The sequence below is a fragment of the Geospiza fortis genome, unplaced genomic scaffold, assembly GCF_000277835.1.
Source record: "Geospiza fortis unplaced genomic scaffold, GeoFor_1.0 scaffold333, whole genome shotgun sequence".
NCBI classification, from domain to species: domain Eukaryota; kingdom Metazoa; phylum Chordata; class Aves; order Passeriformes; family Thraupidae; genus Geospiza; species Geospiza fortis.
The window spans coordinates 5365462-5418348 of record NW_005054347.1 but is presented as its reverse complement, the minus strand read 5'-3'; the positions used below and the strand labels follow the sequence as shown (position 1 = coordinate 5418348).

The 52887-nt window shown below is 45.1% G+C and overlaps 2 protein-coding genes across 2 annotated transcripts in view; one reads left to right on the top strand and one right to left on the bottom strand.

The window, feature by feature from the left end:
* Nucleotides 1–9148: 9148 nt before the first annotated feature.
* Nucleotides 9149–30216, top strand: SLC5A9 (solute carrier family 5 member 9). Its single transcript, XM_005423188.3, has 14 exons — nt 9149–9271; nt 9961–10032; nt 11794–11898; nt 14165–14329; nt 16840–16945; nt 17520–17600; nt 18338–18543; nt 19364–19499; nt 20354–20461; nt 20634–20784; nt 21813–21981; nt 22504–22719; nt 28101–28242; nt 30008–30216. The coding sequence occupies exons 1-14, from the start codon at nt 9149–9151 to the stop codon at nt 30214–30216; spliced, it is 1989 nt and encodes a 662-aa protein (XP_005423245.2).
* Nucleotides 30217–41515: 11299 nt separating this feature from the next.
* SPATA6 (spermatogenesis associated 6) overlaps nt 41516–52887 on the bottom strand; it is a 31030-nt gene continuing 19658 nt past the window's right edge. Inside the window, exons 10-12 of the mRNA XM_031058716.1 lie at nt 49087–49186; nt 45503–45570; nt 41516–41701 (exon numbers count right to left, since the gene is read on the bottom strand). Coding sequence (XP_030914576.1) covers nt 41521–41701; nt 45503–45570; nt 49087–49186 — 349 coding nt within the window. The 3' untranslated portion in view covers nt 41516–41520. The remainder of the gene's footprint in view (nt 41702–45502; nt 45571–49086; nt 49187–52887) is intronic.

The window sequence follows — 52887 nt, the reverse complement described above, 5'->3', positions numbered from 1 at the left end:
AGATGCATTAGCAGAGCCCATCTTGGCCTCCTCAGGAAGAAGCAATTATTCAATCAGTGCATGAGGGACTGGGTGGGTTCTCTCAGGTTTGCAGCTCCTCAAAGCCAGCTCCTCTGCGTGAGAGGTGGGGATGATTCCTCTTTCCAGGTGCCTTCTGTGACACAGCTCACCTGGGCTGTCACCTGGGAGGAGGAGAAGGAGAACAGAGAACATCTCAGAAGGTGTGGAGCAGGGGTTGTGCCATGGCACAATGAGTGAGTCCCATTGCAGGACTGACTGTGGTGGAGGGAGGGACATTTATGGGTAGTGGGACCTGAAAAGGAAAGAAGCAAGAACTGGTAACAGGGTAATGCTCATTTCTGGGGAGCTGCTGCAGTGATGGGTTTGGGTGAGGCTTTGGTGTGGAGGGAGAACAGGGATTGCTCCTGTCCTCTGAGTTACTCTGCCGAAAATCCATTTGAGGGCTGGCTGGGACCTGCATGAGAGAGTTTGTGGTGGGATTGGGTTAGAAAATGACATCTAAATGATTCTGTGGCTTGAGAGGTTGAGCCTGGGGTGAAGAGAGGAGAGATGTGGCCTGTGAATTTGTAGATTTTTCTTTTTTTTAATTCTGTTTCCAATGTCTGGAAGGATCAGCACTGTGTCTTTTCCCACCGTCTCCTCTCTGTCCTTGCTGGGACTCCTTGTGCATGCCCCCAGCTCAGGGTGAAAAGCAGGGATCGGTGGTGAGACCCTGCCTGTGCCAAGCTCACCCGGGATTTGCGGGCCGTGCTCGAAGGAGCAGAGAACTCCCAAATTTCCCTCCGCGATCTCCAGCTGCCATCTGCTGGTGACTGGAGCCGCCGCATCCCTGCCGGGCGCATCCCGGGCTGCCCAGCGCTCGGAGCATCCCTGGGGAGCGGGAGCGGCTTCCAGGCTCAGCCGGGGAAAAGCGGGGCTCAGGAGGTGGCAGAGGGCTGGGCTGAAGGGATCCCGCTCCAGGGCGTGCAGGGAATCAATCCCTTCTAGGAGAACGCTGAAGGACAAGCAGGGTTTAAGTGCTGCAGTAACTGATGATTTATTGGAGATGAATTTTTTTCTCTGGAGAGATATTAAACCTGCCTTGGGGAGGTGGGGAAGAGGTGGGTAATAATCTGTTAAAGTATGTTTCTGCTGCTTTCTGCTCATTTAGGCACAGAAAAGCAGGTTAGCAAAAAGTGAAAGAGGTTACTGAGAGACTAGTGGGGTTTGGGAGGTGTTTTGGTTTGTTTGGCTCTGCTGCTTTCTGCTCATTTAGGCACACAAAAGCAGGTTAGCACTGAGAGACTAGTGGGGTTTGGGAAGTGTTTTGGTTTGTTTGGTTCTAATTGAATTGTGAAACTTCAGAACTGTTCTGCTGCATATTTCCCAATAAAAATATGAGTCAGGTCTCAGGTCTGTCACAAGAATACAGGCTGGGACATGGCCCAGGCAGCACCAGGCCCTGTGACACCATTCCTGACTTCCCTGCGTGTAGGAATCTTGTAGGTGAGAGGAGAAAAGCCACAGACACTGCCAGGAGTGGTCTGAGGAATTAGTTTCCCTGGATTTGGAAGGGAGATTTCCTGGGGTGATCACAGGGAGGAGGCTGCAGGGGTCTGTTGGTCCTTGTGAGCATCACAACCCAGTGGGTGCCTTGGTTAACACCAACTACATCTGGTAGAGAACTGATAGTTTTAAATATATGAAGCCTTTACAAGGTTTGTGAAAATAAACTATAAATCAAAGGAGAAAGATTCCATCCATCTTTGCAGGTTGGAATGCTGCACATCTCAGAGATTTGCCAGGAGAGTGGGGGAGTGTAAGAGTGGAGAGCAGCCTGAGCTGAGCACCAGCATTGGCAATTCTCCTGTGAGACTGGTGAGATTTATTGTTTTCCCTGAAGTCCTAGTTTGTACAGTAAACTTCCCAAATTTCGTGCATATATGAGACTTGCTGCTAGAGCTCATAATGATGGAAAAAAAGTATAAAAATGCACCCTCTGGGAACAGAAACCAGAAAGAACAAAAAACCTCTACTGCTGGAAAGAAAAAAGTCCCCATCATATCTAAGCCAATATCATTCAATTTTGGCTCCCATCTCAAGAATTTTTAAGGCTTGGAGTTGGCAGTAATGAAGCCTCACTGATGCTTTGGCCAAGAACAAGGGCATTATTTCCTGTGTCCTGGCCAATGTCCCAAACTGATTCCCCTTCCATGTACTCAGAATCCTCCCTGGAAACTGAGGTCTGCAGGGGAAAATCTTTATCACATTTTGTCCTCAGCTTCTCTAGGGCATCACGAAGCATCAGCATCCTCCCACGCTAAGTCTCATCACACTGTGCAAGTTGATGGCAGTAGTTTATCAAGTCTGATGTATTCCTCAGGATATGAGCTGCTCAACTGTGGTGTAGGAATAATGTAAGTCATTGTTGTTATTATTATTATTATCGGGGTGAAGATTAGCATTGGGGATGTTGCTGGAGAATGTCAGAGTCTTTCTGTCTCTTAACAATTATTTTCCTTTTGGTAGTGCAGCTAGGTTTGAAGCAGGACCAAAGAGGCCTTTTATTTTTATTTTGGTTTTGTTTTAAGAAATCTCAGCCCTGGAGGGAGCTGTCATTTTGGGATGCTGATTACTTGTGCAAGCTGACAGGGAGCAAGGCGGCTCTGTCTGTAGTGATCCCAAGTCCCTTCTCCTAATCAAGCCAGCACTGCAGGCTCTGTGTGGAGGATGTGTAACCCTATCTCACTGCCTGACAACTCCTTCAGCTCCAGAATTTGTTTCCTCAGTCCCCACAAACTGCAGCAAGCCATTAAGTTTGATTTTACTACTTTTTCCTTCCTCCTCCCCCCTCCTCCTTCGTCGTCTCAGCAACCATTTTGTCTCAGCCTTCCTTTCTGGTTCCTTTCCTTAGGGATAGTAACTCTAAAGACTATACTCACTTCCTATATATCCTTGAGCCTCAGAGATTTTTGACTTCTATTTTATCAACTAGTAAAAGGAAATTCAGCATCAATTCAAAAATGCTCCTTTCTATTAAAAAAAAAAGTATCTTATCTGGCCAGTTTTCTTTGAAATGTGATTCAGCCAGAAATGGATGGACAGATTTTGCAGAAAAGTTCAGCTTTTGCTGGAGCTTGAAAGGGGATCTTGCATCTATAGGGTTTGGCTCAAAGACATGGATTTCCTTTCCAGTTCTGTGAGTCCATAACACAGTGACTGCAGGGAAATGGCAGTGAAATATAGTTGTCTTTTTTGAGCCTGGATGTGAAAGGAAATTGGATGTGTTGATGGACTCCTCACTGGGGCAAGAGGAGCTGCTGCCCCTGATGCTCAAGGCTGCCTCCAAGGGAGCATCAGCAGCTGGATGGTGCTGGCAGAGGGGCTCTCCCTGGGGCCCTGATGCAGATGTGGGGCACAGACACTGAGTGAGGGAGCTCTGTATGAAGGAGGGAAAGAAGGAGCACAGAACATCATAGAGAAAACCCTGTAACTTTAATAAAAGCTCTGCAGAACTTTGGGATGAGGCCCCAGATATGAAGGAACCATTCCTGCATTGCTTCTGTTGGACTTCAGTATTTCTAGATAAGAGGGTTTGTACCAGACTTCACCTCCCTGTGAGACCAACCCCCAAACACTGACTAACCTGTCATAAGGGAGAATGCCTTTATCCTGCCTCCTAACATTAAATAGAAGGATCTGATTCTACTTTGCCATTTTTCTCCTGACATGGAGGAGAAGGATTTCTTTTAATAGTCACCAAGCAGAGATGGATCAAGGTGCTGATACCAGTCTGAATTCACAGTTCCAAAAGAGATATTCATATCTGTGGTTTTGCCATGGGGCATTTTCTTTTGAAAGGGGCCACAAAGTGAAAATTTAAATGCCTCAGACTGCTTTTTAGTTGTATTTAGGGAGTGCTTTATTATCAGAAATAATTTAGCAAGGACAATTTTCTTCCCCGCTGTGTGATCTGTAAAAGGATTGTGTGAGGTCATGGTGGGAAACAGAGAGAGACATCCTATTCCCTGCTCCACAGGAGCTGACCAGGTGATCATGCCCCAGCTCCAGTTCTACCACGTGGTAAGTGGTAAAACTTGGACTAAGTTCCTTGTGATTCTCAGACGATAGATTTCAGGAGAACATCCAAGGAATCTCGTTGTTCCTGTGGTACCAAACGTGCTCCTGCAGGAGCTGTGGAAGCATTACCTTGCCTGCTTTGCTGTGCAGCATTACTGTCCCAGCCACTGTGGACTGCTCCCCCATGGCTGTTCTCATCTTCAGAGGGATCCAGAGAGAATCAAATGAAGTGAAAAAGCTTTTACTGCAACTCCTCCATCTCTTCTGCCTGTTGATCCTTTATTCCTGGGTCTGCATCTTGCTGGTGGTACCAATGGTCACAGCTCACACCACTTTTACCACAGAGCATCACCATGAATGTGCAAATTCACTGCTTGGATTGTAGGGCTGATGTGGCTTTCACTTCCTTGGTGTTTCTCATCACTTCATTTGTACTCCAAACCTGAGACATCTTTCCAGGAAAGCAATACCCAGAGTCCTAATACAAACCACAAATATATCTCTTCATGTCTTAAATTTATTTTAAAATGCTCTCATAAAAAGATTTATTTCCAGGGTTTTTACCCAGACTTCTGCATGGAGTTGGCAAAGACATTATGTAACAGCTAAATCTTCATTAGTTATATCTGTTTGCTTTGTGCCTTCATGACAATGATGAAAGCTGTAAACAAGTATATTGTCCCATCTTAACAAGGATAGTGTATCCATCAATAAGGACACTTACTCTGCTGAGATCTTTGCAAGGCTGTAGAGGGGAGTAAATTAAAGGGAGAACAACATCCTTCATCTAAAGTGTCCTTGTTCTGTCACTTAATGTTTTACCCTTGCTAATATTTTTCAAAGTCTGGCTGTTAGTCAAAAAAGTCACTCAGTAAATGTGACATATTTTTTCCAGCCTAAGTCTGCTTGGTCCTAGAATGATTCTTCTAGGCAGCTATGGCTGGAAGGGTGACCTGAAACTCCTTCTGTGTCTTCTCACCTTAATTTCCCAGCAGTCACAGAATTTTCCCAGTGGGATGTGTGGGGATGGGAGGGGCAATCAAAGGAGGTTGTTCAGCAGAGCAGGGAGGTGCAAACCCTTTTTGGGGGCAGCAAATGAGTTGTCTGGATAAAGACAGCCAAGATGAGACTCCACAGTTAGTAGTCCACCTCATCCTGGACTGGCTGGTTGGTAACATCACGCTTAGCCCAAGGTGTCTCCTCTCACTAAATTCACTCAAGTGCAGCAAAATCTCTGTGGTAACTTGAAACTGGGCTGTGTGTCAAGGCTGTCCTTGACAGGGTTATGGGCCCACAGTGCTACAGGTGATCTCTGGGAGAGAGTGAGGAGGGGGTAGGAGATGGTCAGTGCCACTTGCTGGCAGAGATCCACGCTCCCAGCTCCCTGCCAAGGGAGCCCTGCAGTGGGAAGCACATCCCATGTGAGCCCACCTGCATTGCACGGCTGGAAGTGAGTGTGTGAACCCACAGCCAGCACAGGGAGCTCTGCCCATCCCCAGGAATGGAGCGCAGCAGTTTCCAGCACACAGAGCTGATGTGGCAGGGCTCAGAGCAGCCTGACAAGGTGCTGAGGCTCCCACTGAATCCAGCACCTTCCCTGGCTCCTCTGCATGGCATTTTATCCCTGCCTCAGCGCAGGGGTCCCTGACTCACCCCGGTAAAACAAACCAACAAAATTAGTGTATTCAAGGAGTCTTGAAGCGATGGACTGCCTCCAGGTTTATGGGACAGTCCAGGAGTGAAAATCAGAGTGTGGCCTGCAGAGGGAAGAAAAGAGCTGTGGTAGCACCACTGCGCTTCCCGGGGGTCTGCTCTGCTTCCCGCTGCTCCTCCGGAGCAGGCTCCGAGCTGAATAGCTGCCTTTAAACATTAAATACATTCAAAGCCCATTCATATCACACCAAAATTAAAGTGCTGGATTTCATTCAAGAGTCGTTCCCCTGAGAAAGAGCTGAGAAGAAAATAATGGTGAGCTGAATGCCTCACCCATTCAGCACACAGGAAAATCCCCCAGGAGGAAAGGTAAGGAGTGAGGCTGGGCTATCACCTCACCTCACTGCATCGGTATCTGTGTATAAACCAATTTCTCAATCCATTTAGAAATTCACTAATTGTCATTGGAACTATTTGCTGATGACTGTGAAGTGGCTTGGTAATGAAGAGGAAGTCCATTTATTCGTTAACATTTGTGAAAATAATTGCCTGTCACTCCACCGACCATCCTTTGCCCCAGAAACACTTGTTCTTCAGCACCTTCTTATTTTTTTTCTGAGCTGCACTCTTTGAAACGCCACTTATAATTTCCAGTCCCTGAAGGGCTCGTTCCCAGCCTCTGTGACAGGAGTGAGGGTGAGCACTCCACAAGGGGACACTGAACGTCCTGTCAGTTCTGCTGCAGGGAGAGGAGAGTGCATTAACTGTGCTGCAGCTCCCAGGTACTGCTGCAAGTGTGGGTTTTACAGGGCTGCTGCAGCTCTGCAGCCTGCCCCACTCCTCTGCTGGGAGAAGCCGTGCATGCTGGGCTTGGTGACAATGGGGCTGTCTCTGACCAAGGAGACAAGGTGGCCCCAGCAATGCCATGTGAGCTTCAGGGGTGTCTTCTGCCCCCTGTTTGATAGCCCTGCTCTCAGCCTTCACCAAGACAACAAAAACACTGCATAAAGCCAGGCTTGCACCAGGAGGTGGGTCCTAGAGGGAGAAGGAATGGTTTATGGAAGGTACAGGAGTGATGATGGCTCAGGAGGGGAGGAATGGGGAAAGGAGGAAGATCTGTATTGCTCAGCTCTCTGAGGAATTGCCCCCATGACTGCAGCCAACACCTCTGCCAGGTGATCCTGCCCTGGGTGACACACTGTGGGGATGGCTTTGTCCCCTGCGCTCACTGGCTCACCCCTCTCTGCCATGCCCAGCACTTCCTCTGCTGCCACCACCACTCTTACCAGCACAGGTAACAGAAACCAACTCATTCCTTCACTTTGGGCAAGCAAAATTCAGCATTGGGCAAGAGGCTCTGAGCCCTCTGCCAGCTGGGGAGGGTGGGTTTGCTGCAGCAGGTGACCTGCACACTTGAGATCCCTCACCAGGTCCCTGGGGAGAAGTGGGAAACAGAGTTTGCCACACTCAGAATCAGCAGAGATCTGCCAAATCACACGTGCTGGGCTTTTGCTGCTGACACATCTTTCACTCCAAGGCTGCTTGTTTATTTGTTTGTCAGCTGTGATAAATTTTTATGGTCTCCTGAGCATGTGAGCTCCCACATCTGCACCCAGGGCAAGAAGCACTGCATGTCCTGGGCGTGCAGGGCCCCCAGTGCTGACCCAGCAGTGCATGGAGCAGGAGATAAGCACTGCCCTGCTGCTGGGACCCTGCACTGTGCACCTGCCTCCTGCCCAGGGCTGCTGCAGCAAGGGAGCAACACAACAGCAGGATATGTCATTGCCTTGGCTGTGGGCAGGGACAGTGGCCACATCCCTGGGGAGGAGAACTCCTCTGCAGCTTGTCCTGGGAGTGGGGAGCAGCTCCTGCCTGAACAGGATGGAGCAGCGAGGAAAGCACTGCCACAAATGCATTTGAGGTGTTGTCCATGTTTGAGGTGCAGCTGCTGCAATCCTGCCCAGCAATTGGGCTGGCCACTGCAGTTTGGGATGGTCCAGGCTGTGTAATAACACCTGACAACGTCCTGCTGCCGTAAGCCTGTGTCATTCCAGTGTGTCCAATGGACTCGTGGTAGCTCGTGGCTGTTGGGAATGGCTTATTGGATGTATTTGCTGGCCTGGGGTGAAACCTTCCAAGTGTTGCTGCAGATACAGCACTGTGGGAAGGTGGGGTGAAGGGTTAGGTCAGGCAGGTACTTGGGGTTTGGGCTTCCCATGTAGAGGAGCATTTCAGGTTTGGGAAGACTGGAGACACTGTTTGCTTCTTGGGCAGGTATTTGATGCATGTTAGGATTAGGCAAGTGTCTTTTGCTTCCAGGTGCTGAGGTGTTAAGAGAGAGAAGTGTGTGGGTGAGTGTAAATCAGCTCTGTGCAGGGAGAGCTGCCTGTTTATACCAAGGGATTTAGGCTTCCAGATATTTAATTTCTGGTAACTGTACTTCAGCTCGTTGAAACATTTCAGTTTTGAAAAGCCTCTCGTGGATAATGAGCCTACAGGGAGGCTCTGCTCCCAGGGAGCCTCAGACTGGGGAGCAGGGGTGGATGTGGTCTTCATCTTAGCAGTGCAATTAATGAGCAAGTAGGTAGCCAGCATTTGCAAGAAAAATCTGGGAGAGAGGGGAATAAAACAAAGTGAGAGAGTTTTTGATGCCTCCCTTGAAACCAAGATCAAGCACAGCTCACCTAAGTTTAAAATGTCCCACGTGATATGTCATGGGATGAGGGACCACAGAGGGTGAGGCTGTGGGATGTAGGAGATGGTTTTGCTTTGAAGTCTGGGGTCTGCTTGGAGAAGACTCTGGAAAGGCTCTGCCAGTCCCAAAAGGAACCTTTCATGATCCTCCCAAAGCTGTCCCAGCAAAGGAGGTTTGGTGTGACCCACTCCCTGTGCCCTGGTTCAGGGGGCTCGTGCTGGAGGGTGCCCACCTTGTCTGCAAACCAGGATGAGAAATGTCCCTGCTGGGGACCTAGGTTCACAGTTTGATATGTCACAGGGTCCAGCCCTCTCGTCCTTCCTGCCCATGTCCTGGGACACAAGGGTCCTACTGGGGCTGGCACAGCCATTCCAGAGCTGGCTGTGGTGCACAAGCCTTCTCCAGGCAGACCTCAAAGCAGAACCATCTCCTACATCCCAGTGGGTGTCACCAATGGGTAAATGGGCAGGAGAAAGGACCACTGGTAAATGGACACAAGGGGGAATGGCAGGAGTCCTCACACCACAGAGCTGTGTGGTGGCCCTCTCTGATGAGCCATGGAGACAAAGCTCCTGCTTAAAAAAGTTAGTCACTGTCTGCCTGGTCTCTGCTCCCCACTCACACCTTCTTGACCCAGTTAATTATTACAAGGGAAACGATGAAGGCCAATGTGCATTTAATTCCATCGTGAGGGAGCAAATTATCAGTTTGCTCAGAGCCATGAGCCAGCAGACCACGGAGCTGCCTGGGCTGCCAGGGGACACGGCAGCAGCAGCCTTTTCAGTGGCAGACATCGTCGTGGTGGTTCTGTACTTCGTCTTTATCCTCGCTGTGGGGATATGGGTGAGTCCCTGAGGGGGCTGGTTTGGGTCTGCCTGAGCCAGAGAGGCTTTGATGCTCCCTGCACTCCTCCTGGGTACAAAAGGGTTTGCCTGCAAATGGCATCCTCTGCACAAATTATCCCAGGGCCTATGGAGCAAATTTGGGGGTGACAGGAATCTTTCCGTGAGCCTTCGCTTCCACCCCACACGGGGACAGCTGTGGGATCACTCCCTGGAGGCTGTTCTGGGAATGATGCTTGGCTCCTGTGCTGCAGAGCAGTCTCACATCTGGGTGTGGACAGGCAAGAGGCAAAAGAAAAGCCAAGGTTGTGCTGGAGAAGACTAAAATGGGGCCTTAAAAACTTTGGAAAGATTGTTGCTAATGATTTGTTCGTGTTGTTTGGTGAAGGCCTCTGTCACAGACACCTACTGTGTTCTGCTTGGCTGAACTGTTTTTTCTCTCCCAGTTGGTACATTCAGGGAGAAGTCGTTAAACAGGTACAAGCAGCTTCTTTCCACAGCATGACTCTCAGAAGCTGGCACAAAAAGGAGCAGAAGCAGTGTGTGAAGCCTGGCATACCTAACAGATCCATAAAACCGTTTTGGAGCTGGTGCTGATGCCAGGCACTGAGGATTCTCCAGGCTTGGTCTGACTCAAGGAGGGTGAATGGAGGAAAACACATTTTCCTGTTCTTTTTCCTGTGCTTCCAGTCATCAGTACGAGCGAGCCGGGGCACTGTTGGAGGATATTTTCTGGCTGGAAGATCCATGTCTTGGTGGCCTGTGAGTGAAATTCTTCCCTCTTGTTTCTCATGGTTTGAAAGCAATTCCAGGTGTGAGAGCAGGTCTGGTGAAGGGACCCAGCTTTTACATGTTCTGACTGTAGTCTTAAGATGAAGGGGACAGATGAAGGATCCATAAGGAATCATCCCACTCATCTTTGCCAGTGGGCTGCAGCATGGAGCTGCCAGGCCTAAAGGGCAGCTCAGCACCTTCAGGGTTTTCCAACTCTCAGTCTCTTTGCTTAAAGTCAGCAATAAAAATGTTCCCACTGATGAAAATTGGGGAATGCTGGCTGCCTACCTGGGTTGGAAACTTCTTGGCTTGAACCCTCCACTGATGTTCCCAAGTCAAGACAACATTAGGTAATCTAGGAATGTGTTAGCCAGTAAAGAGCATTTAGACACTGAATCAAAAATAATCCCTAACCCCAGGACTTTGAGCCCTTGCTATTTAGAGCAGTTGATTTTATTGACTAACGATGTACAGGATATAAACTTCAAACCCCTGAAGGATAAATCTTCACTATGAAGGAAAAAATAATCTATTGAAGGCGTCTTTTCTTGGGAGTGAAAGGTACATATAAAGATAATTTAGAGTTGGAAAGAAATAAAAATGCCACAGGAATAAAGATTCTTCTCAGCCAATGCCAGACTCTAGAACCATATATCTCTCTAGTGAGTTGTAGGTAATGGAATGCACTTCTCAACCAAAACAGTTTTTTTCTTTTTCTCCTTTGGCTGTGCATTGCCCATAAATTCACTAGGCTAGATTTTCAGCCTCTTCCACCAGAGACACATACACCTCTCTAAAATCTGTCATTTCTTAAATGTTCTTTAAACTTCTGCCTCAGCCTAGTGACATTTAATGCAAAAGCTTAGCTTGATGGTTTTCTCTAATTAGGAGGGGGAAAATCAAAATATGCTAAAATTTGATATTTTTTTCCTCAATCTTGTTCTTTTAAACAAAATTTCTGTTTGTTTGGTTTTTTTTTCCTGTTAAAAAAACTTCCAAACAAATCCCCAAACATCCTCACTGCTTTTGGCTCCAACCACAGGTGGCTGCAGAGGCTGTTTGGTACAGGTCAGCTCTTGCCTCTTCTGAACTCTTTTAAGTTCAGAGCAACCTCTAATGCTGTTCACTTCTCAGATTTGTTTGTCAGAGCTGATTCCACCTCTGCAGCTCTCCTGCAGGCTCAGCTCCTTGTGGCCTTCACCTTGAGTACATGACTGGCTTATCTGCATTTTATTATTGTTTTTATCAGAGTGACAGGTTTCAGCTGTGCATTACATAGCCTCAGATAAGACCTGATATTAAATTGCAAGACATGTGGAGGCAGAGCAAGGGTCAGCAGGGTCAGAGATGGCACCTTGCTGGCTGCCTAACAAGGGAATGGAGAAATCCACCACGTTTCATGGACACTGAGGAATCTGTGGTGTCACCAAGCTCCCCTCCTTCTGCTGTGCCCCTGTAACAGGTGTGCTTCTCAGAACCACTGGCAAAGTGAGCTCTGATTCTGAGGTTAAGCTTTGCACTGGAGTGGGGGCAGTGGAAGGGAGCAGGGATGTGCTTTACAATATAAAAATGTAGGGGTTTTTGGGAGGTAAAGGAAAACCCAACTCTGCGTCAGCACCAGCTGCCTAACCACGAGGAGATGAGATCCTGAGGAAAGAGACTTTTTGGGGGGGGGATGAAATGCTTGGGTTGATAGAGAAGTCCCTCCAGGTGAGTGTCTCAGTTCCATCCCTGTGCCCTGTGTTCCAGATTGGAGCCTCCCTGATGTCGACCGACGTGGGCAGCGGCTCCTTCATCGGCCTGGCGGGCACGGCAGCAGCCGGGGGCATCGCTGTCGGGGGCTTCGAGTGGAATGTGAGTGTCAGCTCTGTTCCCAACTAAGATGTCACTGTTTGCACAGGGACTGGGGGCTTCCCTCCAAAATCAGGTGTTTAACAGTACCAGCAGCAACAAGTGCTCAACTCTCAGGAGAGAAGCCGGCAGACATTCCGACAGCCTTGGAAACATGAGATCTTTATTTTAGTTTAAGTGGAATTCACTAGGATTATTAGCTCTTTGGCCTTCCCAGTGGTGCACAGCGTTATTTTTAAGCTTTAGTCTGCACTTGTGAAGATTAAAATAAAAGATAATGGATGCTGGAAATGTACTTGGATAATCACAGGATTCTGGGTGTAGGGAGCTGGAAAAAAAAGCAAAAAGAAGCAGCATGTGCTGCCGTATTCGCTGTAAATCCATGAAAATCAGCAACACTCTCTTCACCTGGCAGCTGCCAAAATGTGGCACCTCTGGGGTGAACATCTGGATGTTAAGGCAGGTCTCATTGTGCCCTGTTGAAGTGGCCTGGAAAAATGCCACTTGAATAGATTTCAGCACACAAGAGCATGAAAACCAGGCCCTTGGTATGTGGTGCTAATGAAATTTCTCAGCTGATGAGAAGTGAGATTAGTGCCAGAAGCATCTCACAAGAAGCATCACTCACCTAACTCTGAATCTCTTGCCTACCTCAGCAGAGAGTGTTAGTAGTGCCAAGCACAGGTAGGGCCCACCAAAAGCTCTCTCCCGGGGGTATATATTCACTGCAATGTTTTTTTCTAGACCATTAAAGTCACCTTTAAATCCTTTGTGAAGAAAACAGAGGCTGAGTTCAGCCTGGTGCATGTAGGACACAATATTGTTGTTCTCAAAGGAAATCTATTCAAGTCACTTTAGAGGCTCATGAAGACAAGATTGTGTTTCAGGGCAAATCTAACTTCACGAGTTCACATTAATTTATTTCAGATTGGGAAGAGAACTTACATATGCCATTACTCTCTCCCTGCGCCATGGGACATCATTCAGCTGGAGGGATCATATGAGCATCTTTCACCACAGCCAGTCTCTGCCACTGCAGGAGCCATGGCTGCTCTCAATCAGTGACAATCTCTGCTCACAGGGATCAGGGTTTTTTTTCTGAAAACTTAAATAACTGATCAAAATAAACGTAAGGATGAAAGATAATGGCTGGAGACAACCAGGAGATGAGGTTTGATGATCCAATGGCTTTCATTTACCTTTAAGTTCTCCTGTTTGGGCTTTTGCTGGGAATTGCAGAAGAAATACATGAGCAATGCCTTTACACTTTCCAAAAGACTCTTCACCTGTGGCAAAGCACCTAAAGTGCCTCTTTATCTAGCAGTGACAGAAGCACATCTGCACCAGCCTGCAAGAAGAACATCCCAGCAGAATCTTGCTGTTGCTTATTTTTATGCTCCGCAGGGACAGTCTGCTGCCTCAGCCTCATCACTTGCTAATCGAGCAACAAACAGATGCTCCCATCCTGCTCTGAATCACATAACTCTTCACTGCCACAGCATCAGTGGTTTTAAAGGCCAACAAATACACCACCATTTTGCAGAGAACCAGAGCAACAGAATATACCACCTTGCTCAAAAGACCAGGGGATGGAAGAGGAAGGGACACCCATGATAGAGAGAGGGAGGGGATCTTCAAAAGCTTTTGGCTGAATTGTAATAATTCCTCCAGCTTCTGGTTCGTCTTCTGAGCAGGGAGAAAAACTCAGTCTGCTTCTCAAATGTGGTATTTTTGGGGTCACCCGTCGTGGGGAGGAAAGATGAATCTGACTCCATGATCTTAGAAGGCTAATTTATTATTTTATGATATGAGATGATATTATATTATATTAAAGAATACTATACTAAACTATACTGAAGAATAGAGAAAGGATACATACAGAAGGCTAGAAGGTAATAATGAAAAACTCATGACTCTCTCCTCAGTCTGACACAGCTTGACAGTGACTGGTCATTAAGTTAAAACAATTCACATGAAACCAATGAAACAATGACCAGTTGGTAAACAATGTCCAAACCACATTCCAAGGTAGCAAAACACAGGAGAAGCGATCAGATAATTATTGTTTTCATTTTTCTCTGAGGCTTCTCAGGTTCCCAGGAGAAGAAGTCCTGCTTAAGAGATTTTTCAGAAAATATGATGGTGACACTCAAATACATCACATGGCACTGTACCTTTCTGTTTTCTTAGGATGGCTACTGACAGAACAGGGGGAAGAGCTGTTGCCATGTGTTGAGTCCTGTGCCTTTATTCTCTGTCTCTTTAACAGGCCATCTGGCCACTGCTGGCTCTGGGCTGGATCTTCGTGCCAGTTTACATCGCAGCAGGAGTTGTCACCCTGCCTGAGTACCTGAAGAAGAGGTTTGGAGGGCAGAGGCTGCAAATCTACACGTCTGTGCTGTCCCTGATGATCTATATATTCACCAGGATATCTGTATGTATCCAGCTGAACACCCCCCTCGTGTCTAGGGCAGGGAGAAGGCATCCTGGTGCCAGGCAGGGCTGCTCAGAGGGAGCTCCTTGAAAGGACCAGCCCTGCTCCCAGGAGCAGCTGCAGTGTGTTAGTGTGCTGCTCTTGCCTCTGTATTGATCATGGAGCCCTCATTAAACAGCAATGCACAGTGAGAACTTTACAGGGATGTGCAACTAATTACTAAACAGAGTAAGTACCGTGGGCTGTCTGCCTGCTTTTCCTCTTCTATCACATCAAACCTTAGGCATCAGAGATAGAGGAAGGGCTGCTTTACCCCATGTGAAAATCTGGCTGGCTGCATCTTGTAGAGATGAAATTCTCTTAAATTATCATAAACCTGCTGTTGTGCTTGTAGTTGAGTTTTCAGCATTAGGTATTTTATGGTTCCTCTTTCTTTCTCACTTGTGTTGCACAAAAAAGGGTACAGTGAAAGGGAGGTAGGTTCTGGCTTAAGACAAAATGCAGCATCTTTTCTGAGTTGGTTGCAGCACTGTACACTGCTGGTAACCAAAACCCAGTGCACTGGGTATATTGGGTATTTCCCCCTTTTCAATGCCATTCACAAAGAAACAGAAGTTATGCTCAGATATTTACTAAGAATGACCTGTGCCCTTGGAGGGAGAGGAGTGCATTTGAGAGTCCATTACAGGAACTGAAGATGTCAGTCCTTTGTCTCCAGCTGATTAGCCCAAGGTCAGTACAAGCCAGTTTTCACTAGACCCTTCTGAAATATTCAGATGTCAAATTGCCTTGGGAGACACTGACTGGAGATAAAGCACTCATGTGGCTTCAAGGTCCCTCTCTCAGGCTCATTATGTCTCAGCTCCTGGAGGGGCATTGAGAGGAGCTCCAGGCTGGGAGTGTGGGATAGATTTCCCCCTCTAATGGGCAGCTCTTGGTCATGTCACCCACTGCTGCCACCACGGCCTCCAGCTTTGCTCTGTGGGACCGTAGCACAGCCCTGGGTGACAGAGTGAGTGTGGTCTTGCAAAAAGGCACTTAAAGCCTCTTTACCTGTGAGGGATAAATGGCAACTCTCTCCTGCAGCAGCCCAGAGTGAGCACAGCCACGCAGACAAGGTATGAAACAGAGCTGTCTTTCAGAGTGACCTTCAGCAGAGCAGCATTTGCCAGTGCTTTTCAGAGCAGGACCCTGGCCCCCATCAGTGCTGTTTCATCCCAGTGGTTTCTCCTCTGCGCAGCCAATTCACGCGTGGCTGACGGATGTGGCTGGGGCACTTTATGGCCATGACAGGTGCTTTCTATTAAGCAGAGCTATTGTTTGTGGAGAGCTCATTTAGCGGCTGGCTGGACAGCAGGCACTTGGTTGCAAGAAGGATTTTTCTCCCTGTGCTTTCTGCCCAAACGTAGGTCAACAACCAGGGCACTGCAGAGTCTTCTTGGCTTGCAAAGAAAACAGAGATCTCAATAAACAGTGTTGTCAGAGGGCTGGTCCTGCACGGCTACAGAGGTGGTTGTGTTTCCTGCTGGGAAGCCAAACCCCAGAAGGGGCAGGGTTTCCTGTGGAGTGCTGGCTGTGCCTGTCGTGTCTCAGGCCCACAGAGGTCAGGGGTTGCACTGGCTCCTTGCTTTTAAGGTGCTCATTTCAGATACAGCAAATGGAATTCTTGCCCCATCCTTTCTGTATCCCATGGCAAAGGTCTTCACCTGCATCTCACCCCATACCAGACTCACAGGTGTCCTTCTACCTTATTTTCCCAACATAAACATCTCCCATATCACCTTCTGCAATTTGGAATGATGTTATCTGTGTAATTCCAGGTTTCACCCAGTTTCTGGTGTCACTCTGCCAGAAGATCCAAACAAAACACAGCTGATGGGACTTTCTGTATTTCTAGTGAGGTCCTCAGCAGGTATAACCTGTTTTTCTGGAGTCACTCTAATGTGCTGAACTGCATGAACAGAAAAAACACCTGTTGACCTTCTCAGATAAACCAATCATGGTAAAAGACATCAGTGACTCTTTAGGAGTCTTTCAAGAGGGAGTGTCTCTGGACCATGAGGCCACCCAGAGGCAGCCCTGGGAAGAATAAGGTCTCTGCTATCTCCCTCTCTTTCCCCACTCACAGGCTCTGCTATCCAGGGATGTGTTCTCAGCCACCAAAAGAAGTGACAGCTTACATCAGTCCTTCTCTGTGCCAGCCAGGATTCTATGCCACAAGATGATCTTTATTTTGATTTCTTTATAGTCCCTTGGCATAGCACCTTCACTTTCACCCTGCTGCTCTCCCAGATCCTGAAACCTCTGACCCGGAGGAAAGTTTTTCCTTACAGCACAGCAAGGTTCAGAGCCTAGAGTCCCAACAGCTCTTCTCCTCCCCTTCCAGTTCACCTTGCTGGTGTCCTCCCCTGTCAGTGCTTCCAGCCGCAGAGGGCTGCAGGCTGCTTTATTAGATTTCCCTCGCACGAAGCGCTGCTAACGCCAGACTGCCCTTGGTTTTTTTATTCCAGACAGACATTTTTGCTGGAGCATTGTTCATCCGAACTGCTTTGGGCTGGAACCTCTACTTGTCCACTGTGGTCCTGCTAGCAGTGACTGCTGTCTACACCATAGCTGGTAAATAGCTGGTTTTAAAGGACACATTACAAACTGGAACCTGGAATATAAGTTTCCCATTTCCTACAGAGGGGAAAGAGGATTCAGGTTCTGGGCTGAGGGAGAGGTTGCCCCAGTTGCTGGTAGTACCTGCCTTGTCACTCCCAGCTGTTGGAGACCTTTGACTCTTCCCCTCTCCCCTCTTGGTCCATGGGAAAGTGGTACAGGGAGAGCATCACTGTTTTTAGACGATTTTCTCACACTGCACAAGGCTCTGGGCTCCCTCTGTGCAGGAAGTTACCACTGCCCATATTTGCTATTTTGTTCCCTTTCTGCAAAATTAGCAACTTTAGCTGTTAAGATGCTGAGCTGCCTCCGAGTTCTCCCATGAACATGGAAAACCTTCCACACTGTTCCTCATGGGAGGGCTTGTGGCAGCTGTGGGCTCCACAGGACCAGCTCAGTGCCAGCTTCTCTCAGTGGGTCTGTCCTGAAATGCCAGGGCTGTGGCTAAAGAAAGCTTTTTTCCAGGTGAGGTGCCTGTTTCCCTGTGCATGGTGACACACTGACTGCTGTCTCTGGTTCTCCTTGGCAGGGGGTTTGACTGCTGTGATTTACACAGATGTGCTGCAGACCCTGATCATGGTGCTGGGAGCTTTGGTCCTCATGTTCATAGGTAAGGGGAACCTGCAGTGACACTTTAGTGGTCCCAAGGCCACTAGACCTTAGCAGGTGCCTTGCCCTTTCATGTGTGGTGCAGAAATGAGTTTGATCTGCTCACAGAAGTGGTGCCAGCACAAGTCTCATTCTCCAATGTCTTCATCCTTGCTAACTGTATGGAGGTGAGGCTCCGGATATCTTCACCTCACTGGAGTTGCCAAAGAACTTTGGAACATCACATTCTCAGAGCCAAATTTAGCTCTCATTATGCCCATGTCAATTCAGAGTAACCCTGCTGACTTCCACTGTTGACTTTGGGAGTTCATGTGGGTGCAACTGAGAGTTATAAAAAAATAAAGAGCAACAAGGAAATGACCACCATCAGTCTTTGTTTTAAGCCTTCTTGGCAAACAGAAATATCTAAACTAGGTATATCTTTTTTTCATGTTATACTTTCCTGCTCTAGCTTTTGGAGGGTGTATAAGTAAAATCTAGATGCTGGTGACATTGCAGGGATTAGGATCATGGAGGCTTTCCTGCATTGATCCTCTTCCAGAATGTATTGTTTAAACCACAAGGACTCTGGGCAAAATCCAGCTGACTTCTGTAGAAACTTCGACTGCAAAAAGCAAGGGTGGAATGAAAAGTAAAGGAGATAAGAGGAAGATAAAAGAAAAGTAATCACGAGACTCAGATTAGGTAATAACTTTGCATGATGAAACAGCCCTTAAATCACTGGCATTTTCTTTACAGGATTTGAAAAAGTTGGCTGGTATGAAGGACTTAAGGAGAAATACAGCACAGCAATACCAAAGATCACGGTCCCAAATACAGACTGTCACCTCCCACGTGCAGATGCCTTTCATTTGTTCAGGGATCCCATCACAGGAGACCTTCCCTGGCCCGGCCTTGTATTTGGTCTCACTGTGGTGGCTCTTTGGTGCTGGTGCACTGACCAGGTAAATAAAACCTTTCCCTCAGCAGACAAACCACCAAGGTGTTATTTTTAGTCCACTCCTCAGTCTGTGGATCTGTAAGCTGAAAAATCACTGTGCCTCAGTGTGCAGGAGTTGCTACTTTTTTTACTGGTCTAGACCAGAATGTCTCACTCCTTCCACCTTCTCAGCAAGCTGCTAATTTTATGCACTTCTTAGTGCAGTGAGAACAGGTTGTTTTCATCCATCTTTATCCCACTGTGGGCTGGTGAGTACTGGGAGTCTTCATGCAGTTATCATGACAAGGATATAAAAATGTGAATCTGGAGCTGGCTGTGCTGTGACCTTGAGCAGACCTTCAGAAAATATTCCTTCATTCATATTCCCACATATCTCATGTCCCTTATTCCTTTTCAAGCTACAAACAAGGAAAGCTGAGTGTGTTTCTTGAGACACTGTGCTTCTGTACCTTCAGATGGGATAATTATGAAACCCCACCACTGAGCTTTCACCAAAACACCCACAGTTTGCTTCATTCCGTGTCTCTTGCTGCCACACAGCTGCTGTCTCCAGCCCTCAAGGTGGCTTCATTTCAGTCAAGGGTGAAATTATTCCTGTAAAGGAAATTTCCACGCTGCCCTCTCCTGTAGCCTGTGGACTGAGCTCTGAGTGGTGGCAGCAGGCTGCAGGCAGTGAGGTGGGAAAGTTGTCCTTGGCATGCAAAACACCCTGGGATCCTGTGGGCTGAAAGTCATCCCTGAGAAGGAGAGACAGAGAGAATGGATCCTGCTCTCTCTGCTGTGCTGCTCTTTCATTCTCTGCTCCCTTTCTGCACTGGCTGCAGGTGATGGTCCAGAGGTCTCTCTCTGCCAAGAACCTCTCCCATGCCAAAGGTGGATCAGTGTTTGCAGGATATCTGAAACTCTTCCCTGTGTTTTTCCTTGTCATGCCAGGAATGATCAGCAGAGCTCTTTTCCCAGGTAAGCCTTCCCATCTTCCTTGGCACAGAGCTCCATCCTGCTGTGATCACTAATCCCACACAGGTCTGCCAGCACTTTTACATCCTAGAAACTGCTGTCCTGCAGGCATGTTCATAGAGATTCCTGTTGCACCATGGTGTTCCCAAGCCCTCCCTCCACCTCCAGTTCTCCCACAGTGGCAGAAATCCCCAGGAGTAGCTATAAGGGGCATACTTTGCCATTGGGGGCATATAACTCCATGCTGTGGACACTGCATCCATCTGTCTGGAGGGAGTCAGTGAAATTAAATTCATGGAGCACTGAGGTTGTCCTTCAGATCCTATGTATTACATCCATTCAGTACCTTGGAGAGTTTTAGCAACCTCCCACACAGATTCATTCAGGTCCTGGTGGATTAGGCAAAATGAGCCTCCCTTATATCCCAAGGAGTTCTCACTGCTGGTTTCTCAAGAGCCTTCCTCTTTCCAGGAAGAATAACTTGGTTAGAAGGACCACTCCCAGAGGAAAGAGCCTATTTCCCAGATTTCCTAAACAGGAGTAAGTGAGCCTCCAGCATCCCTGGGAACCCAGCTGACAGGTTCATGGAAACAGTCCAGCTCCCACAAGTGACAAATCATCAAGGATTACAGTTATGCAACACCCAGGAGAGTTTCAGCTGTATCCTGAACAGAATTTCGAAATGTCATCTCAAAGTTTCACCTCTATTATATGATATAAAGCATTTTCCAGCTCCGCTCATTGTAGCTGTATTCCACCTCTGAATTTATATGAAACTGCACAAGGCATCGGGATTTGTTCCCTTGATCTGCAGTGGGGTTTGCACTGACTCCCTGTTGTTTCCCTGTGTTCCCCAGATGAAGTGGCCTGCGTGGACCCAGAGGTCTGCAAAAGGATCTGTGGAGCTGCTGTGGGTTGTTCCAACATTGCCTACCCCAAACTGGTCATTGAACTCATGCCTGATGGTGAGGAACGCCCTTGTGGTGCTGGGCTTGGGCCAGGCTCTGCACAGGGGGATCAGGCTGCCCTTACCCATCCTAAGGATGTGGAAATCTTAACAGACAGTAGGATGGAAAAAACAGTGCTTGGAGGCTCAGGGCTCAGCCCTAATCCCCTTTCTGTGTTTGTCTCCCACAGGGCTCCGGGGTTTGATGATTGCAGTGATGATGGCAGCCCTGATGAGCTCCCTCACCTCAGTTTTCAACAGCAGCAGCACCCTCTTCGTGCTGGACATCTGGCAGCGGGTCCGCAGGCAGGCCTCCGAGCAGGAGCTGATGATTGTGGGCAGGTCCTTGCATTTATTTATGTCTTGTTCCTCTCCTCATCTCTTCTGAGAGCAGCTTTTGCATCCTCCAGGCTGGGCTCACTGAGAAAAATCTGGTGCCTGCAATACAGAGCAGGAGGACAGAGCGTTGTGTTTTCCAGCTTCATCTTGGATAGGCCTGGTCAAGGAGAAACTCTGAGTGTTCCACTGAGCTAAGCAGATAATTGCCTCTCTTCTCTCTAAACTTATTATAAAAACTGCTTTAAAAGTAACTTTTAGAAAAGCCAAAAGTGCTCTTGAGTCATTGTCACCAGAGGTCTATAAAAATGTTATTTTTGCATCAGACAGGAGTCATATGTTGCAATTACATTTTTTTTTCCTTTTTTCTTCGGGGGAAAGTGCAGAGCTGAGCCTCCCAGATTTCTGTCTCTGTGATAAGTTGTAGTGTCCTTTGCAGATGAGCTTTGGTGCTGTGTTCTATCAGGGGGATATAGAGTTCTCCTCCAGACAGGGGAATTTAGGCTGCATTCAGTGTGGAGGTTTTGCTCTCCAGTCATGAGCATTAAGGTCTAAACTTTGCTGAGGCATGGCTGAAGGCTGCAGGCAAACTCACACTTCACCATGGCAGAGTGGGTAGAGGACGAGTCCCTGCGCTCAGCACTCTGGACAAACCTCTGTGGCACACAGTGCAAAGGCAGAGGAAGGTTTCAATATTCACCTGAGACCCCAAACACAATTTTAATAAGTAGTAAATGAGCTGGAATTTGGCAAAGGCAAGAGACTGAGCACATTACCTTCTTGGAAAGGTGGCAGAAAGATTGCTTCCACAAGCTACCAGCTCCCTCTTTCTGTCATATCCAACAGCAAGGTCACTGAAGACCATGTCACACCAGGCTCACATCAGAACAATTTTCTCTTTTCTTGTGTACACATAGAAAGATTCTCAAGAGTGATCTGTAGATTTCTTCTTAGAACATTCCAAGAGCAACTGGGAGTGTGTTTTGCTGCAAATCGACCTACAGAGTTAATACAATTTTATCCTTCTCTTTCAGAGTCTTCACCCTCGTCCTTGTGGTCGCCAGCATTCTCTGGATCCCAATGGTTCAGTCAGCCAACAGTGGGAAACTCTTTGACTACATTCAGGCCATAAGCAGCTATCTGAGCCCACCAATTGCAGCCCTCTTCATCCTGGCCATCTTCTGCAAGCGGGTTAATGAGCCTGTAAGTGAAGTGCCAACAACCAATTGATACACGTAATTAATTTGATAAAATAAATAGATACCTCTTCCCTCAGTACTTAGCCTTTGAGACTGTTTAAACTCAGTCAGTCCAGCTCAAGGGTGACAATGGGACAGCCCTTACTGGCATGCATTAGTGGATCTCAGCCCAGGCTCTAGTGGGTGTGGGTTTGCTTCTAAGAAGTCACTGCAAGTGGTACTTTTTGGCAGTCCCGTTTGAAAGCATGAAAGGGAAGTTGTTCTGCCATTTAGGGATGATGCCTCAAAGGCTCATTGGAGGAGTGTTGTTAGGAGGAGATTCTTGCATTGTTTGTGCTCTGTGTGCTCCATGCTCAAGGGCAACGAGAGAAAATGAGGGTTTTTACCGGAAAAAATTCTCCTTTGATGCACCTTAGTGTGGATTTCCACCAGGCATAAAAAGTCTTGGGAAAGAGGGAGAGGAAAGGGGAAAATACAACCAGAGGTAACTTGCAGTGACCTTTTCTCTGTGCTTGCCTTTTCTCAGGGTGCTTTCTGGGGCCTCATGGCTGGCTTTGTTGTTGGTGTGGTTCGGATGATCCTGGAGTTCAGTTACAGTGCCCCGTCCTGTGGGGAGGAGGACAGGAGGCCAGCTGTGCTGAAGGACGTGCACTACCTCTACTTTGCCCTCATCCTCTTTGTCCTCACTTCCATTGTCACCGTCCTAGTCAGCCTCTGCACCCCGCCCATCCCTGAAGAAAAGGTAAGTGCCTGCAGCAACACCCTTTTCCCAGAGCCCCCGTTTGGACACCAGAATTCCCTGGGATCTGCCCTTCCCTGCTCCTGCAGTGGCCAGGAAATGGTGTGAAATGCATGTGCTGCCAAGAAGCCCTTGCTGCTCAGCTCTCCCTGTTCCCCAGACCACAGAGTGTTAATGCTGCTGAGCCCTGAGTGCTTCAAATTGAGTGTGAGTTCCCATGCTGTGCCCAGAGCTGGGCAGACACCACAGCCCATCACAACTGCTAGAGAAAGAAAAGAAGAAGGGGAAGGAGATGAAATCACATTACAGAGCACTGCTGAGGAGGAATTAAATATATCTAATTGTAGCATCTAGCCTGCTTCGGCAGAGCCAGCATCAATCTTGCAGGCAAACAAGATTAATATCTTTTGCAACATGGGCATTTAGGAAAATAACATTTTGTCCCAATGTGATCTCAATTAAATTTAATAACTTTGAGGGAAGCACAACTTTCTTTTACTTAGCACATTAAAATGGTGCAGAGTTGGGAAGTTTTATATTATAAAACCTTCAAGCAACTCTTCCCAGTCCCAAGTTTTAAAGCAGCTGCCAATATAACAAAACTACCACCTACCTCTCAGCAAAGGTTACTGGATAGATTAAAAAGACCTATTTTTTCCTGCCTAACTGCATGAGAGAGTAAATGCTGTGATGGCATCAATCTGTTGCTTCCTCATAACTTGTAAAGCATTAACCAGCTCCACGGATGTTTGATGGAATGTTATAGGTGTCACAGAGACCCAGCTCCTGAAGATTACATGAAAGCAGGTGCTCAGATAGGGGAGAGGAGGGGGGAAGAGGCTGGCTTTGTGTCTGCTTGGAGATAAACTCTCAGCTTTTATTAGCTATCAGAGGATCCACATGGGAGAGAGAAATACTGGCAAGGAGGCACCATTAGTTCTGCTGCTTACGTTGTTCATGACTGCTCAGGGGTGGCCAGATGGTTGCCAGCAATTAATTACTGTGGTTTAATGAGTTCCCACTTATCATCTGACCTGTGATAGCTAAACATGTGCAGAACTCCCTGCCCACAGCAACAGCAAGATAAGATGCATTAACACAGCACTGGTGAACAGTGAGCATCAAACCAGCAGTCCAGGAGATGGAGAAACTGGCCCCAGCACCTCCAGGCTTTTTAGTCTGACCTCAGAGGCCTGAAAACACTTCAAGCATCTTCCAAGAGGGGCACTTCAGCATGGACCCCACTATAAAAGAATTAGAGAAAGAGAGGTTCCAATCTTAAATTCCCCAGGGGAGATTTTCAGTGGTATTTCTACTGAAATGTGTGAGTTTATAGGTGCTGGATGTAAGTGACCTTATGTAACACATCCTTCAAAGAGCCAGGGGTATGGTGAGGCAGGGCAGGATTCTGTCTGGAGTTGCTGTGTGCAGTTATCCCAGAGGAACAAAGGATGAGAGGTGGCCAGGGAGGGAGGAGAGCTTGCTGAAGGGCAGCACTGGCCAGGAACTAACATCAGCTGGGCTTTTTGGGGTAAATGTTCTCAATAGAGATGCTCAGGATAGCCTTTGGGTATGCCATGGACCCCACATAGTGCTGAGCTCAGGGCTTGACCCCTGTGTAAGAGATTCTGTTGTAGAAAATGAATGAGAATTAATGGTACTCCCTGTGGCAGTGACGGGCTGGACACAGAGACCCAGATCCATCATCTGGTATTTGTAATGACCACCCCATGTGCCCCCTGCCCCTCAGTATCTTCCCACCACAAGGAAAAAGGGGTGGACTGCCAGGAAATTTGTGCCACTGAGCAGTAGCTCATTCCCTCTTTCCATAGCTCAGTAGGAATGGGAGAGTCTGTCCTCATTTCCATTTCTCTGATTCCATTCAGTTTCTACTGTTTACCCTGATTCCAACAGGAAAGGTCTGCCCTTGTTCCTCAGAGAACAGCCAAAGGAAGGCATGGATTTAACTGAAGTAGGAGACAACACTGCTGGGTTTCTGCCTGTCTGGCAGGAATCTGAGTGGGCAGCACTGAGACCAAAATTTTTCGTTTTCCTGGGTCAGATTCACCCCAGATTTTGCTCTAGACATGAGCAGAGGTGTGGGTTTGGACCATCACTTCTGGTGACATGGCTTCTCATGGCTTGCCCCCTCAATTCCAGCGAGTCTGTGGCTGTGCTGGCTCAGGGACAGAAGTGTTTGGGGAGGGAAGGGCAGGAGGTGGAGATCAGAGCGGATGTGCCAGGCTCTGACTGTCTGGGTAGAGAGGGGCACCTGGCCCTTGTGTTTGGCCATTATTGACTTGGCATGCAGTGGGCAAACCTGTGGTGAAGAGCCTGAGTGTCCCTATGACAGTGCTGGGAGGGGGATGCTGTGCTGGGTGTCCTGCACAAGCATCTCTGGAGCTTCCTGGTCAATCAATTCCCTTCCTGAGCCTCGGGTGTTTCTCCCTAAGACTCACATGGGGCTGGTTCTGCTCATCCTTAACTGCAGTGCTTGGGGATGGAATGATGAAAGGCACAGCACAAGAGCTAGGAATTGTGTCATTTGTTTTGTCAAGCAAAAAGAGTGGAAAAACGAGGCAGCAAAGACAAAGCTGAGGAAATACAGTGATAGATCATACCTCAGCAGATGTAAATCACCACAGCTCCATTGCCTTCAAAGACCAGGAACAGCTGTTGAGCACAGTTATGTCACTTTGCACCAGCTGAGGATCTACGCTGGACAACTTTAAATATTGAATCTCAATGCTTTTGAGATAGTAAATGGGCAAAAGGAGAAAAGAGATTTGTATCTGATGTTAGAGTGGTACAGCTAATGTTCCTGGCTTTAAATGAATTACAATCTGAGAACTGCAAGCTGTAGCATTTTCCCCTGCTGTTTTGGACACTCTCCCATCCCTGTGGTGATTGATGCTGTGCTGGAAAACAAGTATGCAAGGAATTTGTTTGGTATGCTCCAGAGTTCATATGTCTTCATCGTAGGTAGTCCATATTGTGTCACGCCGTCCTTGAAAACCCTGCAAAAGAGCTTACAATTAAATTTGAGACTGTGAAGCTGAAACACAACTGTCAGGTGCCAGATGGCATTTTGGAACAGAAGGATTTATTCTAGTTTACAAACAACAAAAGGAAAACTTTGCTGAGTTCTTGCAAACTCCCTTGCCCAAGGAGACTGTGAGGGAGAAAAGGGAGGGGAGCAGCCCACAAAGCACTGAGTGAGTGCTGCACCAGCTGCCCAGGGCTCAGGGCTCACCCAGACAGGCTGAGGGATTGGCAATTCCACCTGCTGTGCTCTGGGCTTGGGATGCTCTCCCTGTGTCCTGAGGCATGGCTCCAGTGGCTCCTCTTGGTGCACAGCTTAGGAGGAGCACCAAGGAGGAGCACCAAGCCCCCCTGGACTGGTCTGAGACCACCCTGAGAGTCCTGAGGTGCTGCAGCTGGAGCTCCCCAGCATCCCTTGGTGGCACTGAGCCACGCTCAGCTCTGTGGGTGCTGACAGGAGCAAGCTAAGGGGGGACACAGCGCTCCCCCAGCAGTGCCCAGGGTGACTCTGCAGAGCCACAGGGCTCCCAGGACCCAGCACGGGGCTCCCTCCTGCTCCCCTGCCTTAGGACATGGTGGCCTCAGGCAGCATTTCCAAGGTCCCAGTCAGTAAAGCTGACACAGCTCCCTGCAGGCAATTTGTAGTGAAGCATTTTCCTGCTTTCTCCAGGCACTGCCACCACTTTTCTCCCCTCCCCATCCCTTGGGAGGCTGTGCCAGGCAGGCCCAGCCAGCCCCATGGCCCCACAGAGCTGCTGCTGTGCCCCACAGCAGTGGCAAAGAGCAGGGAGGGGATCTCAAGGAGTGCATTCAGCCCAAACCCGCCCCAGCTCACTGCTGCAGGGTGGTGTGGTGTCACCAGGAGCTCTCTAGGGTGGTGGTTGGCTTTACTGGCCATGGCAGAGGCACCAGCTCCCGGATGGGGTGATGCCATGAGGTTCCCTGTGTCTGTGCTGCTTTCCATTGGGAATTGCATCCCTCTGGTGGAGCCCAAGCCCCAGGTACAGCCCAGCCCTTGAAGATTTTGCTGCATTGTGCAGAAACAGTGGTTCAGTGACATGTGAGGAGAGAAAAGGAAAAAAGTTTTGGAAATCCTTTAGAACCCTAAAACTTTACTATGTTCCAGTGACATTTCCTAAATGATAAAAAAAAAAAAGCATCCCCAAGAAAGATGAGGATCATCAAATCAAAGCAATTTAGCACTTCATGACAAGAAAGATTAGCCCTGCCCAGTGCTCATCTTGGTTGAAAATGATTTAAATAAAGCTATAAATCTTCTGGAAATTATGCAACATTCTGTGTCAGCTGGAAGCTCCTGCCTGGATTGGTGTGTGCAAAATTCAGAAATTAAGCTCACGTTGCACTGTAAGTGACCCATTGGGCAAGTTCATTTCCATACACAGGCAGAGCAGGGGGGCAGCTGCTCCTGGGGCCTGTGGGTGACTGTGCCTGCCCTGCTGTCACCACTGCAGCCCTGCCCTGTGCCCCTGCGCCCCTGTGCCAGGCTGGAGCTGCCTTTGGGAGGGATGGATGAGCCTGTCCCTGCTGCCTGGCCTGCCCAGGGCAGGGCTCAGGAAGAGCCACAGAGATCCTGGGCATGCCCAGGTCAGCCCCAGCAGCAGCAGGACTGGCTGAACCCCAATCTCTGAGCCCTGGGGTGTGTGACCTCCCCAGAGCTGCCAAAGGGCCCCTGAGGTTTGCAGGATTGATGTCTCCTGTGCACTCCCTGTGTTCCAGGGAGACTTTCAGGCCTGCTCTGGGATAAGAGTTTCAGAACTTGGGCATTTGTAAAGCAGACTGATCATCCTTTGTGGCTTTCTGCAGAGACAGGCAAGGTCTTGTGTTGGCCCACCAGAGAAATCTGGAATTTGAAAAAAAAAATCTTCTGAGGGCACAACAGCTGTCTGGGACTGACTGTATCCAGAGAGGGTGTCTTGGCTTCTTTTTTAAATTTATTTTTATTTATTTGACTTTATTACCCTTCCCTGTTGGAGGGATGCAGACCATCATTGTTTCACATCAATCACACGAGCCTTGCAAATAGGAAGCTGCCTCTCCAATATCTACTAAAGGGTTACTCCCCAGAGACAGGGATGGAACAAGTCCTTTTAAAAATGGAAGGAGAGAAACCAGATTATTTCACATTTTTTTTCTCAGCTTTTCAACTCCAGCTGGATGGTGCCTACCTTCTTACCCAGGGAAGGAAGGGAGGGAAATTGGGAGATCACCCCAAAGAGACCTCAGCATCACCCTGGACCTGTGCCCCCCAAGGAGGGAGATGTCTGGGGGGCCACACTGGGACAGACAGGCAGTGAGCACTTTCTCTCTGTTCCCCTTTGCAGCTGGATGGCCTCATGTGGTGGACCAGGCACAAAAAAGCACCTGCCATAATCCTGGAAAACAGTGAAGCAGCACAGACTGACCCAGAACAGAATGAGAAGGACCTGGTGGAAGCTGCAGCTTCAGAGGACAAGGAGGAGGCAGGTAGGGCTCTGTCTGTGCACAAACACACTCAGGTGCCTGGGAGTGCACAGCCAGGATCCCATAAACATCCCCAAATTCATGAGGGGCCACCTGGTCCATTCTCTGGAGCTGGGGCTTGCATTTGCAGTTTTAAGGATGTGACAAATGAAAGTGTTGTGGTTCTTGGTCCTCCCAACACACCTCGATGTCACATCCCTCTGAATGGCTCAGAAGAGCTGAGATCTCTGAAAAAACAGCACCAAAATAGCAGCACAGTCTGAGGGGACCAAGAGACCCTGGGAGCAGACATGGGCACTTTGTGGATGCCCTAGAATGAACCCACAGGCCTCACTTTTCTCATTTCCATGATGCCAACAGGATCTTTGCATCTTCCCTTAGGATGCAAGCCATGGTTAAAACTCAGACCTTAAATAGCTCTATGTCCTACCAGACGTATTTAATAGGAGGGAAAGCAGAGCAAAGTGAAATTAAAGAGTTGCCAGGGGACTGAACAGTAGCAGGAGGTGCTGCATAGGCTTGTTATTTTCAGAGTGGACAGAGCTTTAATCTGCAAATCTATTAAAAAATGCAGCTTTCTGGTTTTGAGCTTAACTTTTGAAGGTTACAGAGCAGGAATCTCAGAATAAAGACACACACAATATTTCTTCACTTATTTTATTTGCTGGTCAGTCCAAAGGACACTGGAACCAATCACAGCCAAGCTAAACAGAGGTGAACATCTAAAAAAAATCCCTCAGTTTTTTTCTTCCCCAATAGAGTAAATTTGGGTTTAAGTTGAATGCAGTTATTCAGCATTATTTCTTATTTCTTATCAATGCCTAGTTCACTTTACTAGCTCAGGATTTATAAACAAATACCTTGGTATTTTGGTAATTAGCAGAGATGAGGAAGGAAATGTGAAACACAGCAGTTGACAGTTTAATGAGGGTTTTTTTCCTGGGTAACACCATTTTTCAAGGCCCTATAACATCCTGTATTTCAAAAAAAGGTTATATTTGGAAAGAACAGTGAGTGAAATACACACAGCAGAGGACTGACAATTAAAACACACACTTCACCTGGCATGCCATGAGTAATAAACAAGCTGGGATATCTCTAAATGGACCATCATGCTGTCAGGAATTTTAAAAAGCGGAATCTGGGGTGGGGAGGAGGGGGAAGAGGTTTGTTAATTAACTAATGAGTGAGTGGTGCAATCAACTCACAGCAATCAGGCTGTGCTGTACATGGTCTAGGTCCTTTTCCTTTTCCTTTTCCTTTTCCTTTTCCTTTTCCTTTTCCTTTTCCTTTTCCTTTTCCTTTTCCTTTTCCTTTTCCTTTTCCTTTTCCTTTTCCTTTTCCTTTTCCTTTTCCTTTTCCTTTTCCCCTTCTCCTTCTCCTTCTCCTTCTCCTTCTCCTTCTCCTTCTCCTTCTCCTTCTCCTTTTCCCTTTTCTTTCTTCTCCTTTCCCCTTTTCTTTCTTCTCCTTCTCCTTGTCCTTTTCCCCTTTTCCTTCTCCTTCTTCTCCTCTTTTCCTTTTCCCTTCTCTTTCTTCTCCTTCTCCTCGTCCTTTTCCCCTTTTCCTTTTTTATTTTCATTTTCATTTTCATTTTCCTTTTCCCCTTTTTCCTTTTCCTTTTCCCTTCTTTCCATCATCTTGTATCTCCCACTCGAGGTCCCTCTCAAGTCCCACTCCAGACTGGCCAATGCACCTCCAAAAAACTGGGAGAAGGGAAGGAAGAGTCCCAGTAGATTCCAACAGCCATGTTTTGGTCTCTTTCTTGCAGCAGCCAAACGTCCCTGGTGGAAAATGGTGTACATGTGGTTCTGTGGTCTGCCCACCAGCCCCACGCCCACGCTGTCCCCGGAGGAGAGAGCAGCCCTGGAGCACAGGCTCACCAGCATCGAGGAGAAGCCCCAGTGGAAGATTGTGTGTGACATTAGTGCCATTCTCCTGATGGCCACCAACATCTTCCTCTGGGCATATTTTGGCTGAGCTGGGGTCAGGACTGGCGTGGCTTTGGTTGCTCTTACCTGGGAGCATCAGGTGAGGGAGCAGCACAACCCTCCCCTGGAGGCACCATTTGCTGGCAATGACTGTGGGGCTCAGTCTCTCTGTGAGGGGTGGCCAAACCTCAGCACTGGTCACATCAGCAGGGGATGTGTGGGATAGCATGTGGGACAAGTCAGGAGGTTTGGGGTGAAGTTTAAGGGTGCTGAGCTGAGCCCAGACAGGAGCAAAGGCTTTGGAAAGCCCAGCTGTGGCATGGCTGGGGCCTCTCTCAGGGCTGACTTTGAACTACTGGGCTTAGGGGAAGGACACTTAAACACTAGCTGTGGTTTTTTATATGGCCAAAATTCAGATGGGATCAGTTGGGGACCACTGGATTAACTCAGCAGTGACAACCCTGGCTCCCCAGCCCCTCCACAACCTGCGTGAGACCCCTCCCACAGCAGTGGGTACAGGGGGCTTCTTCCTGCTCCCTGAGCCCCCCATCCTGCCCCCTCTGCTGCAGAGGGCTCAGCCCAGCCTGCCTGAGCCTGTTTGCTCTCAGGGCCCCTCCACAGCACTTCCAGCAATAAAGGTGCCTGTGTAACCAAGCCAGTCCTGACTCTGGGTTATTGTGGTGATCTGTCCTGCTCTGACACACAAAGGGCTCCCTGGGGCCACAGCGACCTGGCTGTGGCAGGGAAAAGAATTATCCTTCCTTGGGGCCTGGGCCAGGATCTCACTTGAGCAAATTTGGGCTTTTCTGATCCAACCTGGTGCCACCACGTCACGTGGCACAGCCAAAATCTTTGAAACCATGAAGAGACAGCAGCACCCACTGTTAAGATCTGTGTCTGGAGAAGGCTGAAAATGCCCACAGGGATGTGACCTTGCAAAGGGCAGGCCCAAGTCATGGGTGTGGGGAGGTGAGGGCACACAGAGAAGCACAGCACCATAAAGATGAAGAAAATGAGCCATGAGCCAGCAAGGAGGGAAGAAAAGAGGCTCTGTTTCAACCAGGCACAGGAAAGTTGGGCCACAATTTCCCTCAGTTTGGATGGAGCTGGATGGGGGTCTGTGCTGGCCCCATGCAGGTCAGTACCAGCATTTGCTTATTCTAAGAGGAAAAAGTAGATTTCCTTTGAACAAGGGAGCTCCCAGCACCATGAGCTGCCCATCCATCCCCACACAGAGCTGGTCTTGCCTTTCCAATACTCAGTTTCAAGCAGGCAAGTGCCCAGATTAGAGGGTGGCCTCAAAACATCTAGAGAAAATCAAGTGACCAGCAGTGATTAATAGCTGTCAAATGTCTAATAACAACAGGTACAATTTTAGTGCATTTAGAAATACCAGGGCCCTCACCTCCTCACCCTGGGCCACAGAGATCCTCAGCAGCTCTCAGCTCGATGGCTTTATTGGCTTTTTGGACCACACATCCCCTTAAAGCATGGGAAAGCAACACCATGTAGGATGAGGAAAACTGGGGCAGCTTTTTAAACATTTGAGATTATTTTTTCCCTAAGAAACATTCAGTTTTTCAGAGACTAGAACTAAATTTGACTTTTTTTTTTTTTTAATACAAAGCCCATTTTTTAAAGCCTATTTTTTTTAAATGACAAAATATTTTTGATCTTTGGTTATGTGAGGAGTTCTTCCCATCTCACCCCATGGATCCTTGAAGGTAACTTTTCATTTAGAATAATGATGCTGATGTTGGTTAAACAAAATAATGCACTTTGAGAGCTGTGACTGAGCTTGGCCCTGGCAAGGAGTGGAGACACTCACACTGCCAGATGCAGCCAGCTGTGCACCCCCAGGAGGAGCACATTTCATGGGTAAGCTTAAGTGACTTCACTGCTCTGCTTTGAAGCACTGAAGTGAAACAAAAGGGAAAAGAATGATTGGGGAGGGGAAGTCTGAGAGGTTTGATTGAAATAAAGCAAAGTTGTCTCAAAACATCTTGACCTTTGCTTGTGTTTTCTAGGAAAACAATGTAATTAGCTAAAAAAAAAAAATTAAAACAAAATCAATCAAAAAATGGAACTCCAGCTGAACAGGAGCTCTGTGCAGGCTGGTTGTGGCAGCAGGGGATGAGTTGTGGTGTCCTAACAAGAACACATTGCTCTCAGGCTGTAACCAATATGCAAGTGCATTGGCAGCAGATGTTATTAATGATGCCAATACATATTTTCTTATTAATCTTCCATACTAGGCTTGTGTCTGTCTGCAAATGATTATCATTCATTTTCCTGACAAATCTATCAAGATCATTTATTACTGTTCGGCAAAGGATCTTCTTTTAAACAAAGATTAATAACATTGCATTTTATCTGGCTGGCTGAGCCAAAGGAAATGAAATTAACAATGAGCCCTACAAACATGTCATCACTTTAATTTACCAGAAAATATTTTAAAATGTTATTTAAAAGAATATACGCTGTGGTGGGCACAGTTTATTACAAAGGAAAGGAATCAAACCACAGGCATTTCAGCAGGGTGGAGGGTAAGCAAACAGGGCACTGTGAATTCTCTGGTTCCTCACACTGGAGTTCTGGGACAAGGAGGGAGAGGCACCCACAGCATCTTTGGCATGCACAGATGGACATTTGCCCAGGGGAATTGCAGCTGGAGGTCCCTGTTTCTCAGTTAAAGTGGGTCCTAACCAGGATCCCAGCTCTCCTGGGATCTCCTGGGATTCCTGCAGGGAGCACTGCCCTCCCTGTGCTCCTACAGGAGGGAACTCCACCAGGATAAAGCTGGTGGGGCTGTCAGGGAGAGGAGGGCACAGGTGGGCTGAGTGCCAGCACCCCTCTGTACTTTTGCTCCCCAGGAGGAAAAGAAACAAACTCACTAAATTTACATGGTTTAGTTTCCTTTCTTCTGCACTCCCTTCTAACTTTCCCTTCCCCTCTTTTCAGTAAAATAACAAAATAAAAATAATAACAACAACAATAATAGTAATATACATACACCAAGAACCTATCAGAATTCCCTTCCTACTTTTACTGGTACAGGTCTAAAATCCTTCCAGAGGAGCAGACATCCAGTGGCTCTGTAACTCCTGCCTTGGGATCCTGTATCACACCTGAAGCCACCTCCACGCCTTCCCTCCCTTTGTCTCACAGCCATCCCAGCACCTGTGTGTGTCCATGTCCAGCACAGCTCACAGGGGTGACGGAAGCTGTTCCATCTGCCACAGGCGGGCACCCAGCTGCCAGTGCTGCCATTCCAGCACAGCCCAAGATCTCACCAGCAGGAGCTGGAGTTCCAGGCAGCGCAGGATCACAGCCCTGCTGTCCAAGCAGGGCCAGATGGCACCACCATGCCGAGGACAGCAAACAGTCACTACGTCCTCAGAGCCCGAAGCAAAGTCAGCCTCAGCTGCTGAGCTGGTGCCATTTCTGATTCCCAGGAACAAGCTGTTCCCAAAAAAACTGCAGAGGGCACTTGAACAACTGTGAGCCACAGGGTGTCCCCCAAGGAGTCCCTGTGCCACAGGAGAAGGATGGAATAGTGCAAAACAGGAACATCTGCACACACAACACCCAGTTCCTGCTCTGGGCTTTCTCTGCTGGACTGGTGGGGCTGCTTGACAGCACTGGCAACAAGGCAGTGGGATGGAGATCATCGGGAATGGCTCCTCTGCCCCTCTCTGGTTTACACTAACCCAGCAACCTTTAATTCTTCATTTCTTTAATTCTTTATTTCTTTATTTCTGTGGGAAAGACCAGGGCAACCCGATAATTACTGCAGCATGTGTTCCAACCAGAAATGCTGTTCTGTGACTTGCTCCTGTGGCTTGCACAAAAGCAGCATCCAGTTTAATATGTGAGACTCATAACCAGCTCACACAGTGCAATAGTTCACTTCAGTTTGAAGTAAAAAAATATTCTGCTGGAAGCACAGCAAGTAGCAGTGTCAATTTTTCATTAACCTACAGCCACTGTCTCTGTAGACTTACAGCTATGAGTAAGATTACTGTTATAATTTTTTCTGGTCCCTAAGGGAAGAGGAAAAAAAAACTTCTCAAAACTTTTAAGGTCATTAAAAATCCACCTTTAAATTGGAGGTAGTTTCAGTTTACTCTCATATTTCAAAATCAAATCTTAGCTGCAGCCTCACATCAAAGCAGAAATGTCAGTCGCTTTGTTTCTACTTCTGTGAAAGAACTTCCAGCTTATACACGAGTTGAATGCCAAGTAAATAGATTTTCCTGGGGAACAAAGGCAGCTTTCTTTTGTTTGTTTTAAACATATGTAAATAGAGTCCCAGGGGCTGAGCTGCCTGTCACTTCAACCAGGTTCACACTCATGTCACTCCAGCTGGTGATTTCTGACCGACCTCAGGTCAGGACTGCAGAAGTTTCCCTCCCCTCTCCTCCACAGCCACATCAAGCAGCTGCTTGTGACCTTCCCCTTTAGCCTCACACCTCAGCAAAGGGGAGGCAGAGAAATATGGATTCCTTTTTTTTGCCAGTTTCTTATTCTTTTGGGTGTTACAGAATCACAGAAATGCTCTGGTCCTCTGTCAAAGCCACTGTGGTGGTCCTCAAATCTCTGGGCAGAGCAGAGCAATGCCTGGAGCCCCTGGATGTGGCCAGTGGCCAGCTGGTGGATTAAATCCATGGCTTTAATCCACCAGCCATGGATTAAAGGCTGATGGCACCCACTGGTTCATGGTCAAGAAGATGGGGGGTAGCGAAGACACAGGAATGGATTGGTTAGAAAAATGACCTTTCTTTGGGTTTGTGTTTGTTTGAGCCAGAGGGCACCATCACTCTTGAGGTTTCTCTTTTCAGCACCAGCCCTTTAAAGAGTGGAGTGTGACCCTCACAGAGCCAGAAAACACCAAAGAGGAGCAGGACCCCTCCACCTGCTCCTGCTCCAGAGCTTGGTGCAAACAAGACTGAGGGCAGGCTTTGATCCTTGTAGGAGCCATACACTTCAGAGCTGGCCTCAGTGGTTCTTGTGGGTCCCTGACCAGCTCAGAATATTCTGTGAAATTTACTCACTTTTTTTTTCTTTTTTTATAATTTAAACCATCAGATCAATGCAAAATCGAGCACTTCATGCTTGTCACTTCCAAATGACTTGGGTTATATCTCAATCTTCAGTGAGGTTTTGGGTGTAAGACTGGGTAGCACCGAGGGATGCACCAATTTATAGGCTCTGCAAAAGCTGCAATTAAGGAAAATCCTCAAATATATGAGAAACCTCAATTTTGATTGGCCACATTCCCATAACTTCTTGATAATTCAACTCACTCGAGTATTATTCAGTGTTTTCCTTCTCCCTGCTTTTTTTATCTCTTGACAAGTTTACAAAGAGAAGAATGGAGCCGAGCTGAGCTGCATTCCATCCAATCTGCTGCCTCCACAAACGGCAGAGAAGCTAAATGAAGCCCAGAACATATGGCACTGTGCTGACAGAGCTCCCAAACTGGTTCTGCATGAGCAACAAGGAACATCTTGAAACGCACAAGACATATGTGTTTTAGGAAGAAGATTGAAGTGTTTCATAATAAAACAGGACAAAGTGAAATACAAGTGCTGTATAAAATTTTAATTAAAAACTGGTTTTACCCCTTGACGTGAATATACAATATGTTTCCCAGATGGATTTCATATTTAAGTATTATCCAAACCAGAAACATAAATGAGACAAATAAAGCCTTCAAAAATGGCACAGAGGCTAAAATGTGTGTAAACACTAGATGACTGTGGTGAAAACAAGACAGGCAGGGAAAGCAACCTCTTAGCAAGTGTTTACTACTGGAATCCTGAATGAAACAGTTCCTACAGCTACAGTCAGGGTGACAATACAAATACAAGCATTAGAATTCACCACCACTCAGTGATGTAAATGGTGCTTTTGTTACTCAGGAGCTGTCCAGGCTATTTCCTACACTGATAACTCATGGTATAGAAGTGCATAATTCATGGCACGACACTCTCTGTTCCCAGGCTCCTACCCTGCTCTGTGTGAAGCTCTCTTCATTGCATGCCATCAGCTCCACAGGGGTGTGCAGAGTCCTGGCCACAGAACAGAATTTTTGTGCTGTCTCCTCAGGATCAGTAAATCCTTATGAACCAGGAGGGATGTTGTTTTGCAGCAGAAAACTCCCTTCCCCGAGGAGGAGAGAAGGTGGCTCAGATCTCACTGCTCAGGCCGCAGGAGTTCTCTGCTGGGCCAGAGGCAATCACCCAGAATTGAAGGGAAATGCACACCAAGAAAAACCACAATCTCCACATAGATCAAGCAAAGAGAAAGATTACAGTTCCTTTATGCTGCCATCCAGACAAATTATCACCACACTTCAGAGAATTTCTCACAAAGATACAATGGGAACAAACCCCATGCCTTTGGCAAGCCAACACTGATAAAAGGAGCTGCAGCCACATCTTTGAAGGTTGATGATGTTTTGAATTCCATGGGGAAAGCAGCAGAAACCAACAGTAATCAAGGGGGCTTGTGCTTAATAGCTCCTGTGCAATGGAAACAGGAATATTGGGGGCTTCAATCACTTCCCACAAGGCTGCTGCATTTGTTGGAATTGAAAGGAACTGGGCAAAGAGCAATTCTCTGCTGCTCCCACAGACATCACCTAAGGCAGACACCCCTTCTGTCAGGGAGGCAGCTCATCAAGACCAGCCCTAGAAGTGCTGTCCTCTCTCAGCTTCAAGTGTTCTCACTGGAACCAAGAGGCTCAATTTCATTGATTTGAGTTTCCTCAAATTCCTTGATTACCAATCTCATGAGAAATTCTCAGCATCCTGATAATGATCACTTCATGACCACTGAAGTAATTAACAACATGGCCTTTCCTTTGACCCAGAGATTCCACATTACCAGATTTATACAGCAAGAGACCACTGCTAAAAGGCTGAGAATTTTGCTGCATAGTTCAGTGTTTCAGAAAACATTTCAAGCTTAAAAATTGGGAAAAGCAGAATTATGTACCAAATTATTCCTCATACATGGAGTGGGAAGGCAGAGATTCCTTCCAGCTTTCTGTGACAAATCCATGGCATACCCCACAGAATTTTCCACTGTCACATTGCACCCTTTGTTCCTGGGGAAAGGATGAGGATAAATGATGCAAGAGATGTTAACAGTGCTGGTTAGTACACAGAGCAAACAGCACTAAGGCATCAGGATGAAAAACATAATTTATATTTAAAAAAAGATAAAAAAGGTATCATAAGAGCAATCAGTGTGAGGATATGAACCTGGATCATGCAGAAGACAGAAGCTGAGCAAGATACCAACTGCAAAGATTAGCTCCTAAGAGCACATGTAGTAAAGCAGCTCATTATCTTTTCTAGCCCTCTCTGATCAAGATAGAAATCTATTAAATCTGATTAAGATTTGTTTAATAATTGTCTGATTAAAACATAATAAACCTGGGAAAATTAAAATAAAGCCTTTTTAGTAACCTGGAGATGAGATGGGACTTTTCAGCCAGGCTTCCATAAAATAATTTCTTTAACATTCACCTCAGGATCCCAAAGCACTTCAAAGTCATTTAATTAAGCTTCAACAGAGCACAAACTCACCATTTTACAGCTGAGGTAACAATGAGAAGGAGTTTGGAAAAGACTATTTAATACTGAGCCGAGCTAAATGTTCTGTTATTTTACCCCAAAAATAGATTCTGAACATCTCCAGGTAGATTTTTTTCTCCCCTGATAATTTTGGCAGCCTCTGAAGTAATAGTAGAATTCAAACATGTGATGCACAATCTGAAGAACAGCCCTCATCACTTCCCAAGCTGCTCAGCTTTGGAGCATAAACACTGTTCCCCATCCATCTTACAAAGCTGCTCCTACCTGTTCCCATTACTCCAGCCATCCCTATGCTTCCTATCCTCAGTGGAGCAATTTAAGCTTCTCTACCTCTAAGTCTAAAACTTAGATAAGGCAAATCATTAAAGAGTTTGACATTTTTGCCTTTAATTCACATCAGGTCAATGACTTAGTGATTTCCAAAGCAGCTACTGTCAGCCAAGGATGGATTTGCATTTCTTCTGAACACAGGCAGGCAGTTTGTCTAAAGCCAGCCCAAGATCCTAAACTGCACCACGTTACTCATAGGAGAGATGGAAGGGAGCAAGTAGGAAGCAGAGTCTGACTCACTAAAATGAAAGTGATTAAAATATTGCACTGATTGCATCCTGCAAGCATCACTGGATGCTGAACAGCTTTCGGTGAGAACACCCGTGGGTTATAATAACCTGGGGAGGGCAAGAGAGACACAGACTCCACAGAAAAGCACCAATTCACTCCTCATCTGGCCCATTATTGCCAGATTTGAGTAGGCAGCTTTCCTTTAGGAACTAAAACGACAGGGGTGGAATTATGCCATCCCACTGTCACTGGAACTTTGTGGATGGCAAAAGATAAGGAAGGAGCACAGAAAATGCTATTTAAAGCTCCACTCAGGCATCTAGAAATTTGCATTTGACAGAAGGGATTTAAATTGTATTAGAAGGCAAGGTGCACTAAACAATTAGAGCTTATTGCTGTGTTGGTTCAGTGCCTGAACCTCCACTCCTCCCAGGCTGCAGGGGCAGAGCAGCAGCCGTGCTCAGAGCTGTGAGTGCTGGCAGGGCCACCTGAGCAAACAGGGCAAGGCAAAATGCTTCTGAAAGCAAAGTGCCTTGAAGATACTAGGGACAGATTGGAGTACTTTGGGTCTGAAGTCACATTCCAGAGGAAAGTTTTCCATTTACCAAACTGGATTTCCAGCACAGTGCTTGGAAGAGAGCACTCTTTGCTGTATTACAGTGTGAGCTGTGGAATGACTCTGACCCAGGAGAGGAACATCTCCTGCAGCAGCTGATTCAGAGAGACACTGAACACACATCTCCCTCCCAGCTGGAGCAGGGCCAAAGATACTCAGAGTCTGTCTTCTCCATTTGATGTTAAGTTGCAGAAGAAGGCAACACTGAGAATATTCATACTGGTCAACATTCAATAATGACATTTTTTTCTCCCATTCAGTTTTCACCTTTGCTGAAAAATTTTTAATCTTTGATGAGAACTGAAGGTTGCCATATTACCATATGCTTCCTTTTTTAGCTAGGGGAATCAAACAGATATCCTCCAGCCATTCCTTAGACCTTTGAAAGCATCACCTTGCTTTCTTATAGTGGCTCCCAACCTTTCTCATCCCCTTGTGTATTCAGTTCATGGCAAATTGTGTCCTTCATCAAACACACAGAAAAACCCCACAACAATCCCTCAGCATTCAGGCCTTCTCACACAGTGAACAAACAGGCACTGAAATCTGCTGGATTGCTGGGGAGGGAAAAATCAAAGAGGTTTTCTATGTCAGGGAGCCAGATCAGGCCAAAGGGGAGCAGCCAATCTTCAGAAGACTAACTTTTACTCAGCTGTGACACTGGGGAGTGAATGCACAGAGAATATTGAATGAAAACTGCAGGATGCCAGGAGAACACTGAATCTTATGGCTCAAACACATACAGGACACTGCAAAACCCCTCAGGATTCAACAGATTAATTTTACACCAAAAGCTTGGAAAGTATTTCTCAGAATCTGCCCCACCTATTTAGGATCTACTTCAATACAGCTACTTCTCTGAGCAGGAAGAAAACCATTCCTTTGTGGACTAACATGGGGTCACTGGAGAGGGCAGTGAACACCAGGTCCTGGCAGCACAACCCTCCATGGCCTCCATGCCTCCAGGGACACAGCTTGGGCAAGTTCTACTTTTGCCTTCTGCAATAAAAAGTGTCCTGGCAGCTCACAGAGTGACTCAGCACTTCTCCATGTCATGAGAGGGTGCCACTAATGCCCTCTGAAAGCACTAATGTGCTAAAAGGCAGCAGGGACAGAAAGTTATCAGTGTTAATCCACTTCAACTTGTCCAACAGTTACAAGAAATAGAAATGTCTGTATGTGAGACACTTCCTCTGAGAGTACCCTTGCCTGAAACAGCAGCACACAGCCCCTCCACGTGCTCTCCCACCAGCAGAATTGCTCACCAACTGCTTTCTCAAATCAATTATGTTGTCTCAGCATTAAAGGAGGGAAGGCAGAATAGACTGACTTTTTGTTTATGTAGGCATGCTGGCAGGTTCCAGTCATATGTTGTGCCATCTGTACTGCTAGCTTTATCCTCTCTCTCATCACAACAGGTAAAATGGCATCGGTGGAGCTGCCTGTGTTTGCTCAGAGAGGGAGGCAGCCAGAACAGGCATTTGTTTTTTCCGCATTCTGGGGGGAAGCAGGAGATGGACACTCTTGCCCTTTTAAAACATTCAGCTTTTCAATGGATGGGCAATTTGCCCTGGTCTGCTAATGTGGGATCTGCTCAGTGCAAGGCTGAAAAGGTTCCATCCCTGGGGGAAGCATCGAACTGCTGATGAACATTTGGTGGCCTTTAGCAAAAACGAAGTGATTGCTGCCAACGGGATCCCAGCAGACCGGGAAGGACAGGCTCCAAATTAGGTGGGATTGTGATGCAGGAATTTCAGAAGGCCTGTACAGAACACAAGGAACTTGCTGACTAGCTCTGGTCTTTCCCCCTGCACAGTCCTTTCTTATTCATATTTTTAAAATGACAAGTGTATTGGCAAATGTCATGGCTGCATTTAGGAGAACGTGGAAGCTTTCAAATGCAAAGGCTGTGTGAAGTTGACCTTTCATCTCACACAAAGGCTGCTGGGCTGGGTGGTTTTCTTTTAAAATCTCACAGTATTAGAACACTTGTGACTAAAGGTGCTCAAAACTACTTCAAACACATACCCATGGGTCCTACAGTATCAAAGTTTGTGCCATTCTCCAAAATAAACAATTCAAAGGCAGTTGTCTAGAAACCAATTCTCTTTGTCCTAGGTGGGTCACTTTTAAACCAACACTCACATTCACCTTCCCCTTTGGGTCTCCCCTCTGCCCACTAGGACATATTGCTTCTTCAACCAATTTGTTAAAACTGCTAAATAGATTTAGATATTTAATGAGAACTGGCTGCAGCTGAAACCTGAGTTGATGTCACACAGGAATGTCCAGCAGACCTATTAGTCTTCAAATGACTCTATGTTCAGAGTCTCAAAGGAGCAACACCATCTTGCTTAATTGTAGAGGGGATTTTTTGTTAGGGATTATTGTCTCTTTTTTGGGGGGTGAAATGTTAATTATTTCCTTTTTTCAGCCCAGGCCAAATCCCCATTTCTCCAAAACCCTGCCTAACCATAAGACAGCTTAAAAAATAGAGTACAAATATTGTTGTATAAAAATAGGTTTAGTTTCAAATACTATATACTATGCACTTTGAGGTGAGTTGCTTTCAGGAATGTGTTTTGTGGTCTGAAACAGCACCAGCAGTTTTTTCATACATCTCTCTATATATTTTTGCAAGACTCTCCTCCAAGATTGCTCTGTGAGGCTTCTCTTTGTACACGGCTGCAGGACCAGGCCAACGTTCACCACTATCCAAGGGAGCAGGAGTGCTCTGCTGCACTGGAGAACTGTCAGAGGAAAGGAGATAAGAAACAATGATCAAACCAAGACATGGAAGAGGAATCAGTGGCACAAAACCACCAGAAATACCAATGTAGAGCTGCTGAGCATGGATTGCCTTCCACAAACCAAATAAAAACTGCACTGCAGCTACTTTTAAGAAATGGGAACCACCCCCACCCCATGTTATTCATTCACACAAATCCTCCCCCCTTATCTGAGTACACTTTGTAATGCCCCCAAACAGAATTAATTTTCAGAGAACCTGCAGTAATTTTGCTGTATTTTTGCAGGCTCTGTGACTAGGCAAGACCAACACAGTAGGATTTTTGTGTCCTTTGAAGGTGAAATTGTAACCACAAGCAGCTATTCCAATATGCAGACAATCTATCAGGGGGATATTAAATTACTGTGGTTGCAGCTGTAAGGTGCTCTATTGGAAGCATCATGGATTAAGTTTTCTACCAACTACATTTTGATGTAGTGGCAATCCAGGGTTCCTTCCCCACCCCATCTTCTGTGTCACTGTTTTAATACTAAACACAAATACAGGCTCATCTTTCAGTTGCTTTGAGAAATTATTCCTGAGATCTGTGAAGTGAAATTTATACTCTGCAAATCATTACAAAACACTGACAAGTCTGAGTAGTTTATATCTCAACATCATGACTATCTGCTTCCTCTTGACACTTTCAAAACAAAGGTTTGTGTCATATAATTAAATGAGCAATTTCCCTGTAATAAAGCATGAAACAAGAAGCTCAAAAATCATCAGAAAAAAATTACAACTGAGATGACATTTTTCACATCTGCTCAGAGATTTAGGCACTTAAGACACTTAAAAATTAGGACTGAGTTATCTTCAGCTTTTGCAAATGTTCCCTGGGAAATGAAACTGGAAATGTGAAGTTTAAGGTGACCATCTTCACTTAGGAAATGGATTACATTTCACAGGGAAGCTTTACAGGTTCTTATATACATGTCATTTATTAATGGTAGTGTCTTCTGCAATCAAACCAGTACTTAAAACTTCATCCTCAAGCTAGAATCAGCCAACATATGACAAAATTGAAAGAAACCTTAGGCCACATCCATGAATACATGTATTCAGCTGCATCAAAACACAAGGTTTTCATCTGAAGAACAGAAAAGGGGAAGAAGAGGAAGATGTAGGATCAGTTTTCTAAATTCACATCTCTAAGCTTCTACTGTCCCATGGAAAAAAACAGAAGGAACAGCTTTTGCTTTTAAACTTCTTACATTCAAATATTAGGGTTATGCCAACCTACACCAAATAAAACAAGACCTCTTGTATGGCTCCAACATTAAAAAGAGAGGAAGGCCACGTTCACACTTTATTCAAAGAGCCTCCATCATTTAAAGTCAGTCAATGGCATGGAGCAAATTTAAACCTGTTTATCATCCTGAGATAATTGTGCCTCACAGTTTGGACACAAAGAAACCAAACTACCAACCAAAATCAATAGAGCAGTTATACAGGCCTGTGTCAAATGCAGACAAGTCAACACCCTTGAGACTCATCAACAACTGCAGTTTCACCTTCTCCTTCCTGCAGTTTGTGGTACCTCACTTCTGATGGAGAACTCTCAGGCCAACAAGCAGGCAAAGCACTTGTAACTATACAACAAACAGCTCTGACACTCTTTTCCTTGGAATCCATTTCCAGCAGCAGCTTTGTGCTTGCCCTTTCTTCTCCTAAAAGCTGAATTTACCTGGAGACGCTCAAACCCCAACACTTTAATTGCAGTAAAGACTCAAAAACCAATGGTGACTTCTACAAGTTCCTTATTCTGGTACTGAAAAAGTCTTGTAAAAAGGCTTCATTTTCCCTTCTCTTTTTGGAGGGGGGTGTGTGTTTTCATGCATTTCCATTAGCCAGCCCCTTGTGCACGAGATACCTGGAAAAAGCTACAGCTAAGGTAAGGAAGATTCCCTCTCCTGTCTCAACTGGAAACCAGCTGACAACCTGAGCTAAGCAATCTGGGAATTACACTCACAAATCATATTAACAGCAGGATTTCTGCACGCAACTCCCTGCTCTGAAATACCTGTCATATGCTTTTGTTCCCTCATACATCTCCTTTAAGAGTCCCAGAAGTTCTTTTCTGAGTGAATCATATACTAAATATTTCACAAAACACAGACCTTTTCCTTACTCCCAGCGGTTTTCAATCATCCATCTACTTTACTGCCAGCATTTGGTCGACAGCACCCTGTCCTTCCATGAACTCTGTCTCTGTCCTTGTATCCTGTTTATGAGCACTGTGGCAAGCACTCAGCAATGTGACTGTCCTCGAGGCCTTTATGTCTCACCCCCAGTGCTGCTGGCCTCTAAACCCAAGGAGCAGTCCTTTCCCAGCCCAAGTGCCACACTTCATATCCCTTCACTTCAGGATTCTGGAGTATTAAGGTTTATTTTCCATTTTCTTCATGGTCTGCAGTTTCAGCGTAAATCTCCAAGTCCCAAAGCTGCCTCAAAACAAAAACTTGCACTTTCTCTCTCGCAAACACATCCTAAACAATTTAATTGCCCCAGCTGTCAGGACAAAGGATAAGGGAGCAGAAAGGCTACACAGAATATAGGAGTGAGCATAGGTACAGGAGACACAACTGCAGCACAACTTCACAACCATATGGAAGTTGGAGTAATCCCTCGCATGGAGGGGATTACAAATCATAAAGATTTTTAAAGAAGACAGCAAATCAGAAATGAACTTTTTGGAGCTTATAAATTTCAAGTAGAAATTTATAAGTTTATAAGAATTTTCAAGTTGTTATGGTACCCACATTGAAATACCCTCCTTTCAGGTGTATACAGCGGTGATTTGGGGTGCCATTGTTACAAAACAGTGTCTGATATTTACCTATCAAAATAAAACCTTTTCTAATGGCAACACCTCTCAAATATAGCACCACAGTTCTAGGACTTCTCCTTTAATATAAAGAAAACCAGAAAAGCCATAGGAGCCCAAAAAAGACTTCCAATACTTAGTATCTTTCCTCCAATAGGTATCCAAAACATTGTATAAAATGCTGTGTGCATACATACAGAACACCCTTATTGGTAACTTCTACTACAGTAATGATCAAAACCAATTTAATTGGTATCTTATAAGTAAATTATCAAATTAAACCCTGGTCATGTATGTGAGGAGCACACAGAGTAATTAATGTACATAAACCAGGTTTTTAAGATCTCAGGTTTCCGAGAAAGCTTCTGAAATACAGCATGCTGAATCACTAAACTATACCACATAAATTTGTTGTATTTTTTGAAAAATGCTTTTCTTTTCCAAATATCTGTTTTGCCAAAAACAAAAACAAAAACAAAAAAAAAAACAACCCAAAAATACCCCCAAAAAAGTACAATCCAAAAACTCAGCCTCAAACCATATAACCATACAACTAAATAAACTTAAACTTATTTTTGCACTCTTATAGTTTTAAGGAAAAAATAACCAAGTGATTATTTTAAAAGTGACATTTGCCCTCTGGTTGACAAATTCCAAAAACATCTGCCCAAAAATCATTTTTATAGCAAAGTCCAGCTCCAAACCCAGTGTTTTATGAAGACTACACTGACACAGCGCCAAAGAACATAAAAGGCACAATTAATTTAACTGTATTTTGCTTTTAGGTGAGAAAGCTTAGTATGACTAACGCCTCCTGAAACCTTTTCCCTGTCCAATACAGGACAAAGCTCAAAATGGGAAGAGAAATTTGTAGCTGAATGTAAAGGGCAATATTGAGTATGACTGTCTTGTCTTGGTCAGAGAAAAACTCCATACCTGCTCCGCAGCTCACTCACAGTTAAGGGCATATTATCTGTAGGTTCTCTTGTCTGAGGCAAATCATCCTAAAAAAACCCAGAAATCAAATTCTCATTACCTTGGTTTCTGATTACAATGATCTAATTTCAAAAATACTTTCTTTCCATTTAGAGGACTATTAAAGTGCTTACATTTCTTGGGGGAGAAAGGGACAAAGTGTAATGAGCCAAATGCCATTTATGAACACTTTTAATTAAGTTCAGTACAATTCAGCTAATAATTTTCAGGTAATAAACTGGAAAGAATTTCTAGACAATGTAGATCTAGAGAACTATGCAGACAGCAAAAGCTTCAATAAACCCCAATAAACACATTGGCAAAATGCTATGAAACCTACTACTTACTGCTTTTGTGTTCCTTGCAGGAAAGGGGAAAAAACACCTAAAACATATTATGTTATCTATTTCATGTGTTTTACAAGGCAGAAGCATTGCACACATCTCAATTCTTCAATTTCATATCCAAGGTTGAGTACATGCTTACTGAACTTTAAAAAAAAAATCTGATACACTTAATGACCCTTCAGCCAGGTATTCTCAGTTGTTAGAATGCAGTTTTACTTTCCAAATGCTATCTAGACATTAATTAACCCAAATTTGCCCTCTTAAGTAAGAAAGAAACAAAACACCCATGTGGAGGGAGCCAGCTGCTCACTTGAGGTGGGATGGTAGAAATTCCAGCACACACAATCATGTTCACTCTACTCTGAAGAGCAAAGACCCTACTTAAGGGGTGATATTAAGTGATGCTTTCAGCACAAGTCAATTGCTGTAAGGATTACTAAACAAAGTCATCTTTCATGCTATAGGAGAAATAATTGGAAAAAAGACTGCAGTAAAAATAATCACACTGGCTGGTAACACAGAACTGGGCGAAAAGACAATAAATATAGTGGTAGATGGCAATAAGATGCAGAGCAAGCTGAACAGCAGCATATGGATGAGGAAAAACCTGAGAGAATTTATTGTGGTGAAATACAAGGTAATAAGTGTGTTTGTAAACAGGAGAGCTCTCTTCCTTCAGCAGTCACAGACTACAAAGCACTGAAGAGGAAATGGGGTACGGTGGTAAATAAAATTCTGCAGCATTTGCCAGAGGCAAATTATGTTCTAGAAAGCAAAAAAAAGATGGAAACATTACAATGCTGTCACAATGTCACAGCAGAAGGGTACAGTGGACACCCCAAGGAATCTGCAGCAGGGCTCCAGTCACACTATTTTGCAGAGCACTATGAAAATGAAATTTTGGAAGACACAGTTGTATGCTCCTGGGAATGGTTATTTAGTATTAGGCTCTTTGGAGTGAAACAGAATAAGAGGTACTTTTTAACCTTTCAAAGTTTGAAGAGGATCTAGATTGGAGCCAGAATGTGCTCAGCACATTGCCAATACCCTTGCTTTACTACTCCCTCACTTTCAAGATGACCAATTTACCTCAGCCATCTGCTGAGCAACACCACAGCCTCGATTTTGGGCCATGTGGGGAAGCACAACTATCTTGGTGTATTTTAAAGCACTCACTGCAAGGATATTTTTTTTCTTTTTTGATTAGGTCAGCTGCTGTTAGCAGAGCTTTCATGAGCCAGCTCCACACAACTATCTGACACCACAAGACTTCTCTGTAGCATTCTTCCCTTCCTTTTGCTCAGTGGAAGAAAACAGAGTGAGAAAAATGGTCCTTTGCCAGCACTGGTTTGGTCAGGTGGGTAATTAAATACCCTAATAGATGTATTTTTTTAGTGCAGAAACACAAGGTTTTCCAAGAGAAGAGGGGACAGTATCATCTCTGCTTATTAATCCCTGTGAGGATTCAGCAAGTGTTTGATTCTGGAAGTGACAAGGTGAACCAAGAGAAAGCCAGCAGAAAATATCGCAATTCAAGAATTCCACCACAATGTCTACAGAGTCTTTTTGACTGTATGGAGAGACCATGTAACCAATCATCCAACTCTCCTTATCATAAAGCCATGGTTTACTGTTCGAGGAAAGCAGTCAAGAACCACTGGAGATGGTTCAGGCTGTGCAAGTGTTCATTACATGTAGGTGTTGGACTATCAGGAAATCCAGTTTGTTATCTAAGTTCATTGAAATATCAGGGAAGCATTTGACATGATTTGTACCTATTCTGAGTGGCTGAAACACAGAAAAATGTCATGGGAATCTTCTATTTGAGGGCAGCAGCTCACAAAATCATAGCATTCATATAATAACTCAGGGAGGTACAGCATGAACTAGATCAAACAGTATGGATGAGACAAGGTTTTCCTGAGTTAAAAGCAAAACCCACAACAACTAAGCTAAAAATGAACACTGAACAGAAATGAGAAAATAATCAGATTAAGTGAGAATGAAGTGAGACAATGAGTTGCCCAACATGACTAAATCTGGGGACATGAATAAGCAAACAAGCAAACAACTAAATGTTTAAATAAGGACTTCAGAGTGAAGACAGATGTTCTTCAATCCATCTTGCAGGACTGGATCAAGACAACAAAGATCACTTCTGCAAAGGGCTTTCTGTAGCCAGTGGTGGCCCCCATCCCAGCCAGCTGCACCTGCCCTTGCTGTGGAGAATGTGAGGGGGGACATCAGGGCTCCTACACTTTTTATCCCACTTCCCACTAATACAAGGAACTGCAGCTGAGGGGAAAGGTGGACAGATGGGGACAGTAGCAACTTAAAATTGCACCAACATTCAAAAGCAGATTTCTGTCAACATTCTATTTTTTAAGAGAGAAACTGAAGCAAAAAAAAAAAAAAGCCTTTCTCCACTTTGGGAGACTTATGTCTCTTCTACCCCATCAATAACATTTCTGAGTTAGAATGCCAGAGCTCCTCATCATCTTATAATCATCATTATCATCATTGTATCATAATCATCTCTCATCCTTACAACCTTTTTATCCTACCTTTCTTTTGCCTCACCTCACACTCAAGATTCTAAATTCTCTGCAGATGAACAATCTTCTTATTCAGCTGGTACAATGCTATGGCATTTTTTTGAGATACTGTGTTTCTCAAAATCACAATAGGAAAAAATTTGTCTGTCTAAAAGCACACCTCAAAATTTCATCAAAGGTAAAATACTCTGTTCCTGGGTGTAATCTCATTAGATAAAGAGCTCTGTTCATTGAATGCCAGGTAATTGAGGGAAAAAAACCTCACATATCTGAAGAATAATATTAGCTCTAGAAACAGCTGGATACATGCAGCTGCTGATGTGCAGCTGCACAACATGTTCAGCCTTGATGTTCTACACATCTGTAACATTTTTTGCTTAAATTGGGAAAAAAAACCCCACACCCCAATATAATAGTTCTCAGTAAGCCATGAGAGGGTTGCCTGTACTACTTCATAAAGGTGAAAGATAAGGAGGCTTCTGAAATCAGTGTGAAACAGTTGAGCTCACACACCAAACCCATATTTCTACAATCAAGGCTGTCCCAAAGGACAACATTATAATGAATCCAAGACTGTTGGCACAATTGTCTTTTTTCAGCCATTTTGGAGAAGAGAAAAGATTGAGTTTGCAGTCAAACTTACAAATATGAGGCGCTGTCTAGCTCTGTGTGTCCTTAAAATATTTTTCACTCTTTTATGGATCTCATCAATATTTGCTGGTGAAGGCCAACCAGTGCCAAATCTGCAAGAGGAAGAGGAAAAACAAAGTGAAGAAATATTTTCTTGTTGAAAAAGTCTGTGATTCAGATTTATTTTTCCTTTTAATTATGAAGCATGCATTACCTCCTTCTGTTTGGAACACACACAATGTTTCCATTTGATTCTTCTCCTCTGGAGTACAAGTAAAGAAAAGCAGTGCATAAACAGTGCATAAACATAAACAGCCACAACAGCAACAGAAGGTGAAAAACATAGAAAATGTTGATGATTTTGTAACTTGAGAAATATTTTTGTAATGTTTGTGCGGTCCCTACAGAATAAAAAAGCTATACTATTCCCAGTGATCAGGTTTCATTTGCCTCTTTAAAGGAAGTATTGCACACATGAAGTTCTTTTCACTGGAATAAATCAAAAGGAAGGTAACCCCAGTGCATGCAAATCGTAAAACACATGGAGTAAAAAACTTGCAATTGCAGTCTTTATTTCACAAGAGAAATTGCATTTTAAGTTTGGTTGGTTTTTTTTTTTTTTAATATTGAAAACTAGGCAGCTGCTTGGTATGGGTAATTTAAACCAAACAGCTACTTTTGGATTTTACCTTGTTATGTTTTGGATTATTTTTTTCCACTTTACTAAAAAGAGCCCTTCTCATCTTTCTCAGAAGCTCATCCTTCTGAGCAAGTTCAGAAGCTGACAGAAATTTCATATCAATAATTATTCTCAGTCTCTTAAGGGAGGCAACAAAGATTTTAAGAATATGATCGTTTACATGCCAACCATGTTATCACATTAAAAATGTTTTTTTTTTTTTTTTAAAGAGACATCAACAGAAGGAAAGAATAATTGGAGGGAAGTTATGAAATGCTTACTTACACAAGCTCATCACACTGGAAAGAAACAGGGCACCAAATGAAGATTGTGCATCTTCATTTCAATGCTGCCTCAGCTCTGAGAGCTTGACTTGGCGCCCAGAAAAGCCCAGCTCCTGATGTGGTATCATGCCAATGTGAGCACGGGTCACTGGTGAGCTGTGAGCTGGCAGGGCAGGCGCTGCAATCTGAGCTGTGAACAGCAGCAGCACGGAGCTGCCATCCCCAGCCTGCAGCAGGAGCACCAGGAACACTGAAGGGCTTTGGTGGCTTCCCAAATTTGATGCAGTGGAGAAACAGCATGACTCTGAACGCTGAGATTCCACAGCTTGCTCTGTGCAGGGACGGGGACTGCCAGCTTTTCTGCCCTCCTCCCTCCCAGTTATCATATTCCCTGCATTATCCAGTCTATCACCCTCAAATCCCCAGTCTGATCGTGCCTGGCTCAGTTCACCTTCACCAAACCTCCAGAAATTTCAATACAGCCAAGGAACTGCTCAGCTCCTTTCAAAAAGAACAAACCAAGTACAGAGAGAAAGCTTCAGTGCAAAACAAGCAGCCTGGCAATGTAAAAATTAATGGAAGCAGGATCCCAAAAGTGGGAAGTGACAGATTATCTTGAAGGTTGCAGGCAGGGCATAGAGTTCTTTGCAATCTTTTGGATCATTCCTTTTATTACCAGAGACAGAGACTGAAATATAACTAGAAAGTGACCAGTTTTCTGGTTTTGAGTAATCTTCTTCTATGTTCTTGTATCTAATCAACTCATTTGGAGTCACTTATTGTTGTTTGTATGTCCAAAATATCTCTCTCTTGGTTCTAAACAGCACCAGTATTTTTAGCTTATTTACGAGTTTCTTTAAATCAATTTCACCTACTTGAAAATGCTTCTATTTTTCTTCAGGAAAGGGTGCCAAGAAATGACACAATACTGAAAGTATATAACATATAATCTATATGGGGATGTATTCCCACGTTTCTAATGATTTTATTGTTATTTATCCTTGGATCACTACAAGCAGCAATTTTCACCAACCTGACTACAGAATTCATATTACTATCCTGAGAATTTTACAATTAATTCCAGACCCAAGAGCATGTATAGCAAATTCATGCTGTACAATTGTTTTGCATACTAGAATCCAGCAATCTGTTGCACTAAAAGATTTCACGTAACTTCTTCTAAAAGAAAGTAAAATGGCTTGAGAATTTTGTTAAGGGAGAAAAGCATTGCCTTTAAAGAAACAGAAGTGTGAGTCCCTTAAGCAGAGAGGAATGTTCATTTCCCTAATGCAGTCATACCCCATTTGATGTACTGCATTACAATGCATGTGCTCTACCACCTGTGTTTTGAAAAAAAACCCCACACTTTCTTTTTTTTAAAAGAAGAGAGGTAAGGGAAAGGGTCTGCAGTGATACTATCATCTTATGGCTTCCCATCAGAATTTACAACATTTACTGATATTAAAGGACCTCTGAAATGCATGTTTAAAAATCTGCATCCTAGACGCAGTAAGAGTGAGTCATTTCCCACTTGACAAATAAAAGATAGAGCCATGAAGTCATGGCATTTTCCCTTATTTATACAGCAGCTGCTGTTCTTCCAGCACTCAGGTGGCTTGCTCTGAGAAGTTGGAATAGATTGCCTTTGGGAAATAAATTTTATGAAATTCGTATGTAAGACTTCAGGTCATTGTTATTAATCGTAAATTTACAAATATCCTTGGAGATAAATGTATTTACTTTTGGGAAAAAAAAAGAAAACCCAGCTTGCTATTGTATTCAGTAAGAAAATACATGGCTATGTCTGCAAGAAGAAGATTTAAGTACTTAATTCGAGAACTATTAAATTCTTTCTAAAAAAAAAAAAAAAAGAAAAAAAAAGAAAAAAATCAAAACCTTAAGTCTGATTAAAAATGGTATCAGCTTCTTTTTAATTAGCTTTTCTAGTATTTTTATTGTCTAATTTTAGCAACAACTATCGGGTCTAATCCACGTTTAAAGAATAATGTTAATATTTGCCAACTGAAATGCAACTAAAATAAAATCATGCCTAAAATGCAAACTAAAATAAAATCATGCCTGAAACACAACAACTATAATGTGAAGTGAAACCTTTTTATGATATTCTAACTCTCGTATTGGAAATACTTTATAAAACAGGCTTTATTGCACAGCTTCTTGGACTATAAATAAAGGGATTCCATTTGCCCAAAATCACCAATAACAACTCTTTAAAATCACCAGCTACTTATTTATGTGATTAAGGTGTCACTATCATATTGCAGTGTTCAAAGGAAAGTCATTTCATTTCAATGACTGTTTGTCCTGATAAACGAAATAAACTCCTACAGCTGTATTCTTTGTCATACTTTCAATTTTCCCTGGGACTTGCAAACATTCTGCAGTTACATCAGTTTAAATTGTTTATTGATTCCGATAGATTGTATAAACACTTTGGAAATATAGCTCAGTGACCTAGAAAAAGCCAGATCAATCAGAGAACTTTTCAAGATTAATTTCAAAGATGTTGTGTTGAGTCCGATCAAGGAAACAGAACCATTTTCCCTTGTAATGTGACTAAAAAGCATTTATTTTCTTTTATGAGATAAGGATTTTTTTAAGGTCATACAGACAACATCTACCTTGATGAAAAAAAAAAGAAGAAGCCAAACAGACAGTGTAGATTTTGTGCTAAAGATTATTTTCATGTGTAATTTTATCCGTTAGGATGAAATACCCCATTAGAAATGCAAACAGGATACATCCACCCATGTACTCTACTCAAACAGCAGCTTGCAAACTTGAGAGCTGTAATAAATAGGAATTTTTAAATGTCAGACAATCCAATCAT

What these genes read in the sequence shown, in the direction of transcription:
- SLC5A9 (XM_005423188.3), top strand. Translation starts at nt 9,149, where the DNA reads ATGAGCCAGCAGACCACGGAGCTGCCTGGGCTGCCAGGGGACACGGCA. An exon ending in GATCCATGTCTTGGTGGCCT is followed by an intron (nt 10,033 to 11,793) that starts GTGAGTGAAATT and finishes CCTGTGTTCCAG; the next exon opens with ATTGGAGCCTCCCTGATGTC. An exon ending in CGCCCATCCCTGAAGAAAAG is followed by an intron (nt 22,720 to 28,100) that starts GTAAGTGCCTGC and finishes TCCCCTTTGCAG; the next exon opens with CTGGATGGCCTCATGTGGTG.